The sequence below is a fragment of the Lampetra fluviatilis genome, chromosome 12 (genome assembly GCF_964198595.1).
Source record: "Lampetra fluviatilis chromosome 12, kcLamFluv1.1, whole genome shotgun sequence".
Classification (NCBI taxonomy): domain Eukaryota; kingdom Metazoa; phylum Chordata; class Hyperoartia; order Petromyzontiformes; family Petromyzontidae; genus Lampetra; species Lampetra fluviatilis.
In genome coordinates this window covers 5,883,787-5,941,700 of record NC_136286.1, presented here as the reverse complement: position 1 = coordinate 5,941,700, position 57,914 = coordinate 5,883,787, and the positions used below count along the sequence as shown (strand labels likewise).

Genomic DNA, 57,914 nt, shown 5'->3' with positions numbered 1-57,914 from the left:
GATGCACCTGGAGGTGGCACAGCCGGCAAGGCGTTAGGTGAGAGCGACGGAGACGGACCCAGTGAGTCGGTCGACCCCCCACATGTTTGGCCACGCGTGTGTGAAGTGGGGATGTGTACCGCAACGAAGGGTTTTAATCTAGAGGGGTGCACGAACCACCGCCGCTTCCCCCATTTGATGCGCACGCACTGGGGTCGCAAAACCTCGACCACCTCCACAGGGCCCCGCCACGGCCGCACCAGCTTAGAGGAGGTAGCAAGTGGCACCTGGGGACAGTGCAGCCATGCCTTGTCCCCCGGCTTCCACTGCAGCATGTGCGCCCGACCCAGTCTGAGCCGCTCATTCGCTTTCTGACGGCGGTCAGAGTTTTTCATGGCAGCATCCCGTGCCTCAGTTAATTTGGCCAGATTAAATTTTACATGGTCAGCCAATTTAGTTTTACTCTGCGGCGCGGGGATCTGCAGCTGGGCACGAACAGGCGGGTCAGGTTCGCGGCCGTACATGAGGTAGAAGGGGGAAAATCCCGTAGCTGCATGGGGGGCCATTCGGTATGCCGCCAAGACCCCTTGAATTTGCAGGTCCCAATCGGTCTGTGAGTCCGAAACCTGCTGTGACAACATTGACGTGATGGTGCGATGCAGACGCTCGACCATCCCGTCAGTTTGCAGGTGATACGGGGAGGTACGAATTTTCTTCGTGCCCAGGAGCTCACAGACTTGTTGGAGTAGTTTGCCGGAAAAATTTCTGCCCTGGTCGGTCAGCAGCCGCTCCGGAGCACCTTTGTCCAGGACATATCCCTGAACAAAGGCCTCCACGATGGCTGCTGCTGACTGATCGGCAAGGGGCCAGGCCATGGGCCAGCGCGTAAAATACTCCACACCAGTCAACAAATATCTATTGCCCCTGGGGGTGGCGGGGAATGGGCCCAAAATATCCAGCGCGACAAGCTCATTTATTCTGGACACTTTGATTGATTGCAAGGGTGGGTTAGACTCCCGTGCCGGCGGTTTTCGTTGCGCGCACCGAGGGCATGACCCCAATAAATCCCCGACATCCCTCGTCATGCCTGGCCAAAAAAAATCAAGTTGGAGCAAGGCGAGGGTCTTTTGGGTCCCCAGGTGTAGGAGGCGCTCGTGAGCGGCCCACACCACCTTGCCCCGCAACCCAGAAGGGACCACCAGCCGGTGTCGATGGGATTTCCCGTCCCAATGCATCAGCAGACCTTGCACCATCTCCCATGCGTCGGCATCACCCCTCCCCCGCGCAGCACCCCCGACGCGACGACGCCACCCGAGGAGGGAGGTATCCTCAATCTGGAGGCGCCCCCATTCAGTGACGGGCAACCCCAACAGGGAATCTTTTCCCTGTTGTGCGATCGAATTAGTAATCAATGTTTCGTCGTCGTCGGCGGCCGCCAAGACCGGAACCGATATGTCCCCCGGAGGCCTGCAACGTCCAGACCCCAGGAGGCATGCACATTCGGAGGTGGTTGGCATGCGCGACAGAGCGTCCGCATTGGTGTGGCGAACGCCCTTACGGTAGGTGGTTTCAAAATCAAAGTCCTGGAGAATCTCCAACCATCGAGACAATTGTCCCGATGGTTGTTGAACTCGCAGGGCGTACTGTAGTGCCGCATGATCTGTGCGGACGGTGAAATGCCGACCGTACAGATATGGGCGATACTGTTGGATGAAATAGACAATTGCCAACAGTTCCCGACGGGTGACACAATATCTTTGCTCCGCAGGAGACAACACCCGACTACCGTACGCGACCACCCGTTCCACGCCGTCAACCACCTGGGAAAGCACGCCCCCAATACCCGTGTTGCTCGCATCGGTGTCAAGCAAAAAGGGCTTAGAAAAATCGGGGTAAACCAAGGGAGGAGCTTTCACCAGAGCATCCCGAAGGGAGCGGAAAGCAGCCTCCTCCTCCTGTCCCCAGTGGAACCGAACCCCTTTTGACGTTAAAGCGTGTAGGGGTTTCGCAATCGTCGCAAAATCCGCGACAAACCGTCGGTAATAGGACGCGAAGCCAATGAAACTCCTGACCTCTCCCACCGAGGTGGGAGTCGGCCAGGAGCTGACGCACTGCGTTTTGGCGGGATCGGTAGCAATACCTGAGCGTCCCACGATGTGTCCCAAATAACGCACCGATTCGCGTAACAGATGACATTTTTGGGGTTTGAATTTCAAATTAGCAGCCCGCATCTTTTGGAAAACCGCCAGCAACCTCTGGAGATGTTCGTCAAATGTTTTACTAAAGACGATAACGTCATCCAAATAAATCAAGCACGAGTCCCATTGCAATCCAGCCAAAACTAATTCCATCAAACGCTGGAAAGTTGCCGGTGCTGAGTGGAGTCCCATCGGCAACCGGTTGAATTGGAACAGGCCGTGCGGTGTACGGAAAGCAGTTTTAGGCTTTGAATCATCGTCCAGAGGAAGCTGCCAGAATCCCGAAAGTAAATCCAATGTGGAGAAGAATCGCACTCCCGCCAAGGCGTCAAGCGATTCGTCCATCCGTGGGAGCGGGTATGCGTCGGCCACCGAAATTTTGTTAAGGCGCCGAAAATCAACGCAAAACCGCAACGAGCCGTCCTGTTTCTTAACTAGGACGATCGGCGCTCCCCAAGGGCTGGTGGAAGGAGAAATTATGTCGGCGGCTAACATGTCATCAACAGCCGATTTGACATGGTCCTTTTCGGCGGGACTTAACCGAAAAGGATTCTGGCGTATTGGCGCGCTGTCACCCGTATCAATATGGTGACGCAGCAGATGAGTGCAGCCCAAATCGTATTTATCCCGACTGAAAACGTCGGAAAATTCCCGCAGTAGTGTTTTAAGCTGTTGACGCTCTGAAATTGACAGGTCCGTCGATCCCGCACAAAGCGCCTCGAGCCACCCTTCATCGCTGTCCGAATGTGGTCGCGGCGCAGGGACAGCGCTCACGTGATTCGCGATGGGTTCCTCACAGGGCACCGGCGTTGCGTGAGCAAGCACGGTCCCCTGTGGGACCACCACCGTCTGCGAGCCCACATTGAGGACCGCGATGAAGGGGTCTCCGTCCCCTCTTACTATGGTCTGGGCCGGGAGTAAATGAGGTCCACTAACCCCGGCCCTAGACGGCCCCAGCAGAACCCCCTGGGCCCCAATGCCCTTAGCGAAGGGCCGCCGAAGTTTCAAAGGAATCAACATTTGTGCTCCCGGAGGAACGCGCACCGTTCTATCTACGAACGCCGGCACCGTCGCGAACGCCGTCCGACTCATAACGGGGGATGGCAGAAACGCCATGCGTCGGCCCGATGGGAGCTCAATGCATCCCTGGTCGATTCATATCCTAATCGGCATTTTGGCCAGGAAGTCCGTCCCCAGCAGGCACGGAACCGCCAGCGAGGAGGAAACAAAAATCGGCCCAGACAATTTAATATCCCCGATACAAATTTTGGCTCGAATTTGTCCAATGATGCCAAGTGAGCCCCCATTAGCAGCATAGAATGGCACGTTAACGGGCATCAAAGGACGGCTCTGGACAGGGAGAATATTGTAAATCAATTCCGAAATAATGGTCGCTGATGCTCCTGTATCGACCAGGATGCGCACCTCAACCCCGTCGATGTGCCCCACAATGGCAGACGACCCCGATGATGCGGCTACAACACGATGGGCCAACACGGACCACTGGCTGGGTTCGATATGAGTACCCAGAGTGGTGCGTGTTGGTGCGATGGTGCGCGATATCGACCCCCCATTCGCTGCGGTGTTTGAGTGTGTGACGGGCGTGTGTGTGGGCCAAACATGAGGGGTGCCGCGACTCGCCGGGTTATGATGACGGAGCTTGGGAAGAGGGCCGGCGTCCCGTCGAGGTGTCGTCCCCCGCTGCCGAGGAGAGCGGCACCCCGAGGCGACATGGCCCTGGATGCCGCAGTTGTAACAGCGCGGGAGCGCTGGCGAAGACGATGGATGGTCGAGATGGCCCGAACCGCCCCGGTCCGCCCGTACTCCCGCTCCCTGCTGCCGTTGATGGTCGATGGCGCAAATCTCTTCCGCCGGGAGGGTGGCTGCAGCCACGGCACGCCCGCTCGCCGCCTTGCTGGCCTTCCGTCGTTGCGCGAGCAGGTTTGCGTGGAGGAGTCGTGCCACTTGGAGGGAGCACATCTCCGCGTCGTCTTGTGCGACGATGACGATATCCAAGTCGTCCGCCAGCAGGAGTATCTTTTCCGTGACCATGGCGTCGACACCTTCGATGTCCATCCGTGGAAAGGCCGCCTTCGCCAGTGCCAGGAGGCTTGTGCGGTACGCCAGGGGCGACTCCTTTGCCCCCCGCTGGCGATCGTAAAAGAGTTGGCGACAGTCCGACGGCGGACCGTAGACCGCAGCCAGCAGCTGCATCGCCGTCTGCAGCGTGGAGCGCCTCTCCTTCAGTGCCGATGTTAGAGTGGCAAGGGCGTCGCTGTCGAGGAGTGCCGGCAGTGCGCGGAGAGCCTCGGCGTCCGTCCACTGCACCATTTCCTGGTGAGCGAGGAAGCGCCGCTGGAAGCCGCCCCAGTCGCCTTCCTCGCCCACAAATTCTTTGAGTGGAGGTAGCCGCTGATGTAACGCAGCGGCTGCCGAGGAAGGTCGCACTCCCCCGTCTCCCCCACCCGGCTGTGCCGCGATTCCGTCTCCCCCACCCGGCTGTGCCGCGACTCCGTCTCCCCCACCCGGCTGTGCCGCGGCTCGAACAACCGATGGCATCGCCGGTCGCACCCGTGGTGACGTGCCGTCCGTTGGTGATGACGCGGCAGGTACTGTATGCCCGCCGTTGGACTCGATGCTCAACCCGGCCACGCCCTCAACAGCAGCTGCGGCGTTGGCGGGATTTTTAAAGTGGTGTTCCGTCGAAATGGCGGGAAGGCGCTGTGGTCGCCGGCTGCCGTCGCCCCGTGGCGGTCCAGCAGCCCCCAGCTGTGTGATCTGGTCCAGCATGGCGGCAGCGGCGTACAGCAGCTCCGCCAGCTTAGCGTGCGCCTGCCTCAGCCCCTCTGTTGACGGCTCTCCATTCTCCTGTTGCTGCGGTGTGGACGCATCCGACCCCGACTGCTCCGTGTTTTCTTCAGCCGTCCCGGGCTCCCCGACTGCAACGGTGTCCTTCCCCTCCGGTACCCTGACTCGAGCTGTCCGGCGCGTGTCCATGTTCGTAGATCTTTACTTCTGACACCAGATGTAATAGAGTTCACGACTCTTGGACGCCGGAGTTGGAGGCACACGGGTTTTATTCACACAGCACGGTTCTGGCATACAACACTAGAGGGGGTGTCGGCCCCCTCACCCGGCTAGCTGGGGATACACGCGCTAGCTACTTCCTAGCCTGCCTCCTAGTCCTCCTCTAACGGGCTAGGGGAGGCTATCTGGCCCGACACTGGTAAGTCGGGCCCGGTACCCTGAGTCCCAGACCAGCGCTGACAAGAGCACCGGCTCTGGATCTCGGGACCACGCCGCTGGCTCGGTCCTGTTCGGCCCTGATAAGGACGGCGAACCAGGGGAGTCCAGGGCTCTAGCTAAGACGTCTTCAGTCTTCACTGGTTAGCTTAACAAGAACCCCGAGCCCTCCGATATATCCCCTTTTATACCCAACCCCCCCGCTGAGGGGTGGGGCCCCCCCGGGGTGCCTGGCGCGGACGTCGTAGAGAGCACCTCCCCGTGCACTCACGTAGCCCCGCCCACTGTGTTTGTTTGCCATAAGCTGCCATGCATAACGGGCTCTCTCTCTAACACCCCTACAAATGTAAAATCGCCAAACGAACCCCAACACGTCGCTGGATCTTGACTTAAAGCTTTCGTGACTGCAGAAATTCATATTCTTTGGGTTTTTCGGTAAAGTCACGTAGATAGGTTCGAAGAAAATAAAAAAAAATGTTTACAAAAAATTACGACGTTTCGATCACAACACAAGCGATCGCCATCAGGAGGAAAACAGATGACGATCGCTTGTGTTGTGATCGAAACGTCGTAGTTTATTTTTATTTTCTTTGAACCTATCTACGTGACTTTACCGAAAGACCCAAAGAATACGTCGCTAGATGTCGCTAGATATACTGTACTCCATGAGGTCATTAAAATATGCCGCTTGACAATTTAAATTCCAGGAAATCGCCCGTTCGATCTCCCGTCGAAACAATGGGCAAATTCTCTAAATTCCCCCGCCTCTGTCCACCCAGCAGTGTAAACTACAATCAGTTAAGTCGATCGCCAAGGTCGCGTGTCGTGGTCTAAAGTGTGGGAACTTCCACCAAGATGTCTGGTCAGCGTTGAAGAGTTGGCCAAATTACGCTCTCGAGAACGTCTCTAGAAAGAGTTTGCCAGCAGTGGCATGAGCATTTGCAGGGCTACGCCTTTACGCTTCAAACTTTACATCGACCTCAGTGTTTTTGTACAGTTGCTTTTTGCGTTAAACGGGGACTCCATAGTTTATATGGAGTGCTCCTGCAAATAATGCCTTGGAAATTCAGCAGTATGTATTAAGCAAGCCTGGCCGCTAATAAGATCCAGAAAGCTGAGCATGTTTCTGAGTTTGCTTACATTGAACAAATGCTGCTTGATATTGTTTTGTGGTACTGCATTAGCAGTGGTGCATAAGCACAACATTCCACAAATATCAAGGGGTTTGCCCCAAATGTTAGTTATATATGAAACCGGTTCAGAGTTTCTTGTATTTAATCAGTGCTGCTGAAATCATGGATTCCCTGGATTGTGAAATAAATATTTGTATTTTTACTCGGATAGATACAGAATATGGAGACTTTTATCTATTTTGTATTGTTTCCTTTGAGAAGTGTTATTGACGAATATTTTGTGATGATGGTCGAGAAAGTAATTAAGGCTGATGCGCTTAAAATATTTGAATGTGATGGATAAATAACGACATTGTGGATAATACTGAATAAGTTACAAAATACATAAGCAGAAAATATGATTGATTCATATATATGTTCCTCCACATTAACAAAAATATATAAATGTACACATCCCATCAGCCATATGGCTTTCTGGCAGCGTTGAATTTACACACAACTCTGGACTGGTTTCCCGTCTCTCATTCGTCAGTCTTGCTTGCACCACTGCTGGTGAATTTGACATCTGTGAAAAAGAGCTTCATAGCTCATTGGATTCCTCCAGTATAAAAAAATATGCTGATTCCGAACTGCCAGATGTCTTCTGGAAAATGTCAGTTTTAAGTTTATTATATGTGTCAAACGGATGATCCCCTTGAGCCAATTGCCAGCTATTTTTTTACAAAGGGAGATCCGTGGTGCGTGTGCACAGCAGCAACATCATAACAAAGGCAAAAAAACACATTCCTGTGGAGGGAGCTGGTAGTAACGTTGGGTTGCTTGGTCAATGGCCAGGGTCAACGGCGGCGTGGTGTATTCCGCAAATATGCCCGACTGTGAGGGCGGGCACAAGCCGGCGTGAGTAGGTTAAACGTTGAGTTTTATAAGGGCACCACGGGGTGACCAGCCCCTCCCCACCCAGCCCCACCCTCCCCACCCAGCCCCTCCCCACCCTCCCCTCCCCACCCCACCCAGCCCCTCCCCACCCAGTCCCTCCCCACCCTCCCACCCTCCCCTCCCAGCCCCACTCTCCCCTCCCCACCCAGCCCCTCCCTCCCCACCCTCCCCTTTCCACCCAGCCCCACCCCTCCCATTTTTGGATTGTTGAAACTTACGGTCAGGTTCACACCCCCCCCCCCGCGCATCTGTCCATGCAAGAGTGTAAATACGCGACACAAAAACATTCAATACGTCAACAGTGGTGGGCTCTGAATGGAATTGTCCTTTATGTAGAATGTGTGTACAATGTATATATTGTATACAGAAGGGGTGGTGTAGCGGTTAGCGCGCTGCGCTTCGAACCTGGCCACCCGAGTTCGATTCCCGCTTACGGCCAAAACCATTTACGGTTATCTGAACCAGTCCTGGGTCGACTCAGCCTCAAATGAGTGCCTGGTGCGGTGTGTAAACACCGCCACTGGGGGGATACAAAGACGGCCGGGCGTGGTGCTTGCCACTCACCCCTCGTGCGCCGTGTCGGCCTTCATAGGTGCTACTCACTAATAGCACTTGCCCCAGCAGTCTGTCTGGTTGTGTTTGTATATATGCACACACACACTCCCCGGGTTGCGGAAACCCAGACTTACGGAATTACGGACTTACGGAAATGCTCCAAAAATCACGTAAACAAATCAATAAGCGGAAATATTCGCGTTAGTTACGTAAGCGCGGTGAGGTTGCGGATTGAAATATAATTAATCTTGATTTTTTTGGTTGGAAATTTGGTCAGTTTCCGACATACGGAAATTCGGGTAACGGATCGTTCTCGGTTAAAAACATAATAATCGAACCCTTCCGTAACCCGGGGACTGCCTTTCCAAAGCTGCGTGAAGTGACGTAGGTCCGGGAGCCGCCCAGTGACCCCGCCTCAGTGAGAGGGCGACGAGGGAGGAGGCACCCGGGACCCCTCCTCCTCCTCTTCCCTCCTCCTCCTCTTCTCCCGTCCCTCCCCTCCCATGGCGGCTCGGCTCCCTCTGCCGTCTGCCGGGCCCCTCTGAACTATCCTCAACACACAACACAACACACAACAGCAGCAGCAGCTTCCCACCATCTCCCCTCCCCACCTCCATCAGTCGAGCTCGGGCCGCCGAGAAACGGTGTGGGGTAGGTGGGTGGGTGGTGGTGCTGGTGGTGGTGGTGCTCCTGGTGGAGGTGATTGGTGGTCAAGGCGGAGGAACAGCAAGAAGAAGAGGAAGAGGTGGTGGAGTAGAAGAATCCTCACAGCCGGCCCCTACTCGGGCTGGAAGGAGGTGGAAGTGGAGCGGTGCAGGAGGATTCCTGCCGAGGTGCGTGCTTGTGTGTGGGTGCCCGTCCCAATTCGTCTTATCTGCTTCTTCTTCCTGCGTGGCGACGCATGCGTTTTTGAGCGGTGTGTTTTTATTGTAATTCTCCTTGGAGATCTGTAGTCTATTTGTTTTGGTATCGTATCAATGTCGTGCTTCGGGAGCCGCTTGCAACCGGCCTAAAGCTTTGCCCATCTCGTCATGTGCGGAAGTGCTGGGGGGAAATGTTGTTTTGTATTGTTTTGGCCATCTCCGTTACGTTGTCATTTTTGCGTCTGTTTTGTATGAGTGTGTGTGTGTGTTATGAAACATTTTCACAGTAAGGTACTGTGCTCCAGTGAATGTTTTGGAAGGTGGTGAGCAATATGATAATGGTTTGATGATGGTAATTATACAGTCCTGTACAAGCGTTTATTATTTCCCCCGAAATGGCTGCATTGTAATGTAATGCCTGTGTGTTGCGAGACTATTTTCACGCTCTACTACATTGGGTTCTGTGAAAGTGTTGTGGAAGGCAGTGATGAAGACGACGATGATGATGGAATGATGCTGGAACTGTAATGCAATTACAACTTCGACCACAACGCGATTACACTGCCCACATTGAACGTGCGAAGTTACAGCAGTTGTCTTTAAATCATTCGTAACAAACTAAACACTTTTGTCAATCACCACTGTCTTAAAGAGGGGAAAAATATATCTAAGCGATGTTTCGGGCAATGGTCCCACATAGCGAAGATGTGATTTGATCTTGCTTTTTTCATGTCTGCACTTGTGCTGCTGTCATTGCAGTATCACCATTTCCCTCCCCTTATAAGAATGAATACACCAAGTACTGTACAGGGGTGTGTGAATAAGAATGAAAGTAAACACAAGCGGCTTATAAAGTCGTGAACCGTGCTTTGGAACAACACTTTAGTGATCCGATCTGGTTACTTTCCGTTATTAAATGTCATGAAGCACTTCTTTTTTTTGCTTGGGGTTATGTTCTATATCAGTTCACCTTACCACACCACGTGGAATGTTATTTAGCTTTTTCATTGCGTGGTTATGTTGAAGGTAGGGTATATTATTCTGCGCATGCCATTGCAGTATTGTACTTGCTACACTTGCTTGTTTGTACATGCGTCTTTAGTTTGTGGACAGTAGTTGCTTTCTCTCGACCTGATATTACTTGACAAATATTTGAGATGTACAGTAATGGCAGGTGTACAATAGTCAGAACCCTCTGCTACATGGACTTTAGTTGGCACTGCAGGTATTGGATTATCACAACTAAAATAATCAAATTGTTTACACAGAAAAAGAAACACGTGCAAAACCGTAAGTGCCGATGGGAACAAAAAAAGTTTTTTTTTCCCCAATGAGTGGGGAAGCTGGTCTGGTGATCAATTCCATATTGTTGATTCACATTTTAAACTTTCCGAACCAAGACCACTGCTGACTTCTACCAATAAAAGCCGACAACACTCCCCTAATGACTAATACGGTAACAGTTAAAGAGAGGGGTCAAGCATCTCGCTGCTAATGTGGACATTTGCAGATTCGCTGCTACTGCGGCCGTCTGGAACGCTCTTCCTTCCGATATTAGGATGCCACTGGAGCTATGTATGCACTTTAAAATGATCGAGATTGAAAGCGCATTTATGTAGAACAGATGTTTGTGTTTACGTACGGTGCGAAAGAAGTACAGCATACAGTACATACATTTGAATGTGAACATTCAATCTCTGTACATTTCAGGATTCCGAATTAATCCTTTTTTTGTACAGTGCTGTAAAATTAATGAGGTAGGATAGCAAAATGTTACAAGGCCATATTAGAGGCATGTCAAGTCATTGATGTTGCCGTCAGATTTTCATGACTAACAGCTTTGCCTGGATTTGTCTTTAGTCACCTTTGATCTTGGGATTTGGAGTTGACGCAAGGTGGAGATAAATTACGAATACAGTTCTATAATGCGCAGAATCAAATAATTACCCAATGCTCAACTTCGAATGATCATCAAAAAATGACAACCCATATCACGAAACCTCCATACGATGAAACCTACAGCTACAAAGATTGCATGTTTGCACATCATCTTAAATAAACACAGCGTTTGCAGTAGAAGACACGTGAGTTTTGTGCATGCCCTCGAGCAAATATGCTGTGGTCGTGTGAACAATCAAAACCTCCATAGTCAATGTACAGTGGCCATTTGTGCAAAAAAATTAGTACGGTTCTGTATATAACATCCCTCAATCGCCCGCTGTGTTCTGCCCGCGTCTGTGAACGATCCACAAATATTGCACGGCGATTACTCGGGTCGCGTTGGAGTTTTTCGTGACTTGTTATGACCCAGTGGCAAATTGGGAGCAGTGCAGTGCAACAAAAAACACACGGTAAGCTCCACCACCACCAATCCACTGCTCGATAAACGCCCCTCTCTCTCTCTGTAGCAGTGTCAAGTCTCGTGGGGGTTGGTTTTATAGTTAGACTCCTCTGCTTCGCCATGCTGCTCAAGTGCGGCTTTAGTGACCCCTGAAACGCTGGGTTCAGGTGTCACTCGCCACGAATGGTCGCCGTTGCCCGGAGTCGAACTCTGTTCATTGGGTTCATGGTCGAGCGGGCACCGACCAACTCCGCCACCGCTCCGCATCAATGGCAATAACAGCCACATAACTTTGGCACGTAATGTCTTGCAACGCAAGCTGACGATGGTTGTACTTTAGATAGAACTTTAGAATTCGCAGCGTTGCGTAATTGCATGCATTTTTGAGTTCCAAAGAGATTAGTTCCAGTATTTTTGGTTAAATAGTAACGCTGCACACAGAACTGGGGGGCATGCAATATTTCAGTTGAAGTAACTTCCAGGTTTGGTATAGTATTGGTACTGTAGTTTACAAACAACGATAATGGTGTTTACCTTGTGAGAGAGAAGAGAACGACGACGTCAATGTATGAAAAGTAATGAAGCCAAGCAGGCATTGTGCTTCATATTCGTTGGGATGTCATTTCGTTTTTGGAGGACGTTCGATTGCCGGCTGTGTAATTCACACTGTGCTGCAATTTATCAGGAGCTTGCTCAAGCGTAATTCAAGGTGGAACGTGTTAAAGTAAAGTACTGTATACACCATGCGTGCCAAATGCGCAATTGTTATGTGATGGCAGTTCTTGAAGTGCGCAAATTTGATGTTGGTGCTTTCACAAACAAACTGCTTGGAAGTTATGGAGTAGTTTGCCAAGGGCAATCTGGTTGTTTACACGTGTTTAGTGCCTTTATTTGATCGGATTACTATACAGTATACACATAAACACCAGCAATTGTATCATTGCGGTTGTAGTTTGAGGTTTATGAGAAGCATCGATATATTTTTTTTCTTCTCGAAATGCATATGCGGTCAGATGAGAAGTATTTCAATGGAGAGGAATGCAGTTCTCGTTTTAAATATTAACAATGCCATTATGTTCAATTACGCTGCTTGAAACATTTCCGTGCAGTCATGCCATGAGCTAAGTTGCCGTAAAATGTGGCCACTGACAACCAGCGCCTATTTTCTGGATGTGCAGACAGACACAGGGGACATTATTTGATCTTTACTGTAAATAGCTGCAGAAAAACATTTAAAGGCCAATGTGGTCACCACAAACACTGATGCCAGTGTCAAGGATTTGTGCATGGTGATGCGTGTTCAATCATTTAACTTTATTTGGCCCAGCGTATGAGTTGTAGCGTAGCGAAAGTTAGAACACGCACTGGTTGTACACTGATTGTCAACATTTTTGAGTTGATTGTCATTAAATATTGTGGTGCAGTTGTGTGGCGACAATAGAAGGGAGAATGTTGCAGCTGTGAAACTATGGCACAGTTTTGAAGTTCAGCACACACAAATCATGTAACGATGCATAATTAGCCTTAATTGTCATTAACTTTTAAAAACACAGACAAATGTATTATTATTACCGCATTATGTTATGCCAAGTTACAATAAATTATAATCAGATTTTTCAAATTGAATTTTTTCTGTTTACGCATACAATTCAAATTTTCTTTGTTTTACAGTAATGTAGATGGAAGTAAATGTGGAGTGATGGCACATTGGTTAGCACACTGCTCTGGACCCGGCAACATCAGTTTGATTCCCGATCAACCCAAACCGGTCCGAGCCCCCCCCCCCCCCCATTCTTCACCAATGCACACTGAACACTGTTAAGTCCTGTACAATATTATCAAACAGCCCCCTTGAATTATATGGCATGGGACTTCATCCATCAGCGGATTGACAGAGGGTTGTAAAATGTTATTATTGTAATGTCTATAATATCAGATCTTGTGATATTTCAATTTGTCAAGATATGAATGTGTAACTGAAATATAATCATAGTTACAGTAAATACTGTAATGCATTCTCCTCCACAGAGGTGATAGAATTGTTATTAAGATCAATAGAGGAAGCCATATGGCACATCTTTGACTATTTGGCATTATGGGTGCAGTCATTTATTATTTATGTCCGAAGTAACGCATTAGATGCTGAGGCTGTGTTCAAGGAAAGAGCCGAGGTGCTGGCTATGGGTACAAGGGTTGGTTGGCCCTTGGCACACATTTAAGCTTGACTGGCAGCACAATGAAAGCTCAATGTCCTTCATCATAAGGGATGTTAAGATGTTAAGTTCACTGAAAGACATGCCATGAAGAGGCAGATGAAATGTTTACCGTGTTGCCTCGACATTCACATTGTTGAGGACAATTTGTATCAATCTGTACGGTATTTCATGTGGACATTTTAAGGAACATTGATTGTGTTTCGCATTTACCCCTATATCACATATAAGTTAGCATGGTAGATTTATTTGTGTGCACATGGATGAAAATGTATCATGTTAAACACTTTCATTAAACGTCCTTCCCCTATAACTTCGATTAGCACGGTTGGTTATGTATTGTGCGAAATAAATTCAACATACATTCATTCATTACCAAAAACTTAATTTGTGAAATATCATTGCTTGGAATGTAATAATTTTCTAGTAGTTACACCTGAATAAGTCAAAGTTTGAAAGTTGAAATTGTGGTTGTGGGCATCACTTGGCATATTTGTAAAAAAATAGAGTTTTTGTACCTTATATAGGTTGAGATTTTTTCCATCTGTAGTACATGCATTGGTTTGGCTATTTCCATCCATTGCATAATGTGCACGACTGTACTTATCACATCGCATACGTATGTAAAATAGTTGTAATGTTGTATGCTGTTCTTTTAAAGCATCGCCACATATTTTCACGTCGTCACTGAATGTGGTTAAACGCGTTTATTGACAGGTTGCTTATAGGGCAACACACGTGTAAGTTTTATACTTCAGGGCACTGTTCAAGCCCCTCTATTATACTGTGTTTAAGCTCCTGGGAGAATGATAATAAATAAAAGTAGTTTCCATGAAGTTCAATCACTTTAAATGCTATAGCTCAGTGGTGATGGCTCAATTATAAATGATTTTGTGGAGTTACACAATTTGTCTTCACTTAATTGAGCAAGGAACAATTTCCTAATTAAACATTTGGACTGGACTATAATCAAATACAATACAGTAAAGAGAAGGCATGAGTAGTTGGCACAGTGTTGATCACAGTTAGAAAAAAATGGGTTAAATAAAGAGTGCATTGATTCAGTAGTAGACGTTTTGTAATACGTTTATCTGAGCTTTACCTGGCTTAGTGCTGCCTTGGGGAGCTCTGGAAGTAAAATGAGGATCAGTGCTTTTCTTAATTCTGCCTACTGTAGTCAGCACATCAGTAATGACCAAAATACCAACAGCATTTTTACAAACTTCCTCCAAGCAAACTACCAATGTATTTTACGTATAATACTTTACAATTAAAATAAAAAGTAATAGCCTTACATAATATTCCAGTATACCAATACAGTACTTTCCAATGGCATAGATTGTCGAAATAAAAGGACCTCCCTTTTAGCAGAATAAAATTTGCACTTAGATGCCATCAATCCTAATTGTAAATTAATAAAAGTGTTTTAAGCAACTTGACATAACCCACTTTATTTAAGGATATTCTTATGAAATACTCTATTTTATAACAATGCATTTTTATCTGTAAAAGCTCACGAAGGTTTATGACAATTTTTTTAGGAGAGCCATGCAGTGGAAAGTTTGGTCAATTGCATAAATACGCGTTGGGAATGTGAAGAGGAAACTAGAGTGCTCTGAATAAACCCAAAGCCATGCAAGGGGATTGCAATCAAAAGCATTACACAGATAGATTAACAGATTGCATTGTTCTACTACCATCTTCTGGTCACCTTCCAGCAGAAGCCTACAGCACCTGGCATTCTTAGACACTCTCCCATCCAAGTACTGTATTAGCCAGACAAGCCTGCAAAGCATCGCAAGATCTTACGAGATTTGGTGCATTCAGGGTGAGTTGGTTGTGCATTGTAAAATGGAGTGGAACCATTATACAGTGCTGCACTTGAACTTAACTTTAACTTGGCATGATACATGAAACCTTTGCGAAGTCAGCTATGTTTGTTCCTTAAGGGAGTTTAGAGAGACATGTTTGGTCATTGCACCCAGCACTTTTACTAACATAAACTTGCAAAGGCTATATAAATATCTGGATCTAAACCTGAAGTTGAAATGTTGATATGGCAACACTGTTGTTAAAGGCCTTGGCAACTGGCTTGCATGTTGAGGGCAAATAATCTAGGCTTTTGGTCTGCTTTAACCACAGCCGCCCCTGTATAACAACAGTGGTATGCCATTAGTAGTAATGACAAAGTATTGTGGGTGTCTTGTTATAGAACAGGATGTTCCTTGCACGCAACACTCCTACAGTAATGGGTATATGGATTACATACATTCGTTATCTTTATAGAAACTGACAATGCTCTAATTGTTTTTAATTGCAAAATCTACTTGAAGGCATAGTTCATATAGGCGACAGGCATTTGTTGGGACCTCCGTATAACATACATTACACAACTCTGTCCCTTCTGACCTATTCGCTATGATTAACAAGAGCTCCAAGTTATTTGCATAGCAATTTGTGCGACTACGTGAGGTTATTGTTAGAGGCACGTGAAAGTTGGCCATCCTATGTTTTATTTGCTTAAACAACCAAAATACAGTATATTACTGCATATTTAGCTATCACAAGTGTGTATTGCACACTTGCATTTTAAATAATGTAACTTTGTATTTTACATATTGTTACCAAAATTGTTCATTTATGCATTTGTAGTAATTATATTATACATTATTTTTTGTCTTACACATTGCAGTATTTAAACTTATCTAAGGTGAATAGTTTTTCACAATCAGTTATCAGAAAGGAAACAGTGGCAGCTGTTTTTAATGCCTTAATTAATGTAAATGCTATTTAGATTAAGTAGTGTACTGTAAATAGATATAGTACCATTTTAAGCCTGCAGCCTTGATAAGAGGAAGAGTATGCCCTTTACGCCACCAGTTGCAGAAAATAGATAAGCCCTTGAAAAAGGGTCTTGTGCTATCTGCTCTTGCTCTTGAGTATCTTGTAATCGCGTGAAAGTGAGATTAAGTTGATCAGTTTAGCATATTGTTAACTACAGTCCTGAAAGTGTGTGAAGCGTCAAAGTACTCGACTGTAAAAGGTGCTTCATCCACAGTTACAGTTCTGTGTTTTCTGCATGTAAGGTGGATGCACACAGTGCCATAGTATGTAGAAAAAATAACAGTGAAGTTTAAACAAAAATTATTGCATACTACACGTAACGAGGACGAAGAGTGAAATGCATTTTTTTTTTTTACAAAATTCAATATATTTTAAGTTCCCACTTAAAAAATGTGTTTAAATCTAACAACTGATCGGATGTGCTCTTGGTAATTAGTCACAAATACAACCTTTGAATGAAGACGTGTACTCTGGAGTGATAAGTACTCTCTGCCATTAATTAAACTGAGCTAATGAGGAAGGCTGTGCGGGATATAAATGATCTGGAGCAGTGTTTTTCAACGCAGTACGCTGCTCATGTGTTAGTTGTTAGGCTGCTGGCTCCACAGTGATCCATTGTGTCTGTCTTGGCTTCTGGCTGCCTTCCCGCTGGGCCCACGCCCGGATGGCCGGCCCTCTGACGGGAAATAGAGCATGACCTGCAACCTTGGGGCAGGATGCGGTTAGGCCCCCTGACCTCACAAGAAGATACGGCCTGAAAAGTTTCACTTGCTGCGCTCCACAAGTTTGACCTTTGCAGCAAAGGTATCATGATACAGTGAATGTTAAGTGGCCTCAGCGAGGAATATGTCAAAATGACTTGTATGTACTTTATTTTGTCCTCTTATGTGCAGATTAATGTCGTGTGTCCACCCAGTCTTCATCTATTATTCGATAATTATACTTAGCGCTTGGATCTGCGTGGTTGATTGTTGAGGTTACTGAAAGATAAGGTGTATGCCAGAAAAACCTGAAAATCCTGAGTGATCTTCATAAGCACACAAGAGAAGCATTTGAAACGGTCACACCCAAGATGTTGGAAAATACCTGGAACTCACTGATATCTCATTTCGTGGCAGACACGTGAATCTTTCGAGGGACGACACTCATGCGATTAAAATGTTTATGCTGACAAGTCTATGTTTATATTTTTCATTAACCTAGCTCTAACTGCTGCCTATAATTATTTAATAAGGGATTATACCTTTATGGACACCCTGTATAGATAATGTAAATTACAGTAAATGATCATGTGTGTTAAAAGACTACGAGTTGCTAAGATAACTGGACTCTGCAATACTTTTACCCTTATTGTGTTTTACAGGTTTATCATGGAGCATTTTTTGTTCATGACGATGCTGGGATACATAGTCATCTCAAGGTTACACGTTCAGGCTGAGCCCAACACAACCGATAGTGAGTAACACCCGCTCAAATAAGTGGCAAAACTAAAAATGTAAAAATAGTTTTGTCCAGATATGTATTGAAAACAGGGATGGCCAACCTATAAGAGACCAAGTGCTGCAGAGTACCCATGACTTCTGCAAAGAGCCAAGTGTATATGTAATATTATATCGTACAACTTATACAACTTTAATTGCTTATTCTTTGCTACTGTGATAATATGTTCTACGTTATGCCTCTTCGATAGAGCCGCATGTGGTGGATTAAAAAGTCGCCGCATGTGGCTCGGGAGATGCCAGTTGGCCACCGCCTGACATGAAGTGTAAATGCATTTTTTATGTTCTCATTAAAGCCATGTTTTTCAGCTGTATATTTTATGTTGCATGCATGTCAGACTTGCTATAGTTGCAATGCAAAATGTGAAATTGCAATGAAGTCTGCCTTTATTATGTTTTTGATAATGAGAAGCCAATGTCGTATGTGCCCTAACCATCCATTTACCTTCATTTCATGAATAACATCATGTTGCTCAAATTACTACTGACATATATCCCCTTTCCCAAAAACCATCCCACCCACCAATCCATCCACCCACCAATCCATCCACCCACCAATCCATCCACCCACCAATCCATCCACCCACCAATATTTCACTCTCACAGCGGTAATGGTCCATTCCGTTGCCACCCAAATATCTCGACTGACCTCTACTGCGAGTGTGGTCGAAACACACACAACTCGCCACAACGTTATCTCCGACAGCACGTCGGCCACGCAGCCTCTCACCACTGCTCCTGGTCCCGACAGTAACTGTAAGCAATCAGTTAATTTGTAATGCAATGACTGAGCCAAGAGGGTTAATTGAAACTTTTAGATAAGTTGTATTTCATTTGAAGAATGACCGTTTTGTTCAGTATTCCTTACAAACCCTACCTTTCAAAAAAGAGTACACTGAAAATGGATTAATATGCATTGTTTGATGTTTAGTATAGGAGTTTATTTAAATTATTGTTTTTTAAATTCTAAATTTAAGTCTCTGAAGGTTTTCTTCATATGATGGTATTCATAATAAGGGCTTGATTTTCAGTGATTTGGTATTTTTCCATTGACTAACATTAATATTGACGCAATACAATACTCAAGGTCCTAGTCAATGATATTGTGAAAAGTAACGATTGTTTTTTTTGCATCCCTGGTTGACCAGCCTTAAACAGCGGGTAGTATTAATTACCTTCACAGCTTTAACGATCACATTTTATTGATGAATATAAATATTACTCATGTTCTCATTTCAGTATTTGTATTTTATTTGTCAGCAATAACAGCGGCACATATTTCAACTACACGGTCTCCCTTGACATCCTTGGCACCTGGAGCACATTTGACTGGTGGGGCGACACAATTAACCACAACAGGAGCAAAGGCATCTACGCTAATACCAACCAATGGGTCGTCAGTAGATAACTCATCAGTGCCGACAGCAGCAAGTGGCATGACCACTGCTGTGCCAAGCAAGACACCTGGTGCGACAAACCCAACCACACCTGTAGTGACTTCCAAGGTACACACAACAAGGACAGCAACAGACAACAGGACAGATGCAATCAATGTAACAACCTCTTCGCCTCGGCACTACTTTAATATAGTCACGAAGAAAGACTACCTGTCACAAACAACACCTGCAGGTGCGTGGCATTTCCATTGTTTTTTCAGACCTTTCAGTGATTTATTTTTTAGTGAGAGCACATCTTTAGTTTTTGGTACCAGCGTGTAATTTGTTACTAAAATGTTTTTTCTTGTTCAACAGATACGACTACAACGTCAACACCAATATCACCATCTTCTGATAGTAGAGGTAAAGCATACTTGAAGCGGCTGTTATTATAACATAGCCTGTTGCAAGTGCTGGTTATTTAATTGTACTGATTATGTCTTGTGTTTGTTGTCTGTCTTTTCCACAAAGATTCAATCATCATGGCAGCCTGTGTAGCTCTGGCCTGCATTCTGGTAATTGGAGTATTCATCATTGTCCTCTACATGTTGAGGCAAGGAGACCATTTTACTATCATGCTGAGCCGTTAATATATACAGAACATACTTAAAGAGAGCTTTTCTGTAACAAAGATAAACAAAAGTAATACATGAACTAACTAATCTATATTTAATGTTTAGCAATGAAAACTGTTCTGTTTCATGCTGTATTTTTACATTCTTATACCGTTCTCCTTGTATTTCCTCTGAAGATTTCGTAAGTACAAACACAATGGAACCAACTCACTTCGGCTGGCCAATGGCAGAGGAGAGGATGCAGGTCTGAATTTTAGCATATTTTATATTGTGTGATGTTACTTTGAATACAATATAGTCTCACAACAGCCTACAACACCTGTTTAATCCATTGTGGGCGTTCATCTAAGGACAATCCAGGCTCAAAACCTGCTTAGCTTAAGATTTGACAGTTTCGCGCATTCCGGGTGATTTCGTCAGATGCTGCATTGTGTGCTGCGGAGGGCTCTGCAGTACAATCCATTGTTGTACTGTACTTGTATGCTGCCACATATGCTTTCCACCTTCATTGGCCGACATTGACCATTGTGAAGTATTGGCAAATAACCTCCACAACTTGAGGCCCTCATCCAGCAGTGGATAGACTGAATGGCTGCACATGTGTATGATACTTTGTATATGTAGCCAGTTTTACTCTTGTTTGCTTTTTGGAAGATTTATTTTCATGTTGGTGTTACTGATGACTCAATGCTGTGGAAAGTAAAAAAATGACATACATTTCAGATACTGAATAATGAAAATCTGATATTTTACATATTAAGTCATTGTGAAGCTCGGCTGCTGGATTTAATCGTTTTTTAGAATATAAAGTATGATATTAACTTTGCACCGCATTAAGACTGCGTGTGCCCGTTTGTTGTATTGAGTTTTATCCTTTTCGCGTTGGTATCTTTGGGAATCTTGTGGCTGACTTCCCTATATTGTTTCGGCCTAGGTCGTATGTGCTGGGCTCTCATTTGAAGTGTAATGGATGGTGCTGTTCACTACTGCTGTGCATGTGCCTGTTTTCAGAGATGCAAAGTATGCCATTGCTGGCGCGTAGCCCAAGCACCAACCGCAAGTATCCACCGCTTGCAGTGGATCGTTTGGAAGAAGAATTTAATCGCCGAAGCGCAGATGACAATAAACTCTTCAGAGAAGAGTTCAATGTAAGTGTATGGTAACTGTATCTTATCGTGGTAAATTTCGATGGAGGAGGCTGTGCAACAAATGGCAACTGGGCAATTAGAACAACTCCAAGGCATATTCTATGGTCTTTCGGTAAAGTCACGTAGATAGAAAAAATAACAATAAAATAATATAAAAATGAAAATAAAGTAAATAGGAAAATCATAAAAATATCACGACGTTTCGATCGCAACACAAGCGGTCGTCATCAGTAATGGATGGTGCTGTTCACTCCAAGGCACTCTTGTGTAGAATAACTGATACATGGCAGGGATTAATTACAGCTGGGACTATACTCAGAAAAAAATGTTGCACCCTGTACAGCACAACAACAGTCATAGCGAGAAGTATCAAGGATACTAGTCGCATGCCTATTCCAGTCTACGAGCGACCCCGAAAATATGCATTGAGAAATTAAGCTGCTGACACACAGGGTGTGTATTTCATTTGTTTAAGAATATGTGATTTTTGTGAAATAGAGAACACAAATACACGTGTCCAGATTTGTAAATAAAAAAAACAAGTTCGTAGTGTAGCCGACTTTTTTGAAGACTTTTTGTATAGTTGGAGAAAAAAAAAACATTGTCCCAAGTCCTTTTGTTGGAATGTTCGATTTTTTTGGTGAAACAAAATCTATGTAAGTGTAGGGGTGTTAGAGAGAGAGCCGTTATGCATGGCAGCTTATGGGAAACAAACACAGTGGGCGGGGCTACGTGAGTGCACGGGGGGGGGGGTGCTCTCAACAACGTGCGCACCAGGCAGCCCGGGGCCCCACCCCTCAGCGGGGGTTGAGTATAAAGGGGGATGTGTCAGAGGGCTCGGGGCAGAATGTTAAAGCTAAACCAGTGAAGACCGAAGATCGTCTAGCTAGAGCCCTGGACTCCCCTGGGACGCCGCCCTTGTCAGGGCCGCGCAGGACTGAGCCAGCGGCGTGGTCCCGAGAACCAGAGCTAGTGCTCTGGGACTCCGGGTACCGTAGCCCGACTTACCAGTGTCGGGCCAGACAGCCTCCCCTAGCCCGTTAGTGGAGGACTAGGAGGTAGGTCAGAGATAGCTAGCAGTGTATTCCCAGCTAGCCGGGTGAGGGGGCCGATACCCCCTCCAGTGTTGTATGTCCGCGGTTGTGACAACTGTTGCGGAATAAATACGTGTGCCTCAACCCCGGCGTCCAAGAGTCCTCAACGGTATTACATAAGTATTATTGGTAGTTAACATACTTTATATTTTTGCAAAGAAATATTAGTGTTATTGACAAAAGTGAAGGCATAAATTAGCACAGGTTTGGAAGAAGTGTACAAAGTGAAATTCATCTTAATTGTGACTGGTCATATCTACTTTGTTAGTTGGTCTGTGATTCAACCCATTTTCAGCCAGTCAACTTTTATATCACCTTCAAAGTTATAGATAATAAGATAAAAATGTGAAAGGAGATGTGAATGATACATTCGTCCTTTTAGTTGTAGAGCCTGTGGATAATAGTAATGTTTTGGACATTTAGGTGCAAAATTCATCCTGTTTTCTGTGATTATTTAGAAATACTAGACATGATGATGACAACAGTGATGATGAATGATGATGACAACAACAATCGTAGTCCCTGCCTGCATCATAAATCAGTGCCGTCACGGCCGATGATGGATAATAATGGTGATGGCAACAATAACTATAATAATCGTTGATCGATCAGGCCACCACCTGTCGCAAATCACTGACACCAAGATGGGTTAGTGGGATGGAATGGATCAGCACCCTGAGAGGTTTGCAAGCATGTTGAGGCTCACTTTTATTCAATAAAATGGATGTATACATTGCACATCACACAGATATATTGTACAAGTACATGAGCATGTAGTGTGGAAGAGTAGGCCAAAATACACTCTAGTTCAAGCCCTTCCACCACCAGCAGTGACATGAGCAACTATTTGTAGAGTTCCACATTTACCTTTGCATGCACACAAGTACTTAATTTACAATGTTTTTTAATATCATCTGTGCTATGTTTTTTTCCATCCAGTCTCTCCCAAGCTGTCCAATTCAGGCAACCTGTGAAGCTGCCTCAAAAGAAGAGAACAAAGAAAAGAATCGATATGTAAATATCCTGCCATGTAAGTACAAAATATTATTTTACAAAAATTAATTTTTGTAATACTACGATAATTTTTGTGTACCAAATATACACACATTTCGTGGATGTTACTATAAACAGGGACTTTCTATTTTTTACATCAATTGTCAGTGATGTTCGCCATGGCCCGTAATCAAATTCAGGGGACTGGGTGCATTGTATATTGCTCCACCAGTGGTAATCTATACTGCTTGGATAATTTCGTTTATTTACAACAACAACAAATTGTTCAATGGTCTGGTGGCTATTTTCTAAAAATACAGACACATGATCATGCTCTTATATCTGGTATTGATCCTATGTACATTCTTCCATTGTGGTTAATGATACAAATGTATTCCACAATTCATATAGTGTTTGAATGTAAAATATACCACACAATTCAGATAATATTTGAATGTAAAATGCTGTGCTCATATCCATGCTCTTATAGGTTTTCCCAAGACGTTATAAGTGCAAACATGTTGAATTTATGCCTGAAATGCATTGGCCACTATACCTGTCTGTGGGCACTGTATAATTCAACCATTAGTAATTCCATTAAAATGAGATTCCCATGTTGTATTTATGTTATCTCATTCAAATTCCCAGGTATTTTTTTCTGTAAGGAAATTCACTCCTATCAGGCACCATGACAACGTTAGATAGCACAGCCAATAGGAGGTGGCTTGTCTTTGCAGGCATTCTGCATATGCCAAAACTCTGTTATTCCAGCTTGTTCCACTTTTTATTGTTTTAACAACTTGTTTAATTTTTCCAGATGATAACTTCAGAGTCCACCTGACATCATTGGAGGGTGTTCCAGACTCTGATTACATCAATGCTTCATATGTTAATGTAAGAGTAATATTAACTTTTTAACGTGCACTTTTTACATAAAATGCTAAAAAAGGCTTTGTAGTTAAATACTAAAAATAAGTTGAGCAAATATTACTATGTACTGTAGATTTGTAAAATGTTATACATGTGACCTTACTACCAAATGTAAAGTAATTGCTCACATTTAATGATTAGAGTTGCTTTTATTTTTGTCATAATGCGTACATCTATAGCTCTTTCTGTTGCTGTATGATTGCCTTCCCATGCCGAGCAGGTCGTGGGTGGGTTTTTTGACTATACTTCACACGGGTTTGTGCAAGGTGGTGAAGGTGGGAGTATAGACATTTGAGTATAGCACGATAGATACAAAATTAGATTTTTTAACTGCCCTCTGCTGAAAATGTAGAATCAGTACCTGTTTTATGCATGGTGGATGCCTATCCAACCACTATCCTGGCACAATCCAGCTTAACTTCCATGATCTGATGAGATCAGGTGCATTCTGGGTAGTTTTAGTCATTGGCTTTTCCATCAAATATTTTACAATTATGCAAGGATGAATTACGTTTTACACTAAATACAGACAACTATCTACACTTTATTTTCTAACAAGTTGGAAACCTAGTAACTATAAATGTGATAATACATAGATTTTAGTCTCAAGTGCTAAGCTAACCACATTTGGGTCCTATTTCCCTTATCAGCTCTCTGGTTAAACACTTTTACTGACGTGTTGGTGCAACGCACACATGCAAAACGCCTACCCTAATCTCATATACAACAGATGCATGCCAGCGGGAAGGCACTGGCCTATCGTCCAAACATGCCCATGTCATATTTTCTCATCTCGGCCAGGAGCATTCGATGGTGTATGAATTATGGCATATGAGATTAATCTATTTCTGCATCATGCGAAAAAGTCTGCACTGTTACTTTGGGTATGGCAAGAACTTACGAATGCTGTATGTGTACACATTTTGTACACGTGGCTGTTCCCATAGCATGAGTAGGTAATTGTGTTTATGGGATAATAAGTTGGCACTGCCAAGCTGATCATGCTACGTCTTGGGGAATATAACAGTCATTTAAAACATCGGTTTAATAATGCATTTCGAGTGTATGTACTTTAGTTTTCACGTACGAAACTTACTTTTGTTTTATTCTCTTACATTTACTGTGCCGAACATAATTGTTACATTTTGAGAAATGCTGACAATACAATTTACTTAAGTAAGCTTTCCTGCCTTTTATAGCTGTTTCCTGAGCTAAGGCTGGTTGCCCACATTATGATTCATACTTCATATAAAAAAACTAATCAAAACACAAATGAACCAAAAGTTAACTAAAAAATCAGACATGGTTGTTGGTTTTATTTTTTATGGATATCTTTCATTTATTCAATTATAGGGATATCAAGACAAGAACAAATTTATTGCAGCTCAGGGTAAGTGAAACTAACATATCAGTAATAATCCTAATTACTGTTTGCTAATATATAAGTTATGTTCTTAATGTGTGCAGTCTTGAATAATTTTCCTGTTTATTTGTTGCTGGTTATATTTATATATCGATATCATGAGAATACCTGTTTAATTTGACACTGAATATTTTGGTATAATAAAAACAAACTTTGGCTCACACTTTTGTATGCTTGGTTGTTTAAAGATAATGGATATTGCATCTGTGAGTCGGGATAATAACCAATTAGGGGTGTAACGATGCAAAGATATATTTATTAATGTGTTGACTCGTGTGTGTTAGAATAAGTCTCTTTTTGGTTTTCTATTTTTATGTGCACTAGCTTCCCCATGACTTCTGTAGTCACTTGAGACCATCTCATTCATTAAATGTTAAATGTATCTATCTTCTTGGTTCTTTCGGTAAAGTCACGTAGAAGGGAAATAATAAAATAATAAAAATAAAACATGCTATTATTTTATTATTTCCCTTCTACGTGACTTTACCGAAAGAACCAAGAAGATGAATCCCTGCAGTCACGAAAGCTTTAAATCGAAATGTATCTATCCTCAAGGTGAATCACGACCCTGAATCACAATAATTTATTACATTGCAAGGGGGTGAATAATTAAACCCCTGCAAATCGTTCACAAATACTGTTAAAGGCTAACTACAATATACTTTTCTTGAGAAAGCATACATATTAATAACCGTTAAAATTCTATTTTCATTGCTTTACAATAGTGTTGTAATCATCATTCATTGATAATGGCAATCTGTTAGTAGAAATATATATATCTTTAAATCCTTTGCATTATCCTTGGTAATATAATCTATATATGTCACTCTGCTTATTGACCCTTGACCTCTGTGCTCATCGTTAAAGGCCCAAAAGAGGAGACCCTAACTGACTACTGGCGGATGATCTGGGAACTGAACACTGCCACTATCGTCATGGTGACCAACCTGAAGGAAAGGAAGGAGGTAATTTGCAAGGAAATTCACTCGCCATCTTACAGGGAGGAAAATCAAATGCCATTTCCTCCCTACTTTTTTTTTTAAAGCGTGACTCACTTTGAGGCCAATTTGTGATTTAATTAGTGTACACATGATCTTCACCGCTGAATAAAAGTTTCAAGCAACTGCAAAGTGTTTGACACAGCTGAGTAATTTTCACATGTTTATTTTTTCAGTGTGATTTTATTATTTATTGCAAAGTAGTCAAGCATGGCTAAGATGCTTGGCTGAAAATAACTAAAAGAGCAGCACGACTAAATTATTTTAATAGTTCAAAAGCAGCTCCCCAAGCGAGGTCTGGGGCTGAATAGCCTGTTGACCGGCAAGTTCACCCAGTCATGCTTCACAGTGCATTTAATTGAATGTGCAGCTGTTGAACTCGAATGAAAGCCACACACCCATAGCTTTTAATTTTGAGGTTTGTCCACTTGGCAACTGAAAAGTTGTCATCTTGCTTATTTTCCCAATCTGCTTCATACCTGCATACGTTTGTGAATGTGCACATGTCTATGTACAACCCTCTTGCGTAAATTAATTGCTGGATGATGAATCTTCCCATGCCGCATAGATCATGAGTGTTATTTGCCGATACTTAACCACACCTGTCAGTGAGAGTTGGTGAAGGTGAGGAGCATAGCTCTTTGAGCCTAGAAGTATCATACAACAATTGACTTGGCAGCACTTCGCTCCACTGCCCATAACCACACAGCCTATAACATCATCCAATCACTCTCCAGGCTTAACTCCACTTCGCTTCTGATGTTTTATGAGATCGGGTAAATTCTGGGTAAGTTCGTTATAGACACGTTTGTGAATACTGACCAGAAAATGTGACTTTTTCATATCAACGTTTACTACAACTTACGACTATGTGCTGCTTTGGCGTATTGCTCAGTGTTTCAGTTAATTATGATGTTTGAAACACCTCTCGGAGTTTCACAGTGAAGGGCATGTATTTTAAGCAGGATCATTTGCCTTACCGTGCCATGGAAATACATGATTGTTGTGACTGATTCATCAAACGGCAAAGAAGAGTTTATTCTGCTAAGGACCACCAGTGATGGTTACAAAAGAGAGCTTTAATGTCAGCGTTTTAATACCGTGCAAGACAATACATTATTAATATTCATGTGAATACAACACTTTTTTTTACACACTGTCCATGTCAGCTGCCTTGGAATTCTGCTTACTGTATGGAAAGTGAATATAGTTGTTGGACAAGACAATGCAGAGTGTCCGTAACCTCAGCATCCTTACCCCCCAAGCATGTTGCCCTCTGCAAGACCTACCTTTCCTTGAATTGTTGGGGGCCACCTGACAAGGCCACACTTGGCAGATTAGATTTGCCCATTGCCAGCAGGAGTGGCAGGTTGTCCTTGCATCATTGACTGTCTTTATCCTCGTAGAACTCGGTGTATAGTTCAAAGGTTAATGTATTTGTATTTACGAACACAAGTCCCTGCAGAGTCTGCATTGCTCCTCAGAGAGAATTTCCATCAGATTCAAAGTTTGTTAACACCCATCATTCTTTTGTTCCCCCCCACCCCTTCACCACCCCAACAAAAACACATTCAGGAAGTCTAAGCCTTTTGGAAGGTGGGGTGCAATATGACTATTTTTAATTTTGAAAACTTTGATAGGTGGCACATCCTGCCATTGTCGGCAATAGCCTCACGTAAAATAAGGCTATACTAGAAATAAAAATGAACATTCACAGTGGATGTTGAAATTGCGCCTTATTTACTTGAAATCTCCAGAGAGATAATTAGGAATAATGACAGATCGTGGTTTAAATTAGACTTGATAGAATGTACCACATAAGACGCATTATATTAATGAATTCATGATTATGAAATGTGCCGGAGAGTGTTTTGTTCACATATTAAAGTCAGCCTGCGATATGTGCTTTTATTACTCTTATGATTTGAACAGAATTCGTCCTCTAGTTTGATGTCTCTATCTCTATGACGCATTTTGGTTCCATCATGCTCTCATGGCTACTATTTGCGTTGTACCAGCAATTAACCAACCGCATGTGGTACATTCTATATGACTGTACTACCATGCTCCCATAGCTTGTCATGAAATCTTCAATCACCTTTGCGTAGTCTTCTCTTAATTTTATCATCCTATTTTATTTTTCTTGGGTTTCCAGCGTTTTTGTACTGTCCCTTATTTGGCATTTTCATCCATTTATAATATTTCTCATTTTATTCAATGTACATTTGTTGTTTCACATGACTGGGTTTCTTTCTTTTTTTACTTTGTCCCCCCCCCCCCAATTTCAGTCCAACACACATTAGCGCTAGTTAATTCATTATTTAACTGATCAATGGGTAATTTAGAGGCCTACCAACCATTTGAGCAAGTTGGATTGAGAAAAGGTTTTTGTTTACCATTCACCACGTACATTCTATCAATCAAATAAATAAAGGCAAGTGTAATCAAATTCCATTCTACCTGGCTTTTGAAGACTAAGAAAGGGCATTTCTTTTTCAATGTAAACGGATGCAGTCCTACAGGCTCCCACATGGAGACCATAATGAAAATATATAGAAATCATCAAATCCATTTATAAAGATAGAACAGCTGCATTGATGTTGAATAAAGAATGTAATAAAATTCAAATCAGAAGAGAAGCCATGCAAGGACATGAACTCCCACCATGGCTATTCACAATGACATAAGATATATTCTGAAAATGGTATTGGAGAAATATAGGCATACACATGAATGGAGAGAGCATTAACCATCTTTGATTTATTGGTGACATAATCATTGTAACAAGCAATGAAAAATAATTACACAAAATGATGAAAATACATAACAAAGAAGGCTGTAATTTTGATGATTTTGTTTGCTCATAAATAGGAGCAAAACAAAAATCACATACAAATTCGCTGAAAAAAACATCATTGTCAGAGGGAAACAACTGGATAACACAATTAGAGTATTTATATATTTGAAAAATATCGAAGTTGAACCGAGATAAAAAAAACTATTACACACAGCAAGTTTGGAATGCTTTTTATTAAACTGATTTTGTTAAAGAAAAGCAACATCGATGTGAGTAAATATTTATTTTCAATCGGCCGACAATGTTGTGGATCATAAACATCGTCACTGACAAATGGAACAATAGTTGAGGGACGAAACTGGTGATGGAGAGGCGGTCAAAGGAATGAATGCCCCCGAGGGGGCGACCACTGCGGAGATTGAGCAATGAGATTTTGGCACGTGCAAGAGTGAGATGGATTACGACATCACGAGACTATAACAGATTGTGACAACGTGCGGAGAGGGCTTCATCTAGCAGTGGATAGGTCATGGCTGTTGATGATGAGATGATGATGAAATATCAGTGACTAATAGGCTGGTTCATGTTTTTTTTCCCAGCGTTACATATATAAGGAAAACAACAAAGATACTCGATAATTGGTTGAAACTTCCACATAATCTCATATCTTTAAACTCAACTTTTAAAAATGATATTACTTTCGCAAACAATGAAACATTTAAAAGAAACCCAATTGAACATATAAGTGGAAAACTAAATGGCATAGGGTATTTTGGAACAGTGTGTATGGGCAATCAATCATGACTGCCGCGTATTTCCATGGCATGCTAAACTCACGTTAATGCTTGGATTCATTCATATCCTTCATATAGGACATTTGAACCCTTTGGTAAGCATAATACAATATGAGGGTTTCATAATGAGTGACCATGTGAGATTAATGCTCTTTATTAATGGTCATTGTCAAGGCTATGCTTATGAAAACACTTTTTGAGATGGTGACTGTTTGGCTCTAGTGTAAAAGTAAAACGTTCTAGGTGGCTTTTGCTTGTGTTAACTGTAATCCAACACATCTGCCAGACTTCTAGGACCTTTGCATAACTCTACCGGTTTATCCAGTTCAAGTAAGAATTCTCACCAAATAGGCAAAAGAATGTCATTCAAGTTGCTTGCAGGTGGCTCTGATAGTGTACGACTTGCAATCTGAAGGTTGCATGTTTAAATCCTGGTTTGGGGGGTTGACTTAGCCCATAATCTGTCAGGGTTCGATAAAATGAGTAATCTTTTCGGGATGTCAACAGTGGTTTTATTACGGTTAGAGTTTAACCTGCCATAGGAATCGGGGATTTCCATTACTGGCTCCGAACTAAATGACCACGACAGCGATGTTCATTTCAGCAGATCTAGAAGGTTCAAAGATGTTATTAGAATAACTGATTGTTTTAAGAAGGTGCATTATATCCTTCACAAAATAGTAAGTGCGGCCTAAGTACAGTGTACATTTTTTTTGTATGCTGCATCATGCAGGGTAGAACACATATCTTCTAATCTGGTGTGCTCTGGAGAATTATTTTTGAGGTTTGCATTGTGTGTTTAGCAATGATAAAGGAATAATGAAACAGGCATTATCACATTTTGTGGTTGTCGGTTTGGGCTGCGCCAGAAAGAAAACGCCGATTTACAGTTGGTTGCTGCTTATCACACGTACCAAAAGCCCCTGTATCTAGGAATGTAGGAAGGCAACTTGGGTGGGGTGTAATTGTGAGGTCTTTTGGGTTCCTGTGTCACAAGAGAAACAGGTTGTTTGCAGCAGGACTGGGCCAGACAGGGACAGTATTTTTTCGAGCAGGATTTATATACACCGTTAAGCATGAAGCAGAATATTTATTGCACGAATTTAAATCATCAGCCATGATCAATCCACTGCTGGATGAGTGTCCTTTCTCAAGCTGCAACCACCTCTCACAATGCTGCGATGTCATAATTTGGCTGGCATTTGCACACGGACTGATTTAATTGCACCGTCTCTTGGGTGGATGTCTTCTCTGGTGTGTCTCATTCCTTGGCTGGAACTCCATCGTTAATCTAAATACCATAGTGGTTATTTTCATACCATGGTATATTCATTGGTGCCTGTTGATGAGATGACTTGCAGTTTTAACTTAACTGAAGTTTGCCTGCTGTAGTTATTACTGCAGAAGATTTGTTTTTTTGTACTATTAATGTGAGTGAATGTATTAATTATCAGCCATAATCAATCCACTGCTGGATGAAGGATACCCAAACCTCAAACTCTGTGGTTTAAAGATCCACCTAGCACCTACGAAAAAAACTAGCTGTCTTTAAAAATGATAAATCTCAATCTGAACTCTTCACATACATGTAAGTTGAGCTTTAGGCAGTCATGCATTGTATTGCTTGTCAGTACAATGCTAAGGGATAGGATGAATGACCTTTAAGGACATATCAGAAGTCACTTCCCCTGAATAACTAAAAGTGATTACTTGAATCACAGTACTTACAATATCTACTTTAGTGCCTTAATTAAATTAATATTAAGGTACATGTACAGCTCTTGTGTCAATCCACTGCTGGATGACATCCTCCCCATGCCACGTGGATCGTGGAGGTTATATTACCAGATTTCACCACCCTGATCAATGCCAGTTGGCACTGCATGCTGCTAACAATGTAGCCCAACAGCAGTCTGCATGGTGTTCACCCATTTAAGCACTATCCAGGATCAAGCCTGCTTGGATTCCAACATCTGACAAGATTGCGTGCTTTCCAGCTAATTCGGTCACAGGAAAATGGACAATAATCTAGGCAATTAAAAAATACATGTATTGCATGTACCATCACTACCACTTTAATTTGTTAAGTATCTGTGAACTGAACTGGCTATATGTGATAGTTTCGCTAAATGGTGCAAACTTTTGTCCTTGCAAAATAATGTTCTGGTATGTGCCTTTTTATTGCAAGTAAACAATTACATGGCTTATTTTAAAATAACCTACATTTCAATATATTATCATGCAGGTGATGGAGCTTAAGTACATTTAAGATCATTTCAAAAGCGTTTGAACATTATTCTCATGTTCCAATTGGCTCACTGCTCATGCTAAGAACATATATTTGCATTTATTGACATATCAATGATCAGCTGATTCGTGTTTAAGCAAAAAAAGAGCCTGATGTTCTTTTTCAGATAAAGTGAAGTTGGGCAGACATTGCATTTTGTTTGAGTGTCTGCTTCCATGGCTTAATTGGTGCAGGTCGTTAAAGTGCTTAAAGCTTGCAGGGCTGTTTACCCACGCCATTGCAGCTCTGCCCCAGGGAGATCTCTAATGACCAACAATATGGAGCAAAGTGCTTCCTGTTTATAACTTAATTGTCTTGGTCAAAAAGGAAATGTTCATGTCCTTTTTACGAAGACTGTTAAAATGAATATACGTAAAACATGAATTTGGAAGTGTTTTTTTACGTCACTTATTCTTCCTTCTGTATTATTTTTAATATATACGATTCTGGCTTGTATACAAAGCACGGTGTCTTCAAATTTATCAACTGTTATCCATCGGCAGCCTATTTTTGACTCCCAAAAGCAGTACACAGTCTACTACCAGGCAGGGTGTAAAGAAAGAATATCCATTGAGAGATTGTATTGGGAACCCAAGTGATGATTCACATGCACGTTTTCTGGACCAAAATAGGACTTAGATGTTCATGTTTGCCGTGACAGAAAGATAGACATGGTTTTGAACCAGAACCTGCCCGTTTACAACAATCCAACTCGTGAAAAAAAAGCTTAATAGTGATTGGCTGCAAGCCTCCGATCATCAGCCATGATCAACAATCTCCTGGATTAATGCCTCCCCAGGCCATCATCTCTCAATCCTACGATGTAACAATCCATCTAATACCTTCTCCAAAGCTGATTTTATCCCTCCATCTCTGCGTTGTGGACATCCTTTACGGGCACGTTCCCTTCCTTGTCTGCCACTATCGTTAGTTTCAACCACCGACTGTCATTTTTTTCTAGGGACGTGTCCTGCTCAATATATGCCTGATAGTTCTTGTTTAAAACTTAGGTCATGCATCAATGCCACCCTATCTCTAAAACAAATGGCCATTAACAAAACGGTTTGGTGTGGATATCTGTAGCAATCCAGTGATGCATGCTCTACACTTACACAATGATATATATTTTGGCGTGATTTTAGGTTACTCAATGTGAAAATAGTTAAAAATGTTATTACATGTGTTTTATTTAGGCTGAACTAAATTTTGTTCATTATAACAAAAATATTACAAACCTTTTACCAATTACTGGTAAAGTCGCAATATTGTATTTTAATAATCACTCGCGTGAAATTTCTAACGAGTAATTGTCAGGCCTATTTAAGAATATGTGTTTGGCTGTAAGGCCTATTTTATATTTATACTATTCTCTTCACTGTTTCCATAAGTGTTGCAATATGTATAACTTTGCTATTGTAAGTTGATCTCACAAGAGGAAGTATTAGGAGCAGTGGTCAAATGAAACTTTATAAGCTACAAACCATATATTTTTCTCCACACTAAACAAATGCACGTTTCAACCAGTTTATTTCACCTTGTGTCCTTTCGTGCCAGTTCTGCCTTATGTTTAAACCATAACACATTGCTTACGTGGTTGTCTGACCCTCACTCTCCCCTTCCTCGCTGTGTGTAGTGCAAGTGTGCACAGTACTGGCCTGACCAAGGGTGTTGGACATATGGCAACTTACGGGTGTCAGTGGAGGATGTTACCGTGCTGGTCGATTACACCATCCGCAAGTTTCTCATCCAAGTGGTGAGATTTCTGCAGTGTGCAATTCCCCTTTTTGCCTCCACTGTCCCAGTAATGCATTGCCACCTTGTGGTGGATGACTTGAAGTTGCTTTTTCAATCAGACATGAACGGGCCTTGCGGGGGTATATTGGAGGTCGAGTGTAGAAGGTAAAGGTGCAGCCTTGCAATTGCTTGCTTACATCATCGCTAGCGGAAGGGCCTCAAGAGGAAGCTTGAGAGAGCTCCTGTAAAGGGTGTTTAGTCTACTCTTCTACCCTGGCCTGACGTCTTGGAAGACATTTGAGTAGCCACATAATATCCCACACACGTGACCTGCCACTCAACAAACGGTGGAGTTACCCGTTCATGCTCCTGGGTTGGACAGAGGCGATTGAATGTAATTAGCGAAAAATTGCAAGATTAATGCTGTTTATTTTACTTGACCATAACGACTGTTTTTGTTTATTTTCACAAATAATGAATGTAATGAAAAAAATGTCATTCATATCCACGGAGGCCGAATGTTAGTGTTAGGTTATCTGCACGTACATCTTCATGGCTGAAATCTTTTGTACACTGGGAATGGTGTCCAGGTTATTCCATAAACCCAATCAGTTTTTTAAAGTGTGGGCTAGATCAAAAACGTTGATGATGAATAGATCACAGTTGCTGAAATTCACTAACATATCTGAATTGCCCAGTGCTGACAGCTGAAACTCATGGGCACTAGAAGTTTGTTGGCATCATTTGCACGACGTTACACTTGAGCCAAGAGCCTGTCATGATCCATGACTGATCATGACGGAGCTGTGTGTTCATGTTATTTTCAAGTCATATTTATGTCCATTAAGCCCTTTGATAAATAAATTGTGGACACAAATAGACAATGTAATTTTATATATGGCTCTGCTTTTTATCAGAGAAAAGTTCCAATATTGCATAGGGTCGGCTGCTCGGAATTGTATCTGTCCACGTGCTCCTATTCCGTGCTCCTCTAATCACATCCACTCTTAGATCTCGTTCCATCATATCCTTCAATCTCACCCTGTACTGCCCTGCACTGGTGACATCTCCATAGCTCTTATCATTGCATCTTCTTTGCCTCTTCTCAGCACATGCCCACACCTTCTAAGCCTCGCCTCCCATAATGTGTCAAGAACAGTAGTGTAACCAATGCTAAAAATCGGACTTGAAAATTATACTTAATTTTGTTCCTTTGGCCATTTTTGTTTTTGCAATAACATTGCAAATTTTTTGTGCATTTGAAATGTTGTTTAAAATTAAATCGTAACATGCACCTTTTAATGTCTTACTTTCATTTGTTGTCAATTAGTGGCATTCGAAGAAATTAATACTTAATGCTTGCTCTTGGCACAGGTGGGAGACATTCCTAACAAGAAGCCTCCCAGGCTGATCACCCAGTTCCACTTCACCAGCTGGCCAGACTTTGGAGTACCCTTTGCCCCCATTGGCATGCTGAAGTTCCTCAAGAAGGTTAAAACCTGCAACCCACCATATGCTGGGCCTATTGTTGTGCACTGCAGGTATGATTGTTTTTGATCACTTTTGTTGCATATAAATAACACATTCCTGCGGAGGGAGCTGGTAGGAACGTTGGGTTGCTCGGTCAATGGCCAGGGTCAACGGCGGCGTGGTGTATTCAGCAAATATGGCCGACTGAGGGCGGGCACAAGCCGGCGTGAGTAGGTTAAACGTTGAATTTTATAAGGGCACCACGGAGTGACCAGCCCCTCCCCACCCAGCCCCACCCCTCCCACCCCCCACCCAGCATCACCCACCCCACCCAGCCCCTCCCCACCCTCCCCACCCAGCCCCTCCCCACCCTCCCCACCCAGCCCCTCCCCACCCTCCCCTCCCCACCCAGCCCCACCCTCCCCTCCCCACCCACCCAGCCCCTCCCTGCACGACGGACGGACACAATAATCCCCTGTGGGCTGGTGTAACCAGGAGGTTCCTACCAGTATTAGACTGCTATTTTATAGCACTCTAGAATATCTATGTAGCTTCCTTTACCTATGACCTGTATGTACTTGTGACACATTTATTTACTGTTATTCAGTTCTACCTCAAAGCTGTTTATATGTACATTGGCAATATCTATTTTAAAATAGTTATTTTAATTTGGAACACACATAGCTACACCACTAAATGTCTCATTATCCATCCAAATAAAAACAGTTATGCACATTTGCATGTGTGCATGACCAAAACTTACATGCAATGCTGAATTCACATTCCTGCACTTGGGAACCGTTATTTTTAATATAAGTTTTTTCTTCGACCGGCATTGCCTGAATGTCACGTAATGTCTACCACAGCAACAATCATTCCACGAGCCAGATGTGTTTCGCGGTCTCACATGCACGCGCCCGCTCGCCCGTTGCTGCATGTTCCCTTGCTCAGCGCGGGCGTGGGCCGCACGGGGACCTTCATCGTGATCGACGCCATGCTGGACATGATCCAGACGGAGCGCAAGGTGGATGTGTTCGGCTTCGTGACACGCATCCGCGCCCAGCGCTGCCAGATGGTGCAGACGGACATGCAGTATGTGTTCATCTACCAAGCCCTTCTGGAGTTCCAGCTGTACGGAGACACGGAGCTCGAGGTCACCTCGCTCGAGAGCCACCTGCAGAAGCTCTACAACAAGAACACTCCCTCTGGCTGCACAGGCTTGGAGGATGAGTTCAAGGTGCAGCAAGTCACAAAGACAGTGTTTGCCAAACATGCCTCTCAGTAGAGCTCTTTAATGAACGGCTCCTGCCATAGCTTTGTGACGAGGGGGGTTCGTGTTACATAAAGTCATGCGTGGCATTGACTGGATGGCTGTTCATGGGGTTTTGTTTTAACCTAAATTGGGGGAGGGGGGGGCATGGGGGGGCAGGGCTGCTCTGGACCGATTCAGATATGACTCACTACTGATGCTAACCATGGTTAGAACTAAGGTCAGCTGGGCTCGATTGACCCCAAAAGCAATGACGTATTGATTTTAAAAACATGATTAGTATTATAAATACTATCTTATATTTTTATTGTCATCAAAAAGTTTAATTTACTGTGGATTGTTTCAGTCAAAACAGATTTTAGGCTGACTATAGCAGCTGGCTTTTATGTACCTTTTTTCTAAAATGCGTAACACTTCTTTTTTCACATATGGAAATGTATTGAGCCTAATTAACACCAAAATACATGTTCTTATAGATGTGAGAAATATTAAGTCAATCTCGTTTACAAAAATAATTGTGCAAATACAAATTGGGCAAACAGAATTTACAGTGCTTTGTTAGTCCACAACTGGATGAAGGTCCCCCATGCCACGTCAGTCATGAGGGTTGTTTGACCATACTTCACCACGCTGGTCAGTGTGGGGTTGGTGAAGGGGCGCACAGAACCAGCTCGGAACGTTTTTCACCGATGTTAGCTTTAGCTGGGAATCAAACTTTAGTCTCCAGGTTCATATTACATTGTGCCAACCAATGTACTAATTACAACTCATTTGAAAATGTGCAATTAAACAACATGTTATCTCTTTCAGAAACTAACGACTGTGAAGATTCAGAATGAAAAGATGCGCACTGGCAATCTCCCAGCCAACATGAAGAAAAACAGGGTGCTACAAATCATTCCATGTAAGTGGCACAATATATTTTTGGAGCTCTCTTCTCCTTATGACAACAATTTTATTCCATAGATGGGCACTTTTGATTTGCCTTTGGGAATAGCAATCTTCGCCAATTTATAAAATGTACAGCGCACTCATAAAAAGTGCTTGGCTAATGATCAAGGTTATTTTATCACTTTAAAAAGTGACAATCTACCTTTTGCCATTAATGCCACACACAAAGCGTTCCCCAGAGTTCAGGGGCACATTAGCATTGATCTGCAGTATTTGATTACCCAAGAGCCGTCTAGACTTTTTCGCTGGCTATGTTGCCACATTAATTATCTGCTTGGGTCTGCTTTTGTAAAGAAATTAATGAGGTCTGCAATGTTAAAACACATTTTCACGAAGCCTTTTTACTCAAACGTTCCTATATTTTGACATCGGTAATTACCGATAATAATATGCGCAGCGAATAAGTAATTGTTGGATCAAAATGTCAGAACAATCTTACCTCTAAATTTCATATAAGGAAAATATGTAAAGCTCATAATTTATTGAGGTAACATCGCCATCTGCTGACTGTTAGAAAATGACAGTTGTGCAGCAATGCTGCAAGAGAAACCGTTGTTTGTTTCATGGCTCAAGTTCAAACGTTTACAGTGCTGACTTCACATTGCATGCGTGTAGATTTGTGCATTTTCTTGGGATGTGTTTAATTTATTGTTGTGTTACAGATGATTTTAATCGCGTTATTATACCTATGAAGCGAGGAGAGGAATTCACCGATTACATCAACGGATCTTTTATTGACGTGAGTGCTTTTTTACATATATATGTTTTGTGTAGAATAATAAAAACATTGGTCTAGGAACGAGAAATAAAGCGTAACTCTGTTTCACATGTACAAAAATGTGACATTTGTTTTGCACAGCAAATAGAACGTTTTCAATGCTTTTGCTATATAAATAGGATCTTTCCGATATGAAAATACAGCAGAGGTTTATACAGCCACTTTAAACAAGCAAAACATCTGCACAGATATATAGGACTTTGTTACAAACATCTATATGTGCCGCCAAATTGAATTGATTATTGCCAAGCTATACACATGCCACCTAATTGTGTTTGCCAATGCGGCTGAGCAAATACAATTATGTTTGGGAATCAATCCCCACATGGTCCATGGCGAGAGGCTTCGCACCTGTTAAATAGCCTGATATTTGCTTGCAGCTCTGCTGTGGCCATGAAATTGATTGAGCGCAGTCATCTGCCATACAGTCACAGGAACTGGCTGTGACCTGTGTGAAATAAAGGTCACCTTCATGTGAATACACTTCGTGTGTTTGTGCATCAATGGGGTTAAAAATACCATGGCAGTCTTGCCCAGTTCATATTTATCTTTAAGATAAATGATTAAATTTCGATTTAAAGCTTTCGTGACTGCAGGGATTCATCTTCTTGGTTCTTTCGGTAAGTCACGTAGAAGGGAAATAATGAAATAATAAAAATAAAACATAATAAAATTATTCTCACGACGTTTCGGCCACAACGCAAGCAGCCGTCCTCAGGTGAAGAACAGCTTAAATATACGCTGCCAAGCCTGGTGGTGCCCATTCAGACGCTGTCTTTCCGACAGACCTGTTTTTCGCCTGAGGACGGCTGCTTGCGTTGTGGCCGAAACGTCGTGAGAATTATTTTATTATGTTTTATTTTTATTATTTAATTTTTTCCCTTCTACGTGACTTTACCGAAAGAACCAAGAAGATAAATGATTAAGCTTTTAATTTTAAACCATATATTTGTTCAGCACGTTTATCAATAACATTGAAATGATATTTAATAGGTGACGTTTCAGGAAATGGCCCTTCTTCATATCACTTATGTATATATGACATCCTATATTAGTGTGAAGGCATATAATTTGTATGTTTTCTTTTATATTTTGAAACATGTTGTATTTAGGGCTATCGGCAAAAAGATGCATTTTTAGCTGGCCAAGGTCCCTTGCAGCAAACGGTTGAGGATTTCTGGCGGATGGTGTGGGAGTGGCGATCCTGTTCCATCGTCATGCTGACCGAGTTGGAGGAGAGGGGCCAGGTATTCTTTTCAAGATGTGCATTTGCTTGTATTATGGAACCCACTTGATTGCAGAACTTTATCTTCAGCCTTGATTAATCCACTGCTGGATGAAAGCCTCCAAAAGTCGTCGCCAACTCTCATGGTTCTCCCAATGTAACAATCCAACTGGCACCTGCACATGAGCTTATTTCCTTGCTCCAGCTTCTTTATAGACGTCCTCTTGAATGTGTTCCATTCCTTGTTTAACCATACTTCACCACTGATCAGTGCTTGTTGTGGATGGCGATGGGGTGGAACCCAGCACTGGTTCAGATATCACATGCATCAATGATATTAGCCATGGCCAGGAATCGAATTCAACTCACCGCGTTTGTAGTTTAGTCCGCTATAACTGCTGCTCCACTGCTCTACCCCTTGACTTATATATAGAGAGATAGAGATATATGAAGAAAAAATTGTGCGAACAAATTTATTATGGGTTTCTAGTTTTACCAACTATAACTTATACAAAAGAAAACAAACACTGTGCCAAATGTTTTGTTTCCAATATATTTGAACTCGCAACCTTGGTAATAGAACCATTAAAAAAAAATTTTCATAGTGCTCATTAGTTTAGTTTGTACTTGAATCTGTATACAAATGTATGCAAACTTAATATTATTTTGCAATTTCTACCGAAGTAAAAAAAAGAGTAGCAACTTGTATATTCAATCGTAAAGTAATATTTTTTGTCAAAGCTTACCATTGCAAGCAAGGTAATACTGCACTGGAGTAAAACTCAACCGATTCATAAACATTCGCAGGGCACGTATTAGAACAAAATAACGTGTTGATATTTTTTGTGCATGTGAATTCAGGAGAAATGTGCCCGGTACTGGCCCACGGAAGGCACGATCACATACGGCGACATCATCATCGAGCTAAAGCAGGAGAATTCGCACGACAGCTACACCGTGCGTGACTTCAGCGTGTCTAACACCCGGGTGAGCTGCTGCTATTTTTATTTGAACCACACTTTGCGCGCGTTTAGAGAGTGGTAGTGTAGCGGTCAACACACTGCGCTACGAACCTGGCGGCCCGAGTTCGATTTCTGCTCACGGCTAAATGTGCACCTAGTGTGATGTGTTAACATTGCCACATGGTAGACAAAGGCAACTGGGCATTGTGCTGGTTACCGACCCTGTGGCGGCTTTAATATGTGCTCAAAAACAGTACTTTCCCCAACAGTCTTAAATGCTATATGGGGCATCTTTGTCTTACTGAGCTGTGAAACTCAGCATGGCAGTCACCTATGACATTATAAAGAGAACATTATCTATAAACAAACCTCCATTCTTTGTCTCAGCACAAAAAAATATATATTTAGTCATTGGTTTTCCAGGCAAATATTATCCAGCAGCATTTGTTTAAGCATGCAAATGCTTAGTACATGATTTGTATGTGGAGACATAATGGAGGCCTGTTTATATCATGTACAGACAGATTTTGTGGACTTGAAGCAATGCGGTATCTCTTTGCATCTCTGTGCATTATTTCATATCTGTATATACAGTGGCAATTTGCGAACACGATAATAGCAATGTATTAACTGTATATGTTTCAATTTTAAAATGTAAGGTGAGGAAAAAAATATTCGTTTGCTTTCATTAACTTTAATTGACAGTATTAGCCAACAACAATAAATATAAAATGAGTAAATAGGTTGATAAATAATATAATTGAGGTTTTCAAGAAAATAACTGGGGTTTTCAGGGTTTAAAATAGGGATAGTGTCAAGATTGATGGTTTATGAAATTATGCTGATTCCAGCATTGAAAACCTAAAATAAAATGTGTGCACTTTTATAAAGAGTTGCATTGCAAAAGTTAAAAATTACACTTCTTGGAAAACGAAGTGGTGCCAACAAGTGATGTTTTACATGGGGACAATTATTTTCATTTTAATCCTTTCACACTTTGCATATGTTGTCCTTCAGGAAAACAAGAGTCGACAGATCCGTCAGTTCCATTTCCATGGCTGGCCGGAGATTGGCATTCCAGAAGATGGCAAGGGCATGATCAGCCTCATTGCTGCTGTACAGAAACAACAGCAGCATACCGGCAACCATCCCATCACTGTGCACTGCAGGTGTGGCATTTTGTGTGGCTATGGTTCGGGAGGGTTGTGACAGATGCCTATTCTCTGTGTGAGATTAAAGCAGTAAAGGCTCGTTAGCTCTCTTCTAAATTGACGGAAGCAATTTCACTATTATCATGAAAACAGCCATATGCGTCAGCGTAATGTGATAAATCACCCAAATGTAAATTGGAATTTGCAGAATTAACTGTCATTTACATGTCACTGACATTTTAAGTAATTCTCCCAAATATAGTGACCTCTTTTAACACAATGTAGAAAAAATGTAAACAACAAACAGATATTTAGATTTTCACTCAAACGTGCACAGAATTCTGATTAATGCTCATATCAAATGTGCTTGCATTTTTTATATACACACTTTAGGAAACGGAAATAAAATTACTTTTTAATTTGACTGCGTCATTGTCATTTTAAACTTGTATTTTATGATGATGACATGGGCTTCTGTCACAGTAAAGTTTGGAATTTTCTTATAAATGGGTGTCACATTACCGTTCGAGATTTTAATCATTGTGGGGCATCAAAGCAGTTCCTTAAAGTTGTCTTAGCCTGGTTGATGCTCTTCACCCTGCTTCTGATGGTGCAACTTTTTTTCTTGCTTTGCAGTGCGGGCGCTGGTCGCACTGGCACATTCTGTGCCCTGTGCACCATCCTGGAGCGTGTGAAGACGGAAGGAATTCTTGACGTATTTCAGACGGTAAAGAGTCTACGAACACAGAGGCCCCACATGGTGCAGACCTTGGTGAGCGATTTCATTTGTACCATTGGTCCTTGGCTGGACTCTCATCGCAACGCTTGCTTTAATTTGGAAATGCATTGTAATGTTGGTGTTGCTAAAATAGCATTTCCCCAAGTCTAATCAACCTTTAAAACTTCATTTGAGATTTCACAAGTTGAAAATTTATTTACTGTAAAGGTTTATCTTATGAAATGCAAAGGCACTAGAATACTGTTTTCATGTAAATAAATATAATTTAGCTTGTTTCGCTTAAGATTGTTACAAACTCACGCAAGAATACAATTAATATCTTTGGTATTAGTCGCGTGACATTCTGGCTGCCTTCCCGCTTTTCTGTGGTTTCCTGCGCCTCAGATTCATTGTCTTTCATGAAGGGGTAAATTAAAACTGCACATTCCCCATCATTATAATCTAACTGAACATTTTAATGATAGTATTTGCAATCAAAAATGGCAATTACTTTTTGCATTTAATTCCAGTTATTTAATCCTTTCATGCATCATGCCCACTGGTGGACTGCTGTGATTTATATGACTTTGAAATTATATTAATAAAATCACATTTTACGTGGTTCCTTTGACTCCTATAATTCAAATTAGTCTAATTCCTTAAATTATTTTTAATTTAATACTTCATGCATTATAGGGTTAATGCTACCCCAATTGCCAAATCCGGTTGTAAGCAATGTGTTAATGAGCCAAGAATGTCTGTGTCACGTGCGTGACGTCACTTCAAGTCGACCAGACCCCCTCATTAATCATCATGAACAGTATATTCTTGGATCTTTCGGTAAAGTCACATAGGTTCAAAGAAAATAACAAAAAATAACTAAAAACTACGACGTTTCGATTGCAACACAAGCGTTCGTCATCAGGAAAGGAATAAGAGGGGGACAGCTGCTGAGGCAGACTGTTTTAAAGGTTTAAAATGGGTGTAGCCCAAGGGTCATAAACGAAGTGGGTGGGGCTAGTGATGTTAATGTGAGAAATTAGCATGTTCATGGAAAATCGCAGAGCAGCAACGTCGAGCTCGGCGAGCGATGTGGCTGTGTTAGTGTGGGAAATGTAACCTGTTAATGTAAAATTGGAGAGCCCGAAAATAACAACTCACATTGGAAAGTGGTAGGATGGGAACATCACAGCCAGTTATGACTTAAACTGGCTGATAACGTCCTTCCAATGATTGCTCAGTTTATACCCATCTTCTCGATTGAAGTTGTGTCTGTGTATGTGGATGGTTTCATGAACTAATCTTTGTTGATAGCCAGTGGGTTTGCAAAGTACCTTCGTCTTTGAGAAATCAATGTCTCGGGCCGTGTTTGTGAACATGAGGCAGATCTGAAACACGGCTGGACCAATACCTCGTTCGTGGCTGACCATTGTATTAATGCGGTGGGCTCACACGAAATTGATTTTTTAAAGACGAAGGTACTTTGCAAACCCACTGGCTATCAACAAAGATTCGTTCATGAAGCCATTCACATATACAGACACAACTTCAATCGCTAAGAGGGGTACGAACTGAGCAATCATTGGAAGGACGTTATCAACCAGTATAAGTCATAACTGGCTGTGATGTTCCCATCCTACCACTTTCCGATGTAAGTTGATATTTTCGGCTCTCCGATTTTACATTAACAGGTTACATTTCCCACGCTAACACAGCCACCTCGCGCGCCGAGCTCGAGGTTGCTGCTCTGCGATCTACCATTAACATGCTAATCTCTCACATTAACACAGCCACCTCCACGCACACGTGGGGGCCACTCTCTGATCTTACATTAACATGCTAATCTCTCACATTAACATCACTAGCCCCACCCAATTCGTTTATGACCCTTGGGTTACACCCATTTTACACCTTTAAAACAGTCTGCCTCAGCAGCTGTCCTCCTCTTTTTCTTTCCTGATGACGAACGCTTGTGTTGCAATCGAAACGTCGTAGTTTTTTGTTATTTTTTTGTTATTTTCTTTGAACCTATGTGACTTTACCAAAAGACCCAAGAATATGAATTCCTGTAGTCACGAAAGCTTTAAGTCACTCCACATGGGCGGGCGACGTCACTCCACATGGGGGGGGGGGCGAGGCACCCCCTCCCCCCTCCTCAGCGTCAACTTACAACCCTCACTACAAAGGCAGAACCCTCACGTCACGCGATCTCCGTAACGTTATTGAGACATAGAAGTAAAAAGGGCGTCATGATGAACAAGGGATTATAACCTTGAAATGAAATAGGTCTGTGTCACCGCGCCCATACAAATTGCACACGAATTGATGCAATGAATATCACGTCGTGGTCTGCTTTTCGCTTGCAAGTATCAGATTTACTGAAATACACCCGTCGTCCTTAGATGGGGAAAAGGCTCGTTGTAAATAATAATATTCCCGAATACCAGTTGGCCAAAACATGAAGATTATATTGTCCTTTCAGTGGCCGTTTTTATTTGTTTGTTACATTTTGAAACATTAACAACTCGGTCACTACATAGTTACTTTATCAGTCACTTCTACTATCGTATATTTTTCAAAGTTCAGTTGCATAACTTTTGTTTTTATGAAAATTTGCAATATAGTTTAAAGCTATCATGCTGTTTTTCAAGATAGGGAATATGTCAATAAGTCTTTTTTTTACTTCTATTTTTGTTGTGGGACCATTCAACGAATAGATATTTTCCATTATATTTTTTATATATTCTTCCAGCGTATTTATTGGGGGTTTGAACCCCGTCATTGATTAGTTGCAACCACCTTTTGAGATGTCATGTTGGTTGACTTGAAAATACTTGGTGTCTGTTGAATATCAGTCCCCAAGGAACAGTTTTTCAGCTTTTGTCATCCTTGTTTGTCATTGTGTTTTTTTCCCTTTCAATTTACAGGAGCAGTACGAGTTTTGCTACAAGGTTGTACAAGAATATATTGAAGCATTTTCTGACTACGCCAACTTCAAGTGAAGGAAAATGTGTATAAAAAAGCCCGTTCCGAGAGTGGGAGAGCTTGGCTGTAGCTTGATATAAAATTTCATTGATTTAGATTAAAGCCGCAGTCGATTCTCCACAAACTGATTCCTCCCCCCCCCTCCCTACATTCCAGGTCTTAATAAAAATGCTTTACAAACCACAGTGTATGCTTGCAAATGCAGTAAAGAAATTGCAATAAAATGTATTCATTCCAAATAGAAGGCAATGGTCATTGTTTGAGGCTTCAGTAAATTAGCCGCAATTCCAGTAGCCTTATTGCATGGAAAGTTTGAAAGCGTACCATGTTGAAGGCTCAACAAAGCTACAGACATATCTTTTGTGACCAAAATTAAAATAATTTGCATTGCACAGGGTCGACCATTCATATTTGAAAACAAGGTCTTTTGAAACTTAGTCATATGGAAGCAATGCCTTAGAGGCCTTCAACTATATTCCAATCTCTCAATTTCCTCTCTGGAGACATATTGAGAGTTGTACATACATCACATTGCCTTTTTATATGTTCTCTTTCGTAACTGAAACACGTATGTAATGTTATGAAGCAAGTGCATTGTCTTAATAAATGCACTCAATTGAAAAATATTCAATCAGCCTCTAGAATATGTAGCATGTAATGTGACATTTTCAGTTACCATTATTTAAACATCGATTACAAATGTATTATTTCTGTTCACTTACTGTTTTTATATAATAAAGATCGAAAATTTGGAATGGGGGGAGTAGTGGCGCAGTGATTAATGCATTTCACTCTGAACCTGGTGACCTAAGTTCAATTCCAGATCACAGCAAACATCTGTGGCCAGTTATATCAGAACCAGTCCTGCCCCCCCCCCATCACTAACCGATGATCAAACAACCCCCAAGACCGACGTGGCTCGAAGGATTGTAAATTATTCTTACATTTTCTCCCAATTTTATAAAACAGTTATAATTGGAATGCAATGTGGTTGATTCCGGTAGTCTGAGGGTTCCAGCACCACAACACTTACCATACGGCTAATAGTCCCTTTCACACCTTAAAAGCTTCCTACAGCACAGCTGAAGACATTTATTAGAACGAAATGGGGATGCACCCTCCTTTGTAGGGAATGAACCCCTTGGATCTTTCACTCCACACCGTGTCGCTGAGAAAATTGCCCATGTCACATAACGTGACGCATTGGAACAAAAAAAATGCAATTAATCTGACCTTATTTATCTCTTTGAATTCGTCTGTTCTTTACCATTTCTTTCAAATTCTGTACGGTAAGTGTATCTTTTTTTCCAGAACAAAAATGTCATCTATGCCCCGAAGTAATATACTACATGCAGATAATAACTTTCCTTTAACTTACATGGGACTCAGTACAGCAGTGAAGTGGTGACGTAATGTTTTGTGCACTGCAATGAACTGTATTCGATTGATGTCCAGTTAAGAGTGATGTTTGAACTGGTCCTGGGCTTCCTCACTTTTGTCGAAAACCCCATCACCAATGTCGGTAGCGTTGTGAGGACTTTTCCTCGCAGTTGATTAAGAAAGGGGCTGTAATTCTTTCATTGGGGTAACCACAGTTTTTGAAATAAATAAAAATAGATCTGCCCCATAACTCCCAATGGCACATTGTGTGGCAGGCTATACGCATGACCCATGTTCTCGCGCACTGACTTTGAACAGTATCATTACCGTCAATGCATGTTCTTTGATTATGCTTTATAGTTACTGGATATGGCTCAACACAAATACAATTGGAGTCTAGAGATCGTGTGCAGTTATAAGAGCTATGTTATAATTTGTTACATTAATGTCAAAAATGAACGTTTACAACATTGCCCCTTTTCCCAAACTTTTTAGTCAAAGAGATTGAAATTGTATAGTATGCTATAATCACGTTGGTTACATTTATTTGTAAATAATTGCTGTTTATGCTGCCATTTTAAGCGGTTCCTCAATGTCGGTGGGATATTTTGCTACGCGCTGTTGTGATTTGCTTCAAACGTCACTTGGATATCTCATTTTTACGTGTACATGTGTTTTGGAAAATGCCTATGCGAGACATGTAAAACTTTAAGCAAATTGAATGCTTCTTTATGATGAAAATTTTAATTGGTTTAATTAATATTTTTGTCTTAGTCGTGACCGATTTTAACAGCAAGTATTGTACAAAAGGAAGTGTGGGGATGATGCTCTTTGGGCATTGAGAATCCACGAGGTACCGTGAGCACAAATTTGTAATTGTTAAACATTGGTTGCTTTTTTTTTTATTGCCAAACAGCTGTTGATTTGAATTTTATAAAAATGAATGTGACACTCGCTAACTCTACAGTGGTTCTATTTGTGACTTTTGAACATTTTTTTTTAGTGCATGAAGCCAAAAACCCCAGTTCGTAATAACTTGTTAAAACCATGCAAGTAACATGTTGATTCTTGTGTAGTTTTGTAAATGTTAACATTTGATTCTTGCCAGCATGCACTTGTATGGTCAGCTATTGTTGCCTATGAGCGAAGTGTATCAATACAATCAATTCAGGGCTATGCTTCATTCCATGGGTATGTGGGACATTTTTAAAACAATATAGAGGCCATGTGAATAATTGGTAAATGCTAATTATGCTTTTCTAAGTACAAACGGTATGCTAACACATGGCTTTGTATACGTTACCTTGTTATTCAGGTCAATATTACCCTCGTGGTAAAGATTTGTACCCAGCGGGTTACCATTCAGGGCACTGGGAAAGAGAGGACCCTATTGCACCCTCTGGGTATAGTATTTCTATCTGGAAGGTAATAGTAAGTAAATGCATAAGTTGCGTACTATGGCATTGTGTTCTTCTTACAAGAGTGTTAATTTTAATATTTTCACGTATTTATTTTCTTTTTTTAGGATTTTAATATTAATACCTTTTGTTATTTCTAAATGGATGTTTCACAGACCCCTAAAATAAAGTATTAATCAATGTGAACCTACTAATGACATGCCGTTTACCTGATTAAACCATCTCTATGACCACTATTTGTTATTCTGTAAAGAGCATTCCTTATTCACGTTTGGTATTGCAGCTCTTGTGTTGTTTTAATTTTGCACGATTGCTGAGGCGGAGGCCCAGAGGCCCAAAACTCCAAGCAACCGGCAACAAACAGCACGATTGAAGGTGTAATAGACAAGTAAATGTTTTCATTAATTGAGCAAGGTTACAGTAACTTTGGAAAATAGCCAATGGAAGGGAATTCTAAAGTGCAGTGTGGGAAAAGGAACAAATACAAATGTTGGGACCTGCAGTGGGGTGAGTGAACACTATATGGAAGAGAGGAAAGTCAATCTAGTTGCCCAAGCATTCAACTTGGATAGAGGGATAATTTCATGGAAACCGTAACCATAGCAATAGCATCGCAAGTGTAATACAATGATCCATTGCATTGAATTGCTTAGGACTATACAGGATGGTATGTCCCAAGATAGATAACACTGAGAGCTGGACTATGGTCAGTGTTGAAGAATTATTATCATAAGTCTACTGCTTCATATTGGGAATGATCAAAGGCGTCTCTTAAAAGTGAACAATCTCATTGTGTCCGCACAATTAGCTTCTATAATCTTAATTCGATTGTAATAGTTTGAGCACAGTTATTTTGTCAAAATTATACCCACAAGTTATAACCATCAGATCAAAAGCAAACCTAAGATCTATCGTTTGCAGTTTTTTCCCGATTGTAGTACAATGTGCAATTTAATGTAATCATTTTTTCATTATTTTCCTCAGTGTAGCAGACTGGATTTCAATAGATTTCTTATGAAGTGCATGGAAAACTCGATCATTCGTTTAAAACTTTATGCCTCGAGATGTATGCAGGGCACACTTTAAATTCAGATCAGTCTCCATGTTCTCACACTGCATTCTTTACCCAGTTTAAATTGGGTTATCTGATTTAAATCCGCCTCTACTCAATTTTGTGCTAAAACGTCTGCTCCTTGTTTAGTATAACCATGCAATCATGCAACGGGCATACGTGTACAGCTATGTTATAATATATACGTTAATAATCGTGTACATGACGTGTACATTTCTAAATCATAACCGTATCAGTACCAGCACTGATGCTGGTTTGGGTGTTTTGAACGGTATCACAACAAAGACATAAAATGCGTTAAGCAAACCTCACAATAATACAGGATTATTATGGATATGTGCACCTTGTAACTCGTGGTAGTGCCTTACGCCGACAATCCTTACTTCTCCACCAGCTTTAACAGCGTTCTGGAAAATATCGTATGATCAATGAAACCCTTGCGTATGCGTTTCAAATAGTTTTGCTTTGGTGTTCAGGTGTGACGCATAACGTAAGATGTGCTCACAATGTCACCATCACGCTACTTTGTCGTCGTCACGTCCGTCTTTGGTCGATGGCGATCCGAAGACGCTATCGATTTTGGTTTTGCAATTCTCTGTCCCGCGACAACTCTTCCTCACCTCTGCTTTCAACCCGTGCCCTGCCCATGTCTCTCTGCGGCGGCGGCAGTGGCTATAAATACAGCAATGTGATGCACAGGGCAAGCTCCATTGCTGGCGACCACCACCTTCAGACACCACCTGTAGCTGTATACAACAAGTCGGCCAACATTATTACTCTTTTTTGATGATAAGGTAAGGCTTTGGATTATTTTATTCCTACGGATATCAAACCAAAGGCGTCTTAGAACTTGAATTTTAACGTCTAACAGACGCACGACTTTACACGCGATTTAAAACATTTAAGAACATACAAATATGTTTTCTATCTTTAAATTGTGTTATGCTCGTGTAGAGAAGTGTCTTATGATTTGTTTTGTGAGTGACGGAACTCAGTCAAGAATAATGTGCCATGTATACATGATAAAAGTGGGTAGTACTGTATTTAACTTATCGCTGCTGTTCTTAATTTGCGTCTGAAGTACCCTGAAAAGTTTAATCGACCAATTACACGAAAGAGCCAATTGCATTAAACATCTGTTCGCTGGGTATAAGTGTAATTACTGTTAAACAATGTGTTCTGTACGAACGGCACGCTTGGTACATCTGTCGGTAGCGTGGGTGCCCCAAACACTTGAAGTCATGCTACATTGACTAGGACTATACATTCAATCTTCAGAATAACACTCGGTTCATCAATCTCGTATCCAAGAATACACATTTTGTACACAATTGTGCTCAACCTACACGAGAGGCGATCAAACCCCATACGTTGATAGTAGCACAAGCGTACACGGCATTAGACGAAGACTGTATACTTCGTTTTAGACCAGTCATGTATATGCGATCGTGACCGAATGATACAAAGTATAATTATGTTCTAGAATAAATATTACATTTGACATATAGTCGAGTCTACGCTTAAAAGTTACAATTAAAATAAAACCCAACATGTCAAATTCGGGCACCCAGAAATGTAAGCCCTGTGTTTGATTACTTTCAAAGGTCAGCATGAAGTTCTACATTTCTGAAAGTCTCGTGTTGAACATTCAAAATATACTATCATTACCAATGAGCCAAGTAATTGCCTCATGTTCATCGCGACGGTCAGTGTGGGATTTTGAAGGACGCGGGCAAATATCATTCGGCACGAATGTTAACCGTTGTCTGAAATCAAACTCAGGGGTCGTTGTGTTCATAGCGCAGTGCGTCTAACCACTGCACCATCGTTACACCCCAGTATTAAATCATACTAACCCTAAATAACGCATACATGTTGTGACGTTGCGTGAATTTAATAATAAGCATGGGTACGAAGTTTAATATTAATGTAGGTTAGTTTTATCTTTTGTGCTGTGTTCAACCTGTAGATAATCTTCCCTCGTCGGTTTGTGGTACTGGCACTTATGTTTGGAGTACTTTAAATCCCTCATGTGATACAGTTACTTTCGTTCTGATGTTTATTTGTTTTGCTTTTATAATCGTGTTGACCCAGGTCATTAAACTCTCATTGTCTCTTGAGTCCCCACCTATATTGGCTTTGGTGTATTGTCGTACCGGGAGGCAATGCCAGATAATAAAGCAATGACAATTGGAGATGAATGAACGAATCGATTGCTGTCTGTCCCTCGCGCTGTGGAGGATGGGACGCGTGTCACTGTCCCTGGTGCTGATCCTGTGGCTGCTGATGGCCCCGCCGGCCTCGCTGGGGCAGCATTGGTCGCACGGTTGGTTCCCCGGGGGCAAACGGAGCGTTCAGGAGCCGCCCCGACCCTCCTACGAGAGCGTCAGTCCGTCGGATGCTCCCCCCTTCACTCCTGTGAGCTCAGGTCTTTAGGCAGCGGTCTGGCATGTTGTTTGTTCACGCTCTCCAAATGGGTTTTCGGGTTGTGCCATGTGTTGGTCGTCAGGGAATGTCCGACGTTTCTCTCCAAGTATTGGGAGCTTCTTTGGGAACTGAATTCCGTCCATCCACGTGTTGGTAGCTTCTCTGTGAATTAACATAGCTAAATATGTATTATTTAATTATTCGATTATGACTATACACTTGTTTACCCTAATTCAACAGTAAAATTATAACCTTATATATATTTTGATCGAATCTGTTTATGTACTCGACGGACGTAACCGTCATAACCTATCTACCCAAGGCATCACACCAGACCAAGCTAGCACAGGATGAAAAGTTAAGTTATTCGGATTGCCTGTATGTGTAGTTAAATCTGAGCGTATGGTATCACGTACAGGTGTGCGTGAATTTTGTGTTGGATATGACCAACTCCATTCACATTTGCAACTGATTTAATAACTTTGTGGTATAATTTGTAACTATTGATGTTTTTATATTATTTTTAATTTCTTGTATACACTATATATAGGTATATTCTTTTGTTCAAGTTTATGAAGATTGTTTAATTTGTCTACCTATGTAACTTCGCCTGTCATTTCTCGCCATTGGCGCCACCCCCTCCACCCCCCCCCCCCCCCCACTTACGCCTCGCTGGGCACCTGTTGTAAAAAGAGCTTCATAGCTCCTCTGGTTCTTCCAGCCCAAATCAAATGTCTTTGCCTTTCACGCAGGTGCTCAGCAGAGCAGGCGCCGAATGCCCTGTCATCGCTGACACCGACTACCCACGCATACACCTTTTGCGCGACGTGCTGGTGAGTTTTAACGAAACTATTTTATTTTGCCAGGAAAAGCTCATCGAGCTATTAGCCCTTTTTCAGAGGAGACCTGGCAACGCATGATAGCTCATCGAAGTGGGTTATGTTATATGTGGGAATTTATTGTAGCAGCCAAAGAATCTAAATGCATGATTCTAAATGTACAGGGCCAAACCGGAGGACCTGGTAAAAAAAATCTACACTACTACAGGGAGAAAAATCACGCGAACTCAAAATAGACAGACATCAGGGTTGGGATGGAACCCACGACCTCCTGCGTACCAGGCGATACCCCATACCAAGAAAACACGCATTTGGGTTTCATCTTGGCGAAACCGCCGATACACAGTCGCTGTGACCATTTGTTTCATTGTTGATAACAGAGACATCGGCACGTTTCGGAATAAAAACATTGGACATTCGCCTCCAACAAGTGAATCGGGCTCAATGGGCAAGATTTGGTTATTAACAGAGACAAGGAAAATGTAATAAAACAAGACAGAATGAAAACCGGAGTTACGGTACCGCAGCATAGTCCCGTGAGCCACGTTTTAATCCTCGAATTAAGTAACTGCATCGTTATTACTTGTGATGATATATCCACTGTTGGATGAATGCATCCAATTAACAGTAAACCTAACATAAGTACTGTACATGGTATTTATATTTTGAGTTGGGGGGGGGGGGGGGGAGGTTCGTATTGCAGCGTCTTATAACGGCACCAACATCCCAGACTTCTTGAAAGTCAAACACCCAAAATGCTGTGATGAGTATGATGGCCAAATAACAACGGCGGTGTGTGATGTTTGTTATGCACACAGGTGGAGTTAATGGAAAGAAATTCACAGAAGAGAATATATCATCGGAATGAAATGCGAAGAAATGTTGGTTAGGAAACGGATATCCATGGCCAGGACGTATTGCGAGCTTGTATTCGTGCATATAGTTGCTACTTAATTTGATTTCTCACAGCTTTATATGCTGTAATATATAACGTCTCACAAACGTACGCATAATTCTACGTAAAATTATACCTGATTAAACTTCGTTGTACCTGTATAGTTAAACTGTGTAAGCCATATTCCACGTTGTATACTAAACATGATCCGTCACTCCCGTTGGAACTTATTTTAAATATTTATTGATATATTACAATATGATAATCAATCTAAAATTGTGTCATCAGGTTAGTTGTTATCTAAGCTTATTATTTTATTGAATGTTTATTGTACAATATGGATATTGTAGTATTCTGCGTACGCAGTTAAATACTCTTTTCAGCAAAACATTTAATTTTTCACAAGACATATTCATTGCATTATAGCTTCCAATTGAGTATATTTATATGCATCCTTTATTATCTTCTTGGTTCTTTCGGTAAAGTCACGTAGAAGGTAAAGAATAAAATAATAAAAATATAACATAATAAAATTATTCTCACGACGTTTCGGCCACACCGCAAGCAGCCGTCCTCAGGGGAAGAACAGGTCTGTCGGAAAGACAGCGTCTGAATGAACACCACCACGCTTGGCAGCATATATTTAAGCTGGGTTGGAGGGGGAAGAGCGCCTTGACAAAGGAATTTGCATATCAAGAGGAATTTAGCATATTTATGGGAAATGCAGATATGGGATTAGTCACTACTTGTGGAATGTGTAGGAGGTGGGCGTATATTTCGTTGCTTCCTCTTAGTACCTTTCACTCGACGGTCAATGGTATTGTATAGCAGATTGTAATAAAGTCTACGTGACTTTACCGAAAGAACCAAGAAGATGAATCCCTGCAGTCACGAAAGCTTTAAATCGAAATATCCTTTATTAGTTTTATTTTCTGCAGTGTTTGTTTTTAATTAGGCCAATTGCTCACTGTGGTCAATTGCCATGACGTTCAAACTTCTAATACTATCGTCCCATTACCAGCTTTGGTGCTCAGATGCAAGTCTGGGATAATGATCATCATGGCCCTGAATATTGGACACTCAAGACATACGTGACATAGCTGATGAGTAAAAATGACATTAAGAGCTTCTCTCCTACCACTGGATTGCTTCCAATAGCATAATAAGGGTAACTAGTAAGAAGGAGATGAGTAATTATAGTATCCACAATGTGAATGATTCGGTCTATCATATTTTACAGCCTTGATTTTAGGGAAAATTCGCAATGGAAAAAAGATGTATCATGTTAGAAACACATTCTTGCGGAAGGAGCTGGTAGGAACGTTTGGTTGCTCGGTCAATGGCCAGGGTCAACGGCGGCGTGGTGTATTCCGCAAATATGCCCGACTGTGAGGGCGGGCACAAGCCGGCGTGAGTAGGTTAAACGTTGAGTTTTATAAGGGCACCACGGGGTGACCAGCCCCTCCCCACCCAGCCCCACCCCTCCCACCCCCACCCAGCCCCTCCCCACCCTCCCCACCCCCACCCAGCCCCTCCCCACCCTCCCCACCCAGCCCCTCCCTCCCCACCCAGCCCAACCCTGCACGACGGACGGACGGACACAATAATCCCCTGTGGGCTGGTGTAACCAGGAGGTTCCTACCAGTATAATAGAGCGACTATGATAGCAGTTGTAACTCGATGCCTGTGTGTATGAGGAGTTAAAACAGAAGCGAAAAGCTGACTTCTGCATTTGTGTAGAGATACTCATTTAGAAGTTCTTCACTATAAAAAATGTACTCGAACTCCGAACTTGAATGTGCTCTGAAGAAAGGGCCATTGCCTGAAACTTCACCTATTATATGTATTTTATTGTTCAGGGCAGTGTTGCTGGCGAGTGTGTTGAGGTTTGTTTTGGTAATGGTCCTTGTGTACACCACTGCCAACGCGGCAGAATCAGCAACCAATGTGTTTCACCGAGAGCACGCTGTCCAAATCGCGAGCTTCTTGTTTTTTTCTGGTTTCTTGTTTTGTTCTGGTTTCTTGTTTCTGTTCGACGGCGGTGTTATGTGCGAGTGGAACTGGTTTATCTTAAGGGATGGGCGAAACGGTGGTGGGGGGGGGGTCCGACCTGGAACGTTGCATAATAGGGTTTCCAAAAACTCCAGTCCTCGCAATCCACCACCACGCTCCGTCTTTCCGCGTCTACCAATTCACTCCCCGTTCAATTACAAACGAACTCGTTCTATTCTGCACGCGCCCGATGATTATTAAACACGCCCCACGTAACGCGCCAAGCAATTAACGCTGTTGACTTAAATAGTGCTTTCGATGTAAAGCTTTCATGACTGCAGGGATTCATCTTCTTGGTTCTTTCGGTAAAGTCACGTAGAAGGGAAATAATAAAATAATAAAAATAAAACATAATAAAATAATTCTCACGACGTTTCGGCCACAACGCAAGCAGCCGTCCTCAGGTGAAGAACAGGTCTGTCGGAAAGACAGCGTCTGAATGAACACCACCATGCTTGGCAGCGTATATTTAAGCTGGGTTGGAGGGGGAAGAGCGCCTTTGCTTGCGTTGTGGCCGAAACGTCGTGATAATTATTTTATTATGTTTTATTTTTTATTATTTTATTATTTTCCTTCTACGTGACTTTACCGAAAGAACCAAGAACAGTTAAATAGTGCTGTTTCGAATTAAGATGAAGAGCTCAGTGTGCGTGTCTGTACACGTGTTATTCGTGTTACATGTGTGTATGAGTGCGCGTGTTCTTTAGAGCACCACTTGGGACGTGTTTAACAATCGGGTGCGTGTGGCGTAGAAAGAGTTCATTTGAATGGGGATTCAATTTGGTAAATGCGGAAAGAAGGAGCCGTGGTGGTGGCGGTGATGGGTGACAGGACTGGAGTTTGAGAAACCCTGTTTTGGAATGGCGAACCCATCTGCTGAGCACAACCATCGACCCCGATAGATGAGTCCTGTTTGCGAATGGCTATTTTGTTTCTTCCTCCATGAAGCAGTGTTTTTAACGGTATATCAAATATTTCGACACATTGTGCTCACTGGGATTTCAAAAGCACGGCTACATCAGCGTTCGCAAACTGCTTCAAAGCGAATACATCGGGGTAACCGTTTAAAATGGCGCAATTAGCATATTCGGTAATTACTGCCACGTGTCCTTGATCTCATAATAGAGAGAAGTAAGAATCTTGCATTGTGTATTTTAATACCCATTATTAGTCTTACACTGCGGTATTCGACAAAGCCATTGCAGCTGCCGCACATTCATAATGAGGACAAGGTTACTCGGTATATATCCTTGCACGTGCGGTCGTGGTGTCTAGATTAATTGTTTCCCCGTCTTGTTTGATCTATTATGATTTTTTCTCCGGGCTCGCGTCTTTGATGTCCCGATAGTAAACATGCGTTCCGATCGTCGCGTCGCGCTGAAGGAGCCGTCCTTGAACTTTGCACGCACAGAGAGACGTGTGCGGTTTGATCGTGAAATAAACACATTATTTATTTAATCGCAACCATGCACCTGGTTCTTAGCACATTGACGGACGTGTTTACAAATAGGTTCGGTTTCTGTAAAATCGTCAATAAATGCTGGGGGCGGGAAGGGGGGTAAGAGACAGAGAAGCATGGAACACACGCGCGCACGTACGAGCGCGCAACACGAGATGTGGGTCCATGAGCACAGACCGGACACTTTCACTTTGTAGGTACCACCTGATGTGGCGTCACTTTAGCGATCTTCCAATGTCTTAATGTGGCCAACGACAGTGAAATTGTGCGCTGACCATTTGAATTAAGTGGGTTATCGAATAATTTCATTCTTATTCGCCGTATAAATGAATCGATACCACTTAAAGTGTTGCTATTGTAGGTGGTACCAATTTGTTTTTGTTCTGGCCCATGGATTAATAATGACAGCAGCGCGTCGCGAGGCTACACGTGTAGTGGTTGGAAATATTAGCGCACGTACCAAAAGCATACAAAACTCATTATACCAACGGGACGCCGACTAGAACAGTATGCACAGGCATTACGGGGGCTCGTGATTACATTAAGACAATGCGACCCTATCCGTATTGTTTAACACGTTTAGACGCTGCAAGTAAAACCATGCCGTACAGCGCGTGGACACGTGTCAGTCTCGCAGGCTGTTGGAGTTGATCAGTTCCAGCATCGCTTCCGCAGCCGGGGACTGCAGGCGGAGAGCGGAGTGCGGGAATGGGCGCTCTCCGGGGGAGTCTCCCCCTTCCCATCCACAAGACGCATCCTCCGCGCAGCTCTCTGCGAAGGCACACGTCGTGGCATCGTCACACACGTGGTGGCATCGTCACACACGTGGTGACATCGTCACAACCGTGC

The 57,914-nt window shown here is 42.4% G+C and overlaps 3 protein-coding genes across 6 annotated transcripts in view; 2 read left to right on the top strand and 1 right to left on the bottom strand.

Annotated features, from left to right (window-relative positions):
- The first annotated feature begins 8,467 nt into the window (after nucleotides 1–8,467).
- Nucleotides 8,468–51,687, top strand: PTPRA (protein tyrosine phosphatase receptor type A). Of its 4 annotated transcripts, XR_013637263.1 has the most exons (24): nucleotides 8,468–8,877; nucleotides 17,669–17,760; nucleotides 18,411–18,560; nucleotides 19,044–19,433; nucleotides 19,556–19,603; nucleotides 19,712–19,793; nucleotides 19,992–20,059; nucleotides 20,827–20,963; nucleotides 22,997–23,087; nucleotides 23,868–23,944; nucleotides 25,334–25,370; nucleotides 26,271–26,368; nucleotides 33,913–34,032; nucleotides 35,388–35,554; nucleotides 36,435–36,720; nucleotides 37,564–37,657; nucleotides 38,367–38,443; nucleotides 39,595–39,729; nucleotides 40,569–40,694; nucleotides 41,687–41,838; nucleotides 42,457–42,592; nucleotides 45,466–48,328; nucleotides 50,078–50,187; nucleotides 51,634–51,687. XR_013637263.1 is itself a non-coding variant. In XM_078861453.1 (22 exons), exons 2-22 carry the CDS (start codon nucleotides 17,676–17,678, stop codon nucleotides 45,538–45,540), a joined length of 2,631 nt encoding a protein of 876 aa, XP_078717579.1. In that variant the 5' UTR covers nucleotides 8,468–8,877; nucleotides 17,669–17,675; the 3' UTR covers nucleotides 45,541–48,568. The 4 variants fall into 4 exon arrangements, 3 of the variants coding, with proteins under 3 accessions (XP_078717579.1, XP_078717582.1, XP_078717580.1); XM_078861453.1 differs by lacking the exons at nucleotides 50,078–50,187; nucleotides 51,634–51,687 and having other exon boundaries at nucleotides 45,466–48,568; XM_078861454.1 differs by lacking the exons at nucleotides 50,078–50,187; nucleotides 51,634–51,687 and having other exon boundaries at nucleotides 8,472–8,877; nucleotides 19,065–19,433; nucleotides 45,466–48,568.
- Nucleotides 50,937–53,834, top strand: LOC144935088 (progonadoliberin-2-like). Its single transcript, XM_078861457.1, has 3 exons — nucleotides 50,937–51,811; nucleotides 52,573–52,653; nucleotides 53,478–53,834. Exons 1-3 carry the CDS (start codon nucleotides 51,590–51,592, stop codon nucleotides 53,547–53,549), a joined length of 375 nt encoding a protein of 124 aa, XP_078717583.1. The 5' UTR covers nucleotides 50,937–51,589; the 3' UTR covers nucleotides 53,550–53,834.
- A 3,042-nt stretch (nucleotides 53,835–56,876) lies between these two features.
- OXT (oxytocin/neurophysin I prepropeptide) overlaps nucleotides 56,877–57,914 on the bottom strand; it is a 5,515-nt gene continuing 4,477 nt past the window's right edge. Inside the window, exon 3 of the mRNA XM_078861195.1 lies at nucleotides 56,877–57,836. Coding sequence (XP_078717321.1) covers nucleotides 57,691–57,836 — 146 coding nt within the window. The 3' untranslated portion in view covers nucleotides 56,877–57,690. The remainder of the gene's footprint in view (nucleotides 57,837–57,914) is intronic.

What these genes read in the sequence shown, in the direction of transcription:
- PTPRA (XM_078861453.1), top strand. Translation starts at nt 17,676, where the DNA reads ATGGAGCATTTTTTGTTCATGACGATGCTGGGATACATAGTCATCTCA. An exon ending in ACCATCTTCTGATAGTAGAG is followed by an intron (nt 19,604 to 19,711) that starts GTAAAGCATACT and finishes TTTTCCACAAAG; the next exon opens with ATTCAATCATCATGGCAGCC. An exon ending in ATATGTAAATATCCTGCCAT is followed by an intron (nt 23,088 to 23,867) that starts GTAAGTACAAAA and finishes TAATTTTTCCAG; the next exon opens with ATGATAACTTCAGAGTCCAC.
- LOC144935088 (XM_078861457.1), top strand. Translation starts at nt 51,590, where the DNA reads ATGAATGAACGAATCGATTGCTGTCTGTCCCTCGCGCTGTGGAGGATG. An exon ending in ATGCTCCCCCCTTCACTCCT is followed by an intron (nt 51,812 to 52,572) that starts GTGAGCTCAGGT and finishes CCTTTCACGCAG; the next exon opens with GTGCTCAGCAGAGCAGGCGC. An exon ending in ACCTTTTGCGCGACGTGCTG is followed by an intron (nt 52,654 to 53,477) that starts GTGAGTTTTAAC and finishes TTATGCACACAG; the next exon opens with GTGGAGTTAATGGAAAGAAA.